This window comes from Solanum stenotomum, chromosome 6 (genome assembly GCF_019186545.1).
Source record: "Solanum stenotomum isolate F172 chromosome 6, ASM1918654v1, whole genome shotgun sequence".
In the NCBI taxonomy this organism is placed as follows: domain Eukaryota; kingdom Viridiplantae; phylum Streptophyta; class Magnoliopsida; order Solanales; family Solanaceae; genus Solanum; species Solanum stenotomum.
This window is the reverse complement of record NC_064287.1, coordinates 38,062,837-38,126,834: the sequence shown is the minus strand read 5'-3', so window position 1 is coordinate 38,126,834 and position 63,998 is coordinate 38,062,837. Positions and strand designations below refer to the sequence as shown.

At 38.3% G+C, this 63,998-nt stretch overlaps 2 protein-coding genes and 3 non-coding genes across 5 annotated transcripts; 2 read left to right on the top strand and 3 right to left on the bottom strand.

Annotated features, from left to right (window-relative positions):
• Positions 1-3,340: 3,340 nt before the first annotated feature.
• LOC125867636 (uncharacterized) lies at positions 3,341-4,091 on the bottom strand (the record flags this gene model as incomplete). Its single annotated transcript, XM_049548194.1, has 3 exons — positions 3,341-3,754; positions 3,832-3,908; positions 4,016-4,091. Coding segments are annotated over 3 exons (486 nt in total), but the record flags the coding sequence as incomplete, so codon positions are not given.
• A 1,203-nt stretch (positions 4,092-5,294) lies between these two features.
• On the bottom strand, positions 5,295-5,366 carry TRNAC-GCA (transfer RNA cysteine (anticodon GCA)). The gene has a single exon. It is a non-coding gene; the product is annotated as a tRNA-Cys (tRNA).
• A 26,492-nt stretch (positions 5,367-31,858) lies between these two features.
• On the top strand, positions 31,859-31,932 carry TRNAV-AAC (transfer RNA valine (anticodon AAC)). Its single transcript has one exon. It is a non-coding gene; the product is annotated as a tRNA-Val (tRNA).
• Positions 31,933-32,455: 523 nt separating this feature from the next.
• Positions 32,456-38,905, bottom strand: LOC125868714 (uncharacterized). The gene is given in 4 exon segments (XM_049549301.1): positions 32,456-32,837; positions 32,839-32,862; positions 32,864-33,177; positions 38,777-38,905. Coding segments are annotated over 4 exon segments (849 nt in total).
• On the top strand, positions 34,985-35,058 carry TRNAV-AAC (transfer RNA valine (anticodon AAC)). The gene has a single exon. It is a non-coding gene; the product is annotated as a tRNA-Val (tRNA).
• Positions 38,906-63,998: the final 25,093 nt, after the last annotated feature.

Below are 63,998 nucleotides of genomic sequence, written 5' to 3'. Positions count from 1 at the left end.
AAAAAAAAAGCTAACGCTAACTAAGTGTTTAGTTACCATGCCCAAAAGCCCCATGCCTTTCCTGGTTGGATAACCAAACCCAACCGGCGATTTCCTACAAGTTTCTCTTTTTTTTGGGGGAAGCTAAGAATAAGAAAGGACAAAGAAAAATTTATATCATGTTTACACCGATCGGATTTCTAAAAGTCCTTCGACCCTTACCTTTTATTCATTCTATGATTCTCCTTTCTACCCTTGTTTTGACTACTTGGCTCCTGTCTCATTGGATTGGCTTTGATCCCTACCTTATTATGGAGAGGGTCAAAGGTTCTTTTTTACTCCATGCCTTACGTGCTCATTTTAGGCTCTTTGGTTTGGAAATGCCTATCCTTCTTCTTTCGCTCGTCGCTTTGGTAGGCGGTTGCAGCAGCTTGCACATGGATGATAATTCCGCTGGAGGAAGGGCGGTGGATTCAGGGTCGGGGTCGGATAATTGGCAAAAGTACCTCAACTTATTCGAGGAAAATGACTCCGCCGCGGGCCGGGTCAGAAGGACCGAGATTGATCTCAGATTGGGGTCAGTAGAGTTTCATTTCTCGAATTTGCGGTCCAACCTTGCTAAATAATGAAGATGAATGGTGCTATATCCACCTGGAGTCTACCATAAGATTTATACCGAGAAAGTGTTAGATAGAAATGTCAGCCTATTAAATCAATACCAGGATCTAACCCACCTGTGTGCCTCATAATTTCGTGAAGTCCTTGGAGCATGTGCGATTTATTCAGGATCCTTGTCAAGAAAGAAGTTAGTCCCTTATTCTTTATTTTATGTTAAAAGGTCTGGACTCGAAGAAGGAGTCGATTCACGTACTTCACCATTTCCTGGGTCCTTATTACTTTTCCCCGGTTCAGGGTATGGGTTCTTTCTCTATGTTAAAAGTCCCGGTGTGAACTCCCCTACTAATCTGACTCCGGCGGATTCTCGAGAAGAGAGGAGCCGTCCAAAAGAAGTCATCTCTCTGACACTGGCTGTTCTTTCTACCTAAACTTGTGGCTTCTTTCATCAAAGATAGGTGTGAGCTAATTTTCTCGCTAAACCCCTTTCCTTACAGTCAAGTGGCTTTCCGCTCCTCAGTCCTTGCATACTAAGATTATTCTTATCCGTGCTTTCTTTCGTGGAAGTCTCACCTATCAAGGAAGTATGGCAAAGATAGTTTATCCCTGCGGGGAGGACCTCAGCTCAGTACGCATAGAAGTACAGTCTATGTGTCTTAGGCTTGGTTGTTGCAATAAGACAGAACGGTTCCCTGGAAATAAATAAGGGCGCCTTTAAAGCGTTCGTTGGAGGAAAAGGTTGATGCTAGAGTATTACAAAAAAAAATGGAGTTCGCTCTACTGTCCAATGGCTTTAGCCCGGAATCGGTTCTCAATTAGAGGCACAAAATACGAGGAGTCACTCTCTATCCGTATGGGCGACCCCTCGCAGGCACGACCTTTTGGCTATCTGTTCGTAATGCTTCCTTCTTTTCTTCGATTGAATGAATTTTGAACTGGAATCATGAATTGGATTCGAACCAATATTGCTTTTGCGACTTTCCCTTTAGTCGATCATGATGGGAAGATCCCGCTGCACCAGGATCTCGGCACCCCTCTCACCGAAAGTGGAAGAGAAAGAAAGTAGTTGCGATTGCTTGAAAAAAATCAGTTGAATCATTAGGTGGGATAAAAGGAAAGAGTGTACCTGCGCCACTCGATGATCGGATGCGCAATCTTCCAGCTTCAGGGGCTTGATCAGGATTCGAGGATGCTCCTTGGCTCTTTTGCTTCTTTCGAAGATCATGTCGAATCGCTCTCTCTTGATTTGAAGTAAGATTTTTGGAAAGTAACAATTCCATTCAGCTCGCTTTCGAAAAACTTGCTGGTCGCGGATTAGTTCGTTCTGCGCTGCCAGCGGCCTCAACTCAAAGGCGCAGGTTGATCTCTCTGGTTGAGGCTGCATTCATTTATTCATATTCAACTTGACACGTGGGAAGGGCTTACTCTACTAGTGGCTCGGCTTGGTCTCGCCCCCTTCCCGCACTATTGCTCACTTAGGGCTAGAAAGATAGGATTCTTCATACAAAGCCAACCGGGAACCTTCTTTCCAAACTCGCTTGACACACAAAAGAAAAGACGCAGACTCAGATTTCGATTCTGTCTAGGAAGGGAAAGGAAAGACAGAAAACCTGCGCTTACACGCTTGCCATTCGTGTCGTGCTTTCGGTCCGGAGTTGCGACGCTACTTCCCATTTTCGTTCTAAGTGGGAGAGCCGTGTTATGGGTGACCTTATTGCACGGTTCAGAGAGCACTTGTGTATGTGATGCAAGTGAACGTCTACGAAAAAGTTGTCGTAAAGTTTCGTTCTTCGTTCCTTCGTCGACCCTATCTATGTTTCTATGATGGCCCAAGAACACGCCCAACCACCGACTCCTCCGACCGTAACAACAATAATAGTAATATGGTCCGCCTCCATTTTCTTCAGAACAACAACGACATGGAGTCGCCCTCTCTCATCATGCCTCAACAAAACGGAAAAAATTCTTTCTTAGGAAGGATTCCCCTTACTGGGAGTGGGACTATTACACCAACTGAAGCTTAGGAAGGAATGGAAAGATAGGAAGCTTGGAGAGCTAATGGAAAGAAATGCGTAAGAAATAACAGATCTGCGATAGAAGTCGAATACGATTAAGTAACTAGGGGCAAGATACAGACTTTAGAGCGTCAAGTCATACACAAACCGGAGTGACTTCACTACCTGAAGAAAGAAACCTGCCGAGGCGGCCCCTCGATCTTATTAGCTTAGTAGCAGCCGTGGAAGTTATAGTAGTTCTAGCAGAGTAAGCTAGAAGATGACCAATCTCCCCATCATGATTCATGATTGGTGGCGACTCGGATGGCATCTGATTAACTAGCGCAGGAGAGTGAGTTCCCACAGGTCATTTTTTTCTCTTATGAGGCAAGTCTTTTAGAGCACAAGAACGACTTAGAATCGGTACCGCCATCCATGTTCAAAGAACAGATGCAGCTAACCAACGGGCAAGCAGGTTCCGCGGGTTAGGAGGCTGCCTTTAAGTGATAGGGGGGCCCTCATTTCATACAAAGGAAAGCAGAAGGATGGGACTGTCGTGTCGATCACATTCGATTGAGAGTTCTCACCTCTTTGAGCTTAGGTCAGCAAGAAGTCATCCCCGAGGAAAGAATGAGTCTTCGGCGAGCCGGTACCCACTACCTGTTCCAGAAACCTCTTTTCTCATAGCTCATAGGTAAGTGTGAAATTAGCCAGTTGTTCCTCTCTCGTTGGTCGAGCTACTTTGTTCCTCAAATAAGTCGGNCATGCCGCAACAAAAGGATGGTCCCCTATGCATTTCATTTTTTCCTTAAGGGAAAAAAAAGTACCCCCCATCATAGTGAACCTCTCCTTGTGATCGGGATGAGGTAGATGCCTCCCAGCCGGGGGGCGGATCGAATCGGAGTTTCCTTAGGTAGCCACCGACCTACAGTTATCCTTAAACTTCCGTGCTTGGTGGAGAAGAAGCGAACAAAAGTACGCTCGCTTGCTGTCTTGTTCTCTGTCGCGAACTGGGATCGCTCGCCAGCTAGGTCAGATTGGAGCAAGATTTTATGAGAACATATTCCCCATATTCGGGGACAAGGGGCGGAACGACCTCTCGATCTACTTACTGCAGCCCAGGAAGAAAAACGTCGTCTAGGCGTTCCCTGTTGCTCCGATCTCCCCTACGCCTAGGACGTTGTCTGGGCCAAGAGCCATAGTTAGTTGCTGTTTCTGGTTGTTTCTTCCTCGTTGTTGATACCGGCAAGACCCAGCCAGATGATGTCCGCTGGTTGGTAGTGAGAGGGCTCTTAGTACCTGCATACCCAAAAGAGGGCGCTGGTTAAAAAACAATCATTTGATTTTCTTTCTTGCTCTCCCTTAGCAGCGGGAAAGGAGTCTATCTATCTGCCTAGCTTTGGTAGATTTCCCCCAACGCAATCCACAGAAATTCCACGAATCCCTTGGTGGATAAGTCCGACGACTCAGCAGCAGTGCGGAATTGAGTTTCTTGTCTGGTGGATCTGATCTATAGTTAGGGGGCAATACATACCAAAAGGTTCGAAGAAGGAAGGCGCATAAGAGTATATAACCAACCTACCCTTCTGTATAACCTATTCACATTAGTGAAGCGGTTGGATGCATAAGGGAAGGTAGCGAATGCTTTTGAAAAGATTTGAAGGTAGAAGGCTGTTTCCGTCTAGCTCCGGAAGCATTGTCTGAAGTAATAAGAAGAGGGAAGTGACCACTTTGAAGTTCCTCGTATTTTGTGCCTCTCATTGAGAACTGATTCCGGGCTAAAGCCATTGGACAGTAGAGCGAACTCCATTTTTTTTTGTAATACTCTAGCATCAACCTTTTCCTCCAAGGGACAAATCCTATTTGAAATGGATGGTGTGAGTTTGTCAAATGCTCGACAAGCCGCTACATTAGCGGCGCATAAACTAAGTTCGTCAACCAAGTTTGTTCAGTGGTCGTAAATAATAAACAGGAGCGTGGGTACATACAAACCTGACGGATGGGATAAGAATCATTTTTTGGGCAATCAACCAACCCAACCCCAACACTGACTCGGCTCGGGTGGATCTTAACAGATTTCCCATCAGAGGACTACTACGACTACATCATCGTCGAGGCGCCCCGGTCTGAACATGGCAGGTTGGTTGACAAACACGGAGCTCTTGGCATTGCTTTGTTTTTCTTTCCTTTCCTATCAGCGAGTTCCGACCCTTTTGTTTGAAATTTCTTCGTTTGTACTGAACCGCTTGCAGAATCAAATCCCGTTCCACAAGGCTTTCAGCTCCTCTCCTTGTTCCGCCCTTTCTATTGGGATAGCAGCCTTCGGGCTTTGCCTGCTCTTTCTAATAAAAAATTCCGGCTTTTTATGGTAGGACTAACGAGATTTCTTTTGCTTAAGGCTAGGCGTATAGATAGGTTTCTGGATCTCGAGATTAGTTTCATTACTCTGGCTAGGAATAATAAAAAAAAACTAGGAATAGCTCCCACAGAGAAGTCTTGCTCTGGCTTGCCAAAAACGTTTAATATTGAGAATGTTGGATGTATTACACACTGGTGGAATTGCGTAATAAGGCTTTTAACTAGCTTAGTGAATCGATTTAAACTAGTAAATATAGTATGTTTTTGTTGGCAGTGAGTAAATCTTTGATTCAGAGGGTGGAAGATGTTATGAATCTGAAGTGGGCTCTTGGCTTAGGTTCATTGATCAGGCGACACCCGGATTTGAACTGGGGAAAAAAGGATTTGCAGTCCTCTGCCTTACCACTCGGCCATGTCGCCAAAATGCTACAAATAAAAAATAGGTGAAAACCTTTCCTGGATTAGGCAAGCGGAGGGAGAACTAGACGTATCTTGCTAGGCAAAGACAGGTTAGAATGGATAGCTCGCGGGTGGGATTGACGGGATAGATCACTATTGCAGAAGGAGGTAGAACCTACTTTTTGCTCACCTGGTGAAAGGCATAGTAGGTAAAAAGGCTATTGGTTGCTTTACTTCCTTACCTCAGGTAGGTTGAAAAAGCTTCTAAGAAGAATAGTTTTCTTTTCTCTTGCGACCTTCCATTCCAAGGAGGGTTGAAGGGATCGATCCCAATAGCCTTTCACAGTACGTCATAATTGAGAAAGGGAAGACCCACCCCCAGAGCCAGAACACAGGCGCCGACCTCTCCGCCACCAGCACAAGTGAATAAGAAAGGATCACGTCGCCAAAGGTGGCGGTATCACCGTCTACAGGTCGAGTCATGAGATCTCGCTTTCTTATCACAGTAGATACGACTGTAAAGAAAAAGGATTCTTTTTGTACCCCCAATACATCTTGCATGCATATAGTCTCATAAAATGAAAATCTGTATGTCCGCTCATTTCACACCAACTAAAGCGGAACTTAATCACCAAGGTAGAGTTGTATAAAGCCCTAATGTAACTGAACGAAGTGGAAAACCCGCAATACGAGAGCAAAAACCTTCACCGGGCTTGGATCGAGGAAAGCAAGCTTGACAGGCCCGAGTCTTCATTTGTAGGACTTTGTGGGATGGGCCCGTGCATGTAGGCTTGGGTCTTCTTAACGCGCGTCATTTGACGACTCAGTGCATGGATGTCATGAGTCCATTGGCATATTTTTGGAATTCGACATCAGGAAGTGTTTTCACACCATCGACCGACATCGACTCATCCCAATCTTTAAGGAAGAGATCGACGATCCCAAGTTCTTTTACCCCATTCATAAAGTCTTTTCCGCCGGACGACTCGTAGGAGGTGAGAAGGGCCTTTACTCCGTCCCATACAGTGTATTACTATCGGCCCTACCAGGCAACATCTACCTACACAAGCTCGATCAAGAGATAGGGAGGATCCGACAGAAGTACGAAATTCCGATTGTTCAGAGAATAAGATTGGTTCTATTAAGAACAGGTCGTATTGATGACCAAGAAAAGTCGGAAGGGAATACTTGCTCTTCTTTCGTTCTTGCATGCTCATTAAAATATGAAAGACTTGGGCCTTCTCCACTACTTTCTTGGTATGGAAGTGTATCGGCAGGGGCACACTCTTATCCTTCGTCAGTAGAAATATGCCTAGTGCTGGCATTAAGATTTCAAACTTGTCGTCTACTTTTAGGAAAGGTTATGATGAGCGTGATCACAAAAAAGGTTATGATGAGCTTGAGTCGAGTCACAAAAAGGGCTATGATGAGCCCTTGAAAGCTGTATAATTTCATGTGTGAAGCATAGTGAGAGTGACACAGATCTTTTTTTTTCAAATAGGGAAAGCAAATCCTAATCATCAGGTAAGACGGGATCATTAGAATACGAAACTGCCTAAAAAAATGAAACTGTATCAATAAGAGCAATCGCGACTGTAGCGGAGCCGAATGAGATTCTTTCAATCGAGATTCGCCCAAAAAAAAGTACAAATAGCTGCCCTCGACCCCCTTAGGGTAGCCTACCGGCCCGCAGATGTCGGAAGGCGGCCTGCCTGCTAACCAAACTGCGTAACCAAAGCGACTCCTTGTTGGTGGTTGATAGGTGTTGGTCCGATTCACCTATGTCAGTTCAAACTTGGCGGGTCGTTCGTTCGTGTGGAGAATCTCTCTCGTTACTCATGCGTAAATTCTGCCTTTTTTGATCCCATGCTTTCCGTTGGTCAACAACCAACTAAATCTATACTTCTTCACTACTCGTACAGGGAAGGTGGAAGAAATTCAGTCTCTCTTATTTTTGGGGGGAGTGTAAGGAAAGGAAACATCATTTTTCAATTATTACTTGCTGGGGCGGAGCGTAGACGAGCGAGCAGAGCCAAGGAAAGAGGGAAGCCCGTCATAGAGCAGTCGACTAGAAGTAGAAGACTACTAGCCTGAGAGAAGGCGGCCTCTCTCGGGAAAGATGGCCCAATTTCTCTTCTTTCTTTTTGTTTCCACATACTAAAGGCCCCTCTCTTTTTCCTTATCGCCTTAGCGCAGACAGGAAAATCGGCATTTCGAAAACAATTAATAGAAGAAAGTTCCCAAAATATTCAGGAAGGATGAAAGCACGATAGTTGTTCCTCGGTCTCAGTCCATTCAGTCAAGCCAGAAGGCAAACCGGTGTAACTCCTAAAGCCCTTGTTGCTTTAGTCAAAGAAGTGCCCTGCAACGGCCAGAGAAAATGCATCTTCCATACCATCATGGCACACCAGAGGAAGAAGGGCTGCTAAGCCAAGAGAGATCCCGAAGGCTCAAACTTTTTGCTAGCTTTGAAACATGGGCCGAAGGAAAAAGGAAGACCAAACAAAGTTGCAGTCGTTTCATTCCTATTCGTTGTTATGATGTTCCATATTCAAATAGCGGTTCCATAGATTCACGAAGAAGTATTGCGCTATTTACCAGTGAGTGGTATTATTGGACTTATCTTTTGGTGGGAGATGTTCTTTATTTTAGATAATGAAAGCATTCCATTACTACCAACCCAAAGAAATACGACCTCTCTGAGATATACGGTTTATGCCGGAAAGGTACGAAGTTGGACTAATTTGGAAACATTGGGCAATTTACTTTATACCTACTATTTCGTCTGGTTTTTNCCACTACTGATATTGACTGACCTGTTGATAGGATAGCAGGGAAAGTTGAGAGTATATCCGGAGAAAGAAAAAAACCTTTTCAGGATGAGGCTACGAACCCTAATGGAGCCAATGAGAAAGCAGTTGCAGGCCAGTGTAGGCTTGCTCCGCACAGGTTACATCTGGGCCTTATATTGATATTCTTTTCAATTCATTTTGGAATTTCTTCGGTCCGGGGTACCGCGCAATCCATTTAGATCTATTTCAGTTGCCAATGAAATGGAATACGGGGGACTCTCCGTCTAAGTGGTTAATCCGACGAGTCAATTCTCAATGCGATGCATCCGTGAAATGGGACGGAGATCTGCCCGAACTTAGTCTAGTCCTATTAAAGATGGGGGCGAATCAAGCAACTCTTATAGATAGATGGGATAGGAAGGAAGAACCACTGATAGCATTTGCAACTGCTTCTTTCCGATCGATATACAAACAGTTGGGCGCGAAGCTTTCTTCGTGAAAAAGCTCGTCCTTGTCAATATAGGACTGTCTTTCATTCTGTTTTTACTTATTTTTTGGAAATCTATCATTTTCCAAATTTTTTCATTGTCTTTAGTACGATCTGGCTTCACACCTCTCGCCTATCGGAACACCAACCCAATCTTGAAAGCTGAAGTGGGTTTGGGGCAGGCGACCCTGGCGCACTGCTGGCGCGGGCGCCATCCCCTAAAATTCAGAGACTTAAATGTGGCGCACTGTTGGGGCACCGCCGAGCCTCTCTAGCGCATTTGGGGCACGCCACCCCAACCCTTCCCCATAACGATCGACAAATTTTTCAACTCATTTTCTGATCCTAAAACACTTTTAATCGATTGATTTGCTCAAAATTTCCTTAGATTCAATTACCCAATAAAAGTAAACAAGAATCTTATAAAAACAACTCTTAAACTCAATACGATTATCTCAAGAACTCATCAAACCCATCCTAATTCAAGAACGAAAGAAACACTTCAAGAACACTAATCAAGAACTTGAATCTTTCAATCTTTATGGATGAACTCAAATATGTAAATCATGATTGGTGCTTTGGTCAACGAACCCAATACTATGAGAACTCCCATACCTCTTAGAATCGAATACTTGGCGAAAACCCTTCGAAAATCTTCTGAATCTTAATGAGCCTTGAACTTTTCTCCTTTTCTCCTCTTCTTGAACTCCTCTTAAAACCCTAAGCATATTTTGATTTATGCAAACCGACCTAAATAAAATTTGACCCCAAAAATAATACTAATTTTGTATTAAGCTGATGGGAGAAGGAAAATACCAAAATACCGTCACTAATTTGGGTAACTTTCCTTAACTTGACAGGAAGATTCCAAATGGCCATATCTCTCTCATTCAGACTCGAATATTAGCAAACTCGGTGGTGTTGGAAAGATGATTCCAAGACCTTTCATTTGATAGCTTATGGGCCACCTAACTCATCGTGTACCGAAAGTTATAGTCATTTTAAGTTGACCCAAAACTCATAACTTAGCATAACTTTGCAAAATTTTTAATTTAGCTATTTCCAATTTAGCACTTTCTAAATATAGCTCTTTCTAAGGCGGGATGTTACAATATATCCCCTGTGGGAACATTCATCCTTGAATGATATTACTCTATATAGAACTAAAAGTGGTAACATCTAACACCCAACTCAAACACCCAACATGCAAATCTAACACATTCAGTTTATCAAGTAAAGAGTACTAAGAAAAGAATTAGTACATTGATCTGGAGTTTCTCCGGACTGAAAGAGGTGTGGTTATCTCTTCTTCATATCTTCTTCAGCTTCCCAAGTAGCTTCTTCAACAAACTGATTCCTCCATTAGATCTTGACTGATGCTACTTCCTTGGTTCTCAATTTGCGAACCTGATGATCTAGAATCTGAATGGGTACCTCCTCATAAGATAGGTTGCCCTTAATACCAATATTTTTAGTCGGTACTATAAGTGAATGATTGCCCATACACTTCTTCAACATTGAAATGTGAAACACTGGATGGACTGCTTCTAACTATGACGGTAGCTCCAACTCGTACGCTACTTTAACAATCCTTTTGGATATCCTGTAAGGACCAATATACTGGGGACTAAGTATCATGACCTGAGCCTACACCCTGGATGTGGCCAGCACTCAAGAACCATCGTTGGTCCCCAAGCGAACCCTCATGTTGGCTGACTACAAGCGAAAGACTAACTTAAACATGCAAAAACTTAAAAAATAAATATAATTCATGAAACTTACAAGTCCTTAACTCAAATGAATAACTTTGAATAATAAAAAAATAGAATATTCAACTAGCCAACAATAGGCAACTCAAGTCTTTAATACATTTAATAAGATAAATGAAACAAACTTCACAAACTCTACTATCTATCTATGAAGCCTCTAAATGATAAAGATGGAAGTCGGGACAAGACCCATGACATCCTAACAACTGAAATAACTAAAACGTAAATGAAATCCTCCGGAAGCAAGAAGGCTCACCATAGTTAACACGAACTCCATATGATATCAACGAAGCTTCTGTTAATGATCTCGAATACCTGAATCTACATCATGAAATGATGCATGCAAAATGACTCAGTGCATGGAATGTACGAGCATGTAAGGGAAATTCTAAAGTATAACATCAACTTGAAACTTGATAAAAAGGAAAACATACTTACCTCTTCTCAAACCTACTCAACCCAAGGAATACTCAAGGTTACTAAAAATTACTCAAACTTACTCAACTCAGAAGTACCCAAGGATAAGATACTCAACTCAGTAATAAGGTTCTCACCTCGGTGAAACTCAACAATAAGGTACTCGACACAATGAAGCACAAATCAGCTCAAGATACTTAACTCAAGGTACTTAACTCGAAGGACTCAACTCATGATACTCAAGGATAGAGCAATAAAAAAATGCAATATATATGGAAAGTTGTAAATACTGTAGATAGCAACTCAATGTATTGAAAAAATACAATAATACTCAATGTGTATATAAAAATACAATATAACTCTGTGCTAGTTTCTCTAATCGACAACCATCACTATGAGCCTAAGTGATGATACAACGTCTTGTCCATGCTGCCAGAACTGTCCTATACTTTGCCGTCATTTAGAACGCCTTAACTAAGTAAATCCACTACTCTATGCTAAAGAGCACTAAGAAATCATCTAAAAAGTATGATCCTTTCTACCCATGATGGCTACATGGTTTATGGAGACTTGAGTTATTATGACCTCGCATCCCCATATCGGTGCTCAATACTACTCCCAAAAATATACTTAGCTCATACGTTTTTAAAACAAAACACTTTCTTTGGTTTGAGGTAATTACTCAAAACTTAGCTTAAAAACTCTCTTGGAAATCAGTGTTTCCTTTCTTGTTCAAATATGAAAACATTTTAACTCTTGGGAATACTTAGTTCCCGTATAATCTTTGAAGAAATGAACTTTACTCTTACTCTTTACTCAACTCAAAGCTTAAGTCTTAAAACAAAGTTAAAAATTTTGTAAAAGACTTCTTAAAATATAGTTCATGCCGAATTATGGTCGTGAACGACTGAATGCAAGGTTTTCAATAACCATAGATAGATCTCAATACTTGGAACTCAAGAACTTCAATGATACTACTCATTTCAAGAATGCTCAACTCAGAGGGTTCATGCAGGATTATGAGCATGAACTACTCAACTCAAGGACTCAAAGATACTTCTCATCTCAAGACTGTTCAACTTATAGGGTTCGTGCGAAATTATGGGCATGAACAATTCAACTCAAGGACTTCATGGGTAACATGTAATAGTCCCATGATTAGAAATACAATCTCAAAGGGGATTAGGAACTCAATACTCAAGACTTAGAACCTGAAGATACTACTCCTCTCAATGATACTAAATTTATGGAGTCTACGGAATTTATGGGCATGAACAACTCGACTCAAGAGTCTAAATAACAATATGGAACTCAAGTAAATGAATCTTTTCATTATCATACTTACTTCCTCAAAACATAGCTCAAATCAATAGTTGATCTCAAAGAATTCACAATTAAACTAAAATATTTTCTTGGACTCTACTTTTAACTCTCCCTTGAATGTGAATTATGAATTCAAGAGTTATGGTTCATGATATGAAGGATCTAGGTGATAGTGTATACTCATGAATACATTCTCGTCACTCTCATGTTCACTTACTTGAGTCTTGGAACAAGTTACTAGAAGTTGTAGAAGACTCCACAAAAGGACTCAGAGGGACTTTCTTAGAATGTTTGAAAGAATTCTCAAAACTTGACTCTCAACTCTACCTTGAATTTGAATTATGAATTAAAGGTTATGATCATGTTAGGAATGATTTTTGGTGTTTAGAAGTAGCTTAGAGAAGTTAGAATCGAAAAGGAGTGAAGGTACCCTTCGAAAGAACTCAAACGGAGCAACCAATTGCAAACTGGATGGGGCAGGCGACCCTGGGGCTATAAGTAGCGCGGGGCGCCAGCCCCTAAACTTTAGAGAATACTTTGGGGCTCTCTGACTAGCGCGACGCGCCAGGTCTCAATCCAGAAGACCTAACGAAATTCTTTGCTCGTTTTCTCACCCTAATTTGCCTAGAATCAAATGATTTCTTCCCCAATCACTTGGATTCAATTACTTAACATAAGTGCACTCTAATATACTCAATAAATCCCTAAAATCACTCACTTTAATCTCAAGAAATCATCAAAACCCCAACACAACAAGATTTAGAATGATTTTAAAAAACTCATCAAAAACTCTAATCTTTCAACTTCAAGAATGAAATTTCGCTGAAAATAACATGATTGGCTTGTGGGTGAACTAACCCAATACTATGGAAGCTTACATACCTCTTAGGTATTGAACCCATGGAAAAACTCCGCAACAAAACACAAGACTCTCGACGAACGCTTTTATCCTCTCCTCTTTTCTCTTCTTTTCTCTTCTTGAACTCTCAACTAAAACCCTAGGCATATATTAGGATTATAAAATTGAAACTAATAGGATTAGACCCATAAAACATTACTAAAAACCATATAAATCTGATTGGATATGGAAAAGACTAAAATACCCCTTACTATTTTCAGGTAACTTTCCTTAACTGGACAACCTGACTTCAAAAGGGCATATCTCACTCATCCGACCTTGAAACTGAGAAAATTCAGTAGAGTTGGAAAGATAATTCAATGATCTTTCCTACGGTATCTTGTAGCACACCTAAATCATCTTGTGCTAGGAGTTATGATTGTTTGAAGTTGATCCAAAACTCATAGTTAGCTTAACTTGCCAAATTTCAGATTTTTGTTATTTCCAATTTAGTTATTTTTGGAACTCAAGGTGCTACATCTAGTGACCTCACCTTAATTTATAAGAAATTTTTAATTCCTTGGTAAAATCTCACTCACTATGAAGAACAGTTCGAGTCTTAGTTCGAATTTTTTTCTGGGGTGTTACACTAAGCTTCCCCTTCTTACCAAATATCATAACACCCTTCATGGGTGAAACCTTCAAGTAAATCCAATCATCCACCTCAAACTCTAAGTATCTTCTCCTAACATCAGTGTAGGATTTCTGACGACTCTGCGCCATTTTCAACCTTTCTTGAATGATCTTCACTTTCTCCACAGCTTGATAAACCAAGTCTGGTCCTATCAACCCAACTTCACCAACCTCAAACCATCCAATATGAGATCTGCACCTTCTCCCATAAAGAGCTTCATAAGGAGCCATCTCGATGCTAGAGTGATAACTATTGTTATAAGCAAACTCAATGAGAGGTAAGTGATCATCCAAATTACCCTTGAAATTGATCACACACGCCCTAAACATATCTTCTAAAGTATGAATCATACGCTCTGCTTGACCATCAGTCTGAGGATGGAAAATAGTACTCAAATTCAACTTCGAACCTAAACCTTTCTGGAAAGATTTCCAAAAATGTGCACTAAATTGTGTACCTCTATCTGAAATAATAGACACTGGAACTCCATGAATTCTAACCACCTCTTGAATATATAACTTAGCATAATCCTTTGCTGAATAGGTAGTCTTTACCAATAAAAAGTGGGCTGATTTAGTCGTCTGATCTACAATCACCCAAATAGAATCATGCTACCTGTGAGACCGTGACAAACCAGTAATAAAGTCCGTATTGATCATCTACCACTTCCATTCCAAAATATCTATATTCTGAGCCATACCACCAGGCCTTTGGTGCTCTACCTTAACTTGTTGACAATTCAGGCACTTATCAACGAACTCAACAATACAATTTTTCATACTACTCCACCAATAGACTTCTCTCAAGTCACGATACATCTTTGTGGAACCAGGATAAATCGAATATCTATAGCTATGAGCTTCCTCCATGATCCTCTCTTGGAGTTCATCCACCCTTGGTACACACAACCTACTTTAATACCTGAATACACCATCTCCCCCTTGTTCAAAAGTCATCACTTTCTGCTTATGAACATTTGCCTTCAAATCAAGCAAAATAGGGTCTTGGTGTTATTTCTCTTTCACTTTTGACACTAATGATGATCCAGGCCCATTCATCGCCACTACTCCACCTTCATTCGAATCCAACAAAAAGACTCCTAAGTGTGCAACTCTGTGCACATCCTTAGCTAATTCCTTCTTTTCTTCCTGAACATGGGAAGTACTGCCCATAAAAAACCCTCTCAACGCTTCAACAACAACATTAACCTTACCTGGGTGATAAAGAATACTCATGTCATAATCCTTGAGTAACTCCAACCACCTTCTTTGCCTGAGATTAAGATCTTTCTGACTGAATACATACTGAAGACTCTTGTGATAGGTGAACACATCTACATGAACATCATAAAAATAGTGATGTCATATCTTCAAAGTGAACACTGTAGCAACCAACTCTAGATCATGGGTTGGGTAATTCTTGTCGTGAACCTTAAGCTGTCTGGAGGCATAAGCTATAAATTTTCCATTCTGCATCGATACACAACCTAGTCCAACTTTGGACGCATCACAATATATGACAAAGCCTTGTTTACCCTCTGGTAAGGTCAACACTGGGGTAGTAGTCAACCTAGTTTTTAATTCCTGAAAGCTTTTCTCACAAGCTTCAGACCATTGAAACTTTACTGTCTTCTGAGTCAACTTGGTCGAAAGGGATGAAATAGATGAGAACCCCTTGACGAACCTTCTATAATATCATGTCAACCCCAAGAAACTCCTAATATCAGTTGGAGATGTGGGTCTAGGCCAATTCTGCACTACCTCTATTTTCTAAGTATCAACTTGAATTCCATCACCAGAAACAACGTGGCATAAGAATGCCACATACTCAAGCCAAAACTCACACTTAGAGAATTTAGCATACAAATCTCTATCCTTGAGAGTTTTGGAGAACTACTCTGAGATGACTAGCATGATCCTCCTCATTTCTCAAATAGATTAGAATGTCATCAATGAAAACGATAACAAACATATCAAGATAAGACTTGAACACTCTGTTCATAAGGTCCATGAACGTTGTAGGAGCATTAGTCAAACCAAAAGACATGACCAGAAACTCATAATGACCATAACGGGTCTTGAATGTTGTATTAGGGATGTCACTTTCTCTTACTCTCTACTAATGATAGCTTGATCTGAGGTCTATCTTAGAAAAACAAGTGGCACCCTTAAGTTGATAAAAAAAATCATCAATTCTCGAAAAAAGATACTTATTTTTTGTAGTAATCTTATTCAACTAACGGTGATATATACACATTCTAACATAACCATCCTTCTTCCTCACAAATAAGACCCGATAGCCCCAAGGTGAGACACTTGGTCGAATGAAACCTTTCTCAAGAAGATCTTTCAATTGCTCTTTTAACTCTTTCAACTCAGTTGAAGCCATCTTATATGGAGAAATATAGATAGGACGAGTCTCATAAAGAATATCTATATCAAAGTCTATTTCTCTCTTAGGAGGGACTCCGGGAAGATCATTTGGAAAGACCTCTGGAAACTCACTTACAACTGGAACTGACTGAATAGGTGGTGTCTCAACACTAGAGTCATTAACTCGGACTAAGTGATAGACACACCCCTTGGAAACTAATTTTCTCGCCTTAAGGTACGACATAAAACGACCCTTAGGCATTGCCGAACTACTCCTCTATTCAATAACTAGCTCATTAGGAAATTGGAACTTAACTACTCGAGTTTTACAATCAACTGAGGCATAACAGACATGAAACCAGTCCATACAGAATAACATCAAAGTCTACCATGTCTAATTCAACGAAGTCAGCCATCGTGTTCTTGTAATTGACAAAAATTACACAATCACAATAAACTCTCTCAACTAGAATAGACTCACCAACAGGTGTAGAAACACTGAAGGGCTCAAGAAGTTGCTCAGGAAGAATACTAAAATTCATAGCAATACAAGGAGTCACAAAAGATAGACTCGCTCCAGGATCTAAAAAAACATATACATCAAAAGTAAAGACTTTGATCATACCAGTGATAATATCTTGCGAATTCTCTTGCTCTTGGCGACTAGTGATAGCATATAGATGGTTTGCTCCTCCGCCTGTCCCTAAAGTAGCTCCTTTAGGTGCAGCTCTGTCTTATGGAGCCACTGAACAAGATTGGGCTCTATTTCCTCCATTACCGCCACCTTGCCTATTCTTAGGGCACTCTTTCATGAAGTGACCATTCTTGAAGCAACTAGTGGAGCCATCATGACACAATCCTAAGTGGGTTCTACCATACTTAGCACATGCAGGAGTCTCATTACCTCTTTGTGCCACACTACCTTGAGACTGTGCGTGTCTAGCTATGAAATTCTGATTCTTCAACTCACATATGTTCCTTGGTGCAGGTGCATACGATGAGGCAAGTCCATTTGGCTTTTGTTGCAAAGAAGACCGGTTTGGATTACTCTTCTGCTGCCCGGACTCATTTCGTGATGTCTTGGCTTTCTTATTTCGAAACTCTTCTCTATCCTTCAACTTATATTCCTGAACCTGTTGCACATGGATCATCAACCATGTTATGTCCATATCCCCTAGCAGCATAGCTGTATTGCCTTTCTTACTTGACTGACAAGACAAACCAGATACGAAAAGACTCATCCTGCTCCTCATGTCAGCAACCATCTCCAGAGCATAACGGGACATTTGGGTTAACTTAAGGTTGTACTCATGCACACTCATAGATTCTTGCTTAAGAGTGAGGAATTCCCTTACCTTGGCCTCTCTAAGTTCTCGAGGAAAGAAACACCCCAAGAAGGCCTCCTCAAACACATGCCAACTCACAAATGGTGCATCCTCATCTCTACTCTTCTTCCATTGGTCGAACCACACTCTAGCAACACCCTTCAGTTAGTATGTAGCTGGTTCCACTCGCTCAGCATCAACAATATGCATAACCTCAAAAACCTTTTGTAACTCTTCCAAAAAGTTTTCTGGATTCTCAGTGACACTTGAACCTATGAAGTTTGGAGGATTCATCCTTAAGAACTCACAAATTTTGGATGTATCAGCCACATCCTATCGATCCCCTCTCTGCTGACCAGCTTGGCTGGTCACAACTTTACTCAGCATCCAGATAGGATCCCAGAAATCAATATTTGTGACCTCCCATTGGGGTTGCACTTTTGGTGCATTGGGTACCCCTTGATCCTGTGGATCGACATTCTTCCTAGTAGGACGACCTTAGAAAGCTCTTTGTAGAGGTATTATCTGAAATATACGCGCAAACACGAATTAGAGAGAAACTTTATAGAGATGAACTCTATCACACGAAAAGAGTATACAAGAAGTGAGATAATTCATAAATATTGTAGCCTCCTAATTATAGATGTGGAGCGCTTCACACCAATATCTAGGACTCTTTAGACACGACTTCATTGACACACTAGGACTGTTAAACTCTATGCTCTGATACCAAGTTTGTCACGCTTTGAGACTACACCCTGGTCGCGATGAGCACTTAAGAACTATTGCTGGCCCCAAGCGAACCCTTGGCCTGACTCAACTCTCAGCAAATGACTTACTTACTAATAAAAGAGTTTTAAAAACAAACTTTACTCAACTGTCTAAAAGTAAACTCAGACCATTTTAGAAATAAAATATTAACTAGCCAAAACGGCAACTCAAGTCCCAAACATAAATAATTGAAATGGACATTAACTAGACTCATGAACTAATTATCTCTATCTATCTATGAAACTTCTAATACTATGAGGGATGCCAGGACAAGACCCCCGATCATGCTATAAACAAAACTGAAATGATAAAACAAAGTGAGGGATCCTCCGTAAGCAAGGAGGCTCACCAAATAACTCTGAAAGTCAACTGGATCAACGAAGCGCTGATTGATGATCCTGGTTACCTGTATTTGCCTCATAAAAGATGCAGGCTAAATGGTGTCAGTACATGGAATGTACGAGCATTCGATGGGAAACTAAAGAAACACTTACCTCATCTCAACTCAACTCAACCTCAAGGATACTGAACTTACTCTAATTATTTCAATATACAACAGTAGTAAGGATGCATTATAAAGAAATCTCTTAAAACAGTAGATAACAACTCAATGTATTAGAAAATATAATATACCCAGTTTGTATGCAAGAATACTAAATCAACTCTATTTGTATATGCAAATACAAAATAAACTCTGTGGGAGATTCTCTAACCGATAACCATCACTATGAGCTATGTGATGATATAACGTCTGTCCCACACTACCAGAACTGTCCTATACTTTGTCAGGGTATAGGACCTACTAACTAAGTGGATCCACTAGTCTATGCTTAAAAGCAATAAGAAATCATCTAAAAAGTTATGACTTTTTTTACCCATGTTGGCTACATGGTTTATGAGGACTTTGAGTTATCTGAACTCGTCCCCATATCGGTGATCGATACTACTCCCAAAATATAACTAGCTCATATGTTTAAAAACAAAACTCTTTCTCCGGTTTGAGATTATTACTCAAAAATTTTCTCTTAAAAGAGATAGTACTCAAAACTGCTCAAAAACTATTTTGGAAATTAGTATTTCCTCTCATATTTAATGGAAAAATATTTACTCTTGAGAATACTTAGTTCCCATATATCATTTTAAAGAAAATGAAATTAACTCTCTCTTCCTCATACTCAAGAACTCAAGTCTTAAAAACAATTTCAAAATGATTGTAGAAGACTTTTTAAAATGACTCATAAGAACTCTTAGAATTAACTCTTAACTCTACCTTGAATATGAATTATTAATTCAAGGTTATGATTCATGTTATGAATGATCTTTTGATGTTTAGATGTAGCTTAGAGTGATTAGAATCAGGTGGGACTAAAGGTATACTTTAGAAGAACTTAAACGGAGAAAACGACGGGAAAAGGGTAGGGTCAAGCGACCCTGGCGCACTGCTGACGCGAGGCGCCAACCCCTAAACTTCAGAGACTCAAATGTGGTGCACTGCTGGGGTGCCGCCCAGCCCCTCTGGCGCATCTGGGGAGCGCCGCCCCAGCCCTTCCCTTGAACGATCCGATGATTTTTTCTACTCGTTTTCTTATCCTAAAACATTTTTAATCGATTATTTTCCTCAAACTTTCCTTAGATTCAATTACCCAATACAAGTACACAAGAATCTAATAAAAAACAACTCTTAAACTCAATACGATTATCTCAAGAAATCATCAAACCTATCCTAATTCAAGAACAAAAGCAACACTAATCAAGAACTTAAATCTTTCAATCTTTATGGATGAATTTAAATATGTAAATCATGATTGATGTGTGGGTGAATGAACCCAACACTATGAGAACTCACATACCTCTTAGGATCGAATCCTTGGCGAAAACCCTTCGAAAATCTTCCCAAATGAACGCCTTGAACTTTTCTCCTTTTCTCCTCTTATTGAACTCCTCTCAAAGCCCTAAGCGTATTTTGATTTATGCAAACTGACCTAAATAAGATTTGACCCCAAAAATAGTACTAATATCGTATTAAGCTGATGGGTAAGGAAAAGACCAAAATACCTCTCACTAATTCGGGTAACTTTCCTTAACTGGACAAACATATTTCAAATGGATACATCTCCCTCATACGGACTCAAAAATTAGCAAACTCGGTGGCGTTGGAAAGAGGATTCCAAGACCTTTTATTTGATATCTTATGGGCCACCTAACTCATCCAGTAATGAAAGTTATGGTCGTTTGAAGTTGACCTAAAACTCATAACTTAGCATAACTTTGCAAAAATTTTAATTTAGCTATTTCCAATTTAGTGCTTTCTAAATATAGGTTTTTCTAAGGCGGGATGTTACAACTATGAATTGGTTCTAGTTTGTAATCTAATGCTTTGTAGCATGAAATTGTTGTTAAAAAAATATGAATTGTGGATGTTGGTGATATAGGATGTATTTATGCATTCATACACAATAATTCTCATTCCCCAAACTCAAGTGGCGTAAACGACACCTAGTATCAAAACATAGGCCTTGAGCTAAACCATACTTAACTATTATGCTACTAGTGTAAAACCAGCCACAAAATCAAGAAAAAAAACAAGTACAACTCAACTTAAAAATAAGCCCTCAACCCACAAGGCCTATATAAATTCACCTAACCCCGGTAATCCATATATAATGGAAACAAAATCCTGTGTCGGTCTTCTAGGCCACCAAGAAATCTAGAAACATTTGAACTGAACATGTATAACACTCTACGATCAATGCTAACAAGTCATTATGGTAAAAGGGAAAAACAACAAGTCATCATACTTGACAACACACATCTACAATCTAAAGAGTGCAAGCCTCTAAGAGTAATATACTTGATTGGGATAGGGCCCCGACCTACCCATCAACTGAACATGACAAAACATTAGGAAAACTCTATACTTGAAAACTCCGGAGAAAGTGGAACTGACCAATCTGCCGTAACTCGACAACACTACTAATATAAGGAGACTTGTGTACCTATCTAGTAGGACCTATAGACAAGAATGTATCCCCCATGCATTGGGACTTTACTATGAAATAATTTATCGAGTATAAAAGACAATAAAATAACTTAACATGTATTGTAATTTACTGAAAGAAAGTAAATAAGTCAAGAATAAGGTGAGAACACTAACCTGCTGTTGAATCTAGCAAACAAACACTAGTCAGATAGCCATGTACTTGGGCTTCCATAAGCTCATCAGTTACAAACAACAAACAATTCAACCTACTCGAGCCTCATAAGATCGGCAGGTGCAATCAACAAATACTGTAACTTACTCGAGCTCAGTAAGTAGAATTTAATCTATATACCCATATTGGCAATTCTCTAGCTCCATAAACAATCATTACCACTCAATAGCTCCTTAAGCACTCTGCGTATAACCTCTTAGGCATACTGTATATAGCCTCTTAGGCATTATATGACCTCTTAGGCATCAATATAGCCTCATAAGCATCACATATCCCTCTTAGAGATCAACATAGCCCCGTGGGCATCAACATATATCCCTTTTTGGTAGTCAAGTGGCTCGTAAGTGAACATGCCTTAACATAATCCCATAGATAACCATAATAGCGCATTGGCTTTATATTAGCTCCGGAGGCTATTGGAATAACCTGTAGGTGTCCACTTATCTTGATAGCCCCTAAGGAAATATGTTATATTGCCCCGAAAGAATAAGTAAAATTCCTACAACTAATACAAATAATCACTACGTCTTACCTAAATATAGGTCTTTATTAAAAACATATAGATCCCAATGAAGAATGTTTATATCATCAACAACAACTAACTTAATCGAATAAGGCTATGTGTAACTTGGTTACAACAACTACCATATTTTTTCTACCTTTTAATGTATCTTGAGCATACTTAGCTCATGAATTTGTATCTTGAGCCTTTTGGGATCCTAGAGTTGTATTTGTGCCTTATGGGCTCCTTTAACAACACCTCAAGCACACAAAACTCTACTGAGGGTTAGTAATGTCAACTTAGGCATACATGAAGTTCATAAGTGAGTAGACTTCAATATAGCTCTGCAAGCTTCAATATGGTCTTTCTAAATATTTTATACCTCTTATAAGCAAAGTATTTCCCCATAATCCAAGGTATGCTTGTAAATAGCCTTTCTAGGAAACAAATAAAGGGACATCTATATGTATATGGCTCAAATGTATTGTCCCAAATACTAACAACTGACGAGGTAGCCATCGTGGGCATCAAATAATCTTTTAATTTATCAATAAGTAAGGTGACTTTCTAAGCAACCTGCATAACAATCTACATGTTGTAGCAAAGTATATGGTCGCTAACAAATAGGTGAAACACCTACCACTCACCATCATAACTGAAAAGGAAGCCACGATTCTATTTATTTGAAGGTAAAACTACAACTCTAATTCTTTAGCTCTATAGGCGTCAAGATACACCAAAGGCCTATAAGTAGTTTATAGGCGTTGCAATCACATAATTTCCATGTCACATTAATTGTTATGCTATCAATATAAATGTGAAATACTAAGCAGCTAATTACAAAGCCATTAAGGCATCGGCAAGGAACAATCTATCACTAACTAACCAAGTGTTAGGACCAAAATAATTAGGTGTCATGCGGAAGCTAGCAAAGCAAACCTCGAAAGATCATGAGTAAGAAGACAAACGAGAAATATACCAAAAGACACAAAGATTTAACGTGGTTCGGTCAATCGACCTACATCCACAAAGGAGATGAGCAATCCACTATAAATATGAGAGTACAAAATATTGAGAGAAACAACATCAACCAATTCACTCGGAATACAAGGAGGTTCACAAAATTCTCCCCCATAACCAAAACTCTCAAAACCATAGGACTACATTGTGAATGCTAATTAAGTTAGAAGGAACAAGCTTATATTTATGGACTCCTAAAACCTTTCCTACAAGAAAAGAACTAGTCAAAATATTAAACATTTTCTTAAAAGAAAAACATATTTATGGTAAGAAAGTCAGGAAAAATAAAACCCAACACTAAGAGATGACAATTTATACAAGAAAATTCTTAAAGTTACTTTGAATATGTTGGAACAGCTATATATATATATATTCAGCATCCCACTCCATCAACAAATATTATGGCTATGAGCACTATGGAGATGAAAAAAATAAGTTGTATCAACTATACGACGAAGAAAACTTGCTGAGAAAAGATCTAGCCTTAATATACATTTTCCGATCGAATTTAGGCAGATTTAGTACTTTGCCCAGACCAAGGTATTACAACATGGACTATTCTCAATCAATAAATATGGGTAGAAATTACTACGACGCCATCCAACAACCAATATGGATTCCCGCTGTAAATTACTGTTTGTGGGTTATCGAAGCTAGAATTAATGAAAGGAGACTCTTACCTTGATCTCAACCTTGGGATACAACTCGAAACCTCACAATGCAGCAAATCTCTTGCTTTGACAATATCAACGGTGATACACTATGAAATTATCATCTCAAACTATACCACAATGAAAAGCTCAATGTGTAGAACAATTTCTTTCAAGGACTTAGTCGAAAAAATCATGTCACGACCCATGCCTACACCCTGGACATGGCCGGCACTCGAAGACCATTGCTGGTCCCCAAGCGAACCCTCATCCTGGCTGACTATAAGCGGAAGACTAACTTAAGCATACAAAAGCTTAAAACCGAATAAAATTCATGAAACTGAAATACAAAACTTTAACTCAAATGAAAATCTCTGAATATAAAATAATATTCAACTGGCCATAAAATAGGCAACTTAAGTCTTTAAACATTTAACAAAATAAATGATACAGACTTCTCAACTATACCGACTATCTATGAAGCCTCTAACTGATAAAGATGGAAGTTGGGACAAGACCCACGACATCTTGACTAGATTGAAAAGTAAATAAAATCCTTCAGAAATAAGGAGGCTCACCATAGCTAACTCGAACTCTCGGATGTATCAACGAAGCTCCTGTTGATGATCCTGAATACCTGTGTCTGCATCATAAGAAGATGCAGGCCAAATGGCTCAGTACATGGAATGTACGGGCATGTAAGAGGAATTCTAACGCATAACATAAGCTTGAAACTTGATAAAAAGGAAACATACTTACCTCTTTTCAAACTTACTCAACTCAAGAAATACTCAAGGATACTCAAAACTACTCAAACTTACTCAACTCAGAAGTACTCAAGGATAAGATACTCAACTCAGAGATTAGATACTCAACTCAAAGATATGATATTCAACTCTGGGTACTCAACTCAGGATACTCAACTCAATATGACTGAACTCATTTCAATATAAAGCAATTTAAAACAAGTGCAATATAAAGAAACAAACTATTTAAAAAAACATGTTGTCAACTCTATGTGTATGCAAGGATACAACATAACTCTAAAATGTATGTAAAAATACAATTAACTGCGTATATAAGAATACAATAACTTCTGTGGGAGTTTCTCTAACCGACAACCATCACTATGAGCCTAAATGATGGTACAACGTTTTACCTCATGTTGCCAATGACTGTCCTATACCTTGCCATCGGTATAGAACCTGAACTACTAAGTGGATCCACTAGTCTATGCCAAAAAGCACTAAGGAATCATCTAAAAAGTATGACCCTTTTTTCTGCCCATGATGGCTACATGGTTTATGAGGGCTTGAGTTACTATGAACTCACATCCCTATATTGGTGCTCAATACTATTCCCAAAATACACTTAGCTCATATGTTTTTAAAATAAATTATTCTCTAGTTTGAGATAATTACTCAAACTTAGCTTAAAATCTCTCTTGGAATCAATGTTCCCTTTTTGTTGTTCAAAACTCTTTTGGAAATCTCAGTTTCCTCTCAACTTAAATGTGAAAACATTTACTCTTGGGAATACTTAGTTCCCATATATCATTTTAAAGAAAAGAACTCAACTCTTTACTCTTTACTCTTTGCTTAACTCAAAACTTAAGTCTTAAAAACAAAATTAAAACGTTTGTAAAAGACTTCTTAAAATATGGTTCATGCCGAATTATGGACGTGAACGACTCAATGCAAGGTTTCCAATAACCATAGATAGAACTCAATACTTGGAACTCAAGAACTTCAATAATACTACTCACTTCAAGAATGCTCAATTTAGAGGGTTCATGCAGAATTTATGAGCATGAACTACTCAACTCAAGGACTCAAAGATACTTCTCGTTTCAAGACTACTCGACTTATAGGGTTCATGCGAAATTATGGACATGAATAACCCAACTCAAGGACTTCATGGGTAACATATAATAGTACCATTATTAGGAATGAAATCTAAAATGGGTTAGAAACTCAATACTTAAGACTTAGGACTTGGAGATATTACTCCCCTCATAGATACTCAACTTATGGAGTTCACGCGAAATTTATGGGCATGAACGACTTGACTTGTAGGTCTACATAACATTATGGAACTCATGATAACTCTTCTCATTCTCATACTTACTTTCTCAAAATTTAGTTCAAATCAATAGTTGATCTCAAAAGGTTCACAATCGAACTCAAAGGCTTTCTTGAACTCTACTCTTAACTCTCTCCTGAATGTGAATTATGAAATCAAGAGTTATGGTTCATGCTATGAAAGATCTCATGATGACAAAGTAGGCTCATGAATACATTCTCCTCACTCTCATGCTCACTTACTCGAATCTTGAAACAAGTTACTAGAAATTGTAGAAGACTCCATAAAAGGACTCAAAGGGACTTTCTTAGAATGTTCGAAAGAACTCTCAAAACTTAACTCTTAGCTCTACCTTGAATTTGAATTATGAATTCAAGGTTATGATCATGTTATGAATGATTTCTAGGTGTTTAGAAGTAGCTTAGAGTAGTTAAAATCGAAAATGAGTGAATGTGCACTTTAAACGAACTCAAACGGGGCAACCAACGACAAACTGGAGGGGGCAGGCAACCCTGGCGCTATGGGTAGCGCGGGGCACCAGCCCCTAAACTTCGGAGGAGGATTTGGGGCGCTCTGGCTGGCGCCCAAGCCAGAAAATCGATGAATTTTCCTTGCTCGTTTTCTCACCCTAATTCGCCTAGAATCGAATGGTTTCTTCCCCAATCACTTAGAATCAATTACTTAACATAAGTGCACTCTAATATACTCAATAAAGCCCTTAAAAACACTCACTTTGATCTCAAGAAATCATCCAAAACCCAACACAACAAGATTTAGAATGAACTTCAAGAACACCTATCAAGAACTCAAATCTTTCAACTTCAAGAATGAAATTTGCCCTGAAAATAACATGTTTGGTGTGTGGGTGAACAAAACCAACACTAAGGAAGCTTACATACCTCTTAGGGATCAAACCCATGGCGAAAATCCGCAACAAGACGCAAGAATCTCGACAAACGCTTGATCCTCTCCTCTTTTCTCTTTTTTTTCTCTTCTTGAACTCTCAACTAAAACCCTAGGCGTAAACTAGGATTATAAAACTGAACCTAATCAGATTATACTCCTAAAACCTTACTAAAAATGAATTAAATCTGATTGGTTAAGGAAAAGACCAAAATACCCTTTACTATTTCCGGCTAACTTTCCTTAACTGGACAGCCTAACTTCAAAAGGTCATATCTCACTCATCCGAACTCGAAACTTAGCAAACTTGGCGGCGTTGGAAAGATAATTCAAAGGTATTTCCTACGGTATCTGGTATCATACCTAACTCATCTTGAGCTAGAAGTTATGGTCGTTTGAAGTTGACCCAAAACTCATACTTAGCTTAACTTGCAAAATTTCAGATTTTGTTATTTCCAATTTAGTTCTTTTTCGAACTCAAGGTGCTACATCTAGTGAACTTAACACTTAAGAAATTTTAAATTTCTCGGTAAAATCTCACTCACTACGATGACCGGTTTGAGTCTTAGTTTGAAAAATTTTCTGGGGTGTTACAAATCAATAATTTTGGTGATCTAAGGTATTAAGTTGCTGGATTTTCTAATTTTTCCATGAAAGACTAAATAAATCTCGAAGGAGAATATATGTATAAGCCTCCTTCGGCATGGGGACCATTCACATGTTCGTTTGCACTGTCTCGCAAAAACATGAATATCTTTCTATTTTGAAGTTGTATGGACAAACGGTTTGATGTGTTGGAAACTAGACTCGTACAATTTTGATTTGATAGATTGTGGTTATTCTAACTCTTTATAGATTGGGGAAAAAAATTAAAGTACTTTATGATAACTTTTGTCGTCTTTTATTTTACAACTTGCTAGACCTCAAAACTTAAATACGATTGTTGAACCATTCAAATAAGTTTACACATCCTTATTAACATATAACTCACTCTTAGTTTTGCCCTAAAGGTATGGGTTGATTTGAATATTTTGAAAGGGAGGGGTACCCCCTTCGGAACTTTGTCCTCAAATAAAAAACAATCAGAGTCACATAGTTAATTAATTAAGTCCTTAGTAGTTGCTGGAATTTCGAGAGAGTCTTCTCTATAAACGTGCCTACCTGAAAACTTAAAATGCAGAAAGTTCTTGTCCAAACAAGTCACAGGGCGATAGCCGATACACAATACTAACAAGATGCACTTCAATAAACAAATATCTGAATCAAATCATACTTGTAATACAAAAATTCAACAGAAGGGGTAACTCACCTCAGCTATGTGATCTAGGTAGGCATACTCTTCCGGAAGCCACACCTTTGGTTCTCAATCTGCGGACCTACCAATCTAGTATCGCAACTGGAGTCTTGCTGTAGGACAAGTTCTCTAAGATCTGAATATCCCCAACCGGGACAACCTGAAAAAGGGTCTCATATGTATTTCTGCAACATCGACAAATAAAAGATTAGACAAACAAACCCTATCCCCGAAGGGAACTTTAGCTCATTAGCTACTTGGCCTACCCTTCTGAGGATCTGAGATAGCCCAATAAATCTTGGGCTTATATTTTCCTTCCTTATAAACCTCATAAAACCAGTCATAGTCAAGACCATCATGAATACCCAATCATCAACACAAAACTCCAAGCCACGTTGTCACATATCAAAATCTGACATCTGGCAGCTCTAGGCTGTTAACAACTGCTCTCGAATAAGTTTAACCTGCTCCATTGTGTGATATACTAAGTCAGGTCAAATCAACCCTGACTCACCAACCTCGAGCCATCTAATTGGAGATCTTCATTTTAGCCCATATAAAAAGCCTTATAAGGAGTCATTCTAATTCTGGAATGGTGGTTGTTATTATACACAAACTCAATAAGAGACAAATGTTCATCCCAACTTCTCTTAAAGTCTACCACGCACACTCGTAACATATCCCCGAGCATCTAAATTATTTAATCGGCTTGGCTGTTTGTCTAGGGATGAAAAGTTGTACTCAGATTAACCTATGTTCCCAAACCTTTCTAAAAGCACCTATAAAAGTTAGCTGTAAATTGTGCCCCTTTGTCAGAAATAATGGATACTTGCAGATCGTAGAACCTAACTATTTACTTGATATAAAATTATGCATAATCCTTGACTATAAAAATAGACCTGACCAGCAAGAATGGGCTAATTTTTGTTAGCCTGTCAACAATCATCCAAATGATTTCAAACTTATGTCGCGAATGAGGTAATCGTATTGCTGAGCTGGTTTGTTGACCCAATTCGAAAACAACTTTTCTAATTATCGCATTTCAAAGACTGTTTGAAGGGGAAGACACCCCATGCAGACGAGGCATCAGGGAGTGATCTTTATTTAGTTACATGGGTTAAAATTTAAATTCTTTTGAGCCAACGATCTTATAGCTCTACAACTACTAATGACTTTCATGGAAACGTCCAAAACAAGGTATCTATGCTGTTTGCACCCTCATTTTTTTTAGTAATAATAAAAATTATTATAAGTATTTTTTACGAAGAAAAATATTTATATTGTGTCTTTCTTTCAGTTCATTTCAAAACATTAAAGAATGTTTCTTCTTTTTTATCAATTTTAAAATTTAACTTCCACATAACATGTTTAAGACCATAAAATTAAAAAAATATTTTGGTATATTTTTCATTAGAAAGGAAGAAATAACTTTGGATCTCAAAAATAAAAAAATGTTATGCCTCCAATTTATTTTTGACTTTAGGTCACTAATTAGCTTGAGTCAATCACTTGCTCTTCATATCCATCTTATTTTTGTGCATGGTAATTAGGCTAATACAAATCAGTCTTTGCTGCCCAACTATGAAGGACTTGGTAGAGATTTTCTTGTTGTACATGTTACGAGATAAGTTGGGATCAATGAACAATGCTTATCTTGTTATGATAGATAACTATGATGCTAGAAGCACTGATTCTATAGATTTAGCAAAGATAATTTATGCTAGATAATTATGGTTCTAGAAGCACACCGATTCTATAGATTTAGCAAAGATAATTTTTGAGGCATTTAATTACAGCAAAACGGGAAAACATGTAAAGTTTGCAGAAAAAATTATCAAAAGAGCTATCACATTATATAAGAGAGAAAAAGGAGTCGGAATTTATAATTCAGAAAGTCCAGTAGGAAAGAAGTCATGATTGAAGAGGGAAATTCAATTTTTATATGGGGTTACAGAGGTGGAAATTTTGACAAGGAAACTTTTGGTCATTATGGGCTTGCTTATGAGAGTATTTGGAAAGACGGTAAAGGTGTGATATGCTTTCATTCTGCTTTTTACAGTATTATTCAGAATCAAATTTCATTGTTTTTTTTTTTTTTTTTGTAAGAAACTTCATTTGTTATTTAGAAGATGGTGCAACAGTAATAATCGCATTTACCTTAGATAAACATTTGTTCGATAAAATAGGAAAAAACAATTACTTACATATAATCTATACGGAGTCTTTTAGCAAACCTGATTATTGATCTTTTTAGTCCATATTTCACATGTGTGTTCTTTTACCGGAAGAATAAACAGATAACTCAATAGCTGCATTTCAATGGATGGACTATAAAATTGATTACTTTCGACTTTTTCATTCTATATTCACATTGAAAGTGCAACTGAATCTGACAAAAGAATAAGATTAGGGGAAGGGTAATCATCCAAATCTCGATATGACTAATTTGGTGCGAGCAAAATAATTTTTGTTCTCACTCCATTAATGCGATGTAGGAGCATCTTGAGGGCGTAAACGAAGGAAGTGGCTAGAGCCTTGCCTTGCTACATATTGTGGGCTCGATATTCCGGTTTATTTTCTTTTGCAAAAGAAGAGTGTCAAAGAGGAAGTTGTGTAGTCTTGTTGTTGCTGTATTTCGTTTGTAAATTTTATGAATAGCTTAGTATTTTGTTCTGGGGTTTAGGCATAAACATGATGGTTGAATTAGTCTGAAAATCCTTCAATGGTATATGTATGCGGAAGGGCTTGCAAATCATCAATAAAGAGCAAGACTACTCTATATGTATATATATATATGTGTTTGTGTGCGTCTTTTTCATACCTTGGGCATAGAGACCATGAGTTGGGTTATCTTGTCAACCTAACATGCTGACACAAATGTATTACACTTCATTTAAATTATATAATATTAATTGAAATATTGATCCAACTATATTAACCTCACTCGATCAACATATTATAAATTTATGATTTAACAAAAAAATTAATATGGATTTATCTTATAATATTTCACTGTCTACAAATGTTGTCTGCTTCAAGGCATGTTAACCCTTTAAAAATAAGACTCGAAAGGAAACTTGTGGCCACTACTTGTTCCATTGTCAACAGAGAAAAAATTGAGACAAGGACTTCTTCTGGCGATTGGCTAAGCCCATCCTCTACCTCCATACTAAGCAATTCCACATATATAGAACTTGTATTCTACAGTAGCAAATATTTTCAGATTGTAATTGGGAGAAGAAACTGAGGTCTCAGGTTTAAATCCTAGCGAAGACAAAAGCAATCATTCATGTCAAAATCACCCAAAAAAGAAGAACATACAATTATGTTGCAACAGCCAAAAAATAAGCAAGCTACCCCAAGTCTTCGATTGAAATCGATACGCATAGTAAAATTTCTGATTTCACTGCCCAGTTAGAACTCATGGACCACTAAAGCATTAGAAGATGACACACTTTTAAGTATAGTTCGGAATTTTGAATTTCTAGTACTACAACAACAACAAGAATTAATATCAAGGAAGAATATATAGACAATCTCTTAAATTTATTAATAATTCTATTTAAATATTGAAACTTCAACATATTCAATTGCGCATCCAAATACATAATAAAGTATTATTAGACACTTTTGATTCATTTTTTTTTTTTTTTAATGATTTCACTTGTGTTCTCAAACGCCTATTACATAGACAAAACTACTTAAAATATATCAACTCTTTTAACTATGACTGCGGATGGCAACACATCAATGCAAATGACATGATTCTCAAGGACACGACAACCATATGATAATGCTTTTCTTGAAAATCAAGTAATTTTCTTACTTATTTTTGTCTTGGAGTAAGGCGCAAGCAAAAAAATATTATTTCGCAAAATATTTATATGCATAATTTAGATAAATAAGAGTATGGGGGTCAGGGTACATGGTAAAGTGTGGGGATTAGAGGTAAGAACGAGATAATCAACTTGAAATGTCAGTAATGAAATTTACTTTTCAAACATTTTTCAGAAAAATGTGTTGACTGACATGGTCATAAACGAGGAAAAATGTAATAAATTGGGTTTCGTGGTGTAGTTGGTTATCACGTCAGTCTAACACACTGAAGGTCTCCGGTTCGAGTCCGGGCGAAGCCAAGCCTTTTTTTTTCTCCTCTTTTCTCGTAAACTCGTAAAAATCGTGTCTCATAAGGCTTAATTTTCCTTCTTTCTCTATTAGGATAGTTTTAATTTGCAATGATTGAATTCGAGACTTTTAGTTTCAAACTGAACATAAGTTTAAGGCACAAAAAGGATGAAAGAGATAAACATAAAAACACAATATATTTGTGAAGTTCCACTCTTACAAAACAACAACAACATACCTTAGTCCCCATGAAGTGAAGTTTTGGGGATGATAGACTTTACAACTACTTAGTGGATCAGATTCAATTATAAAGAACATATAATATAACATAACATAATCGATTCCAAAGGAAACTTGATCATTATACCAAATTATTGTTATAGAGAAGTCTTGACTGATTGTATACGTACCTATTACACATAGATGCCTACTTAGATAGCCAAGAATGGATTCTCAATGAAATGATAAACTTTACTTGCAGACCCAAAGGGAGCAGAAGCATGTAATGGCAAGACCATGCTGCAAGTATTATCACTAATTAGCTTGATTAACATGATCACTTGGGTCACGATCATGCATGTATATTGCCATAAATAGTTCATCTTCTCTTGCCATAACCGAAAGAAAACTACTCCAAGTTTCCAATGGATCATTCCTATACTTTAGGCTCCACAAGTAGTCGTTTCCCAATTCAAACACGCTGACATGAGGGATCCATCCGTTGTCTGCAGGGCCAACAAAATACAAACGCTCGTTGACACATCCAAGCCAATAATCTGTATATGGATAAGTAGTATTGATCATTTCTTGCATTGGATTGTCTAAGTAGCGCAGAGTCTCTGTATCCATATTGAAATAACACCAGCTATTAAACGCCCAAAAGATTGCTCCATTGAAGAAAACTCCCGTGGTTTCGAATTGACATTGGAAACGGATCACGTCCAGGAGTTTGTCTCTGAAGAGTACATCTCATTATAATGCAAGCCAACCTTAAGAATTCTATAGTGAGGTGATTCTGTATCACTCATATCTAGACTTGGAACAATGGTGAATTGCGTAGTACAGACGTAGTACTCTCTGATCTGTGGTTTATGACAACAACATAAAATTAAACCACCACACGAGCTCAAAATTTCAATCATCATATCAGTTAAAGCATTGCGTTTGATGAAATCCAAGAGTCGACTACCAGAAATATACTCTTTTTCCAGAGGAAAGACAGAGAAGTTAGTCACATTGATCCTCGGATAACCAAGCTAACCTCTGGACAATGAGTGCACTCGGGGAAGTTTGAGGCCTCCACGAGGACGATTTATAAGGATCAGAAATGAGTGATTGCCAACGTTTAGAAACTAATTTGAACTTGAACAGAGGTTTTGCTGGGAGGAGTACTAGAATCTTGAGAACAAGATCATCACTTCTTTCAATTGCTTCAGCACTATTGATATGGTTGGATGAAGCCATAGAAACTTATGTTCCTTACAAATTTAGCACAAACTTTAATCAGAACATACCATAAAAAGTGATCACTTCTTAGAATACATTAGCATCTTTTACTTCAACAACATATCCACTGCAATTGCACAAAGAGGGGTGTGGGAGGTCGTAGAGTCTATGCTGACCTTACCACTACCTTAGAGGTAGAAAGACTATTTTTGATACACCCTTAGCTTGGGAGATAAAAACAACATAGAGAAATAATAAACTGAAATGAAAAAAGTCATGACATAATACTACAGTCAACCTGACTAATCATTCTAAACAGCAGTCAATTTAGCTAAACGATAATTGAAGAGCAATAGAAACCAGAGATAATAACCGTACTCAAAGGACAAACAACTGCTAGAATAATATGACTAATAGTATAAAAGAATATGTGAGACAACACTCAACTATCTAACTAACCTCTTATCCTAATTTATGTCCTCGCTCCTTGACCTCGTATCTAAGGTCATGTCCTCGATAAACTGAAATTATATAATCACCTATTTCCAATACTACTTCAGCCTGGCTCTACCTTTTGTAAAACAAATTAACCATAGCCATACATACATCTACTTCATATTTATATCTTAAGAACGAATCCCTCCATTTCAATTTGTTTGTCTCAATTTGACTACACAAAGTTTAATAAATTAAAGAAAACTTTTGAATCTTATGATGCTAAATTGAAGATATGTAGAATGGTTTTAAATATATCATGTAGAAAGTTGGATTAAAGAGTTGCCAGAAATGAAAAGAGACATTCTTTTTTAAACAAAACTTAAAAGGAAAAATAAGACGAACAAATTGAAACGGATGAAATATTTTACTGCACAATTATACAACAATTCATAAGATTTTGAAGAAATAATGAAAGAACACTCACCAAATCAGCAGATCCCAGAGATAAGTTGGAGCAAAAGTTGAGATGATTCAAGTCTGTTGTATTATTCACACGATTACGAATGGTCAATATATATTATTTAAGCCAACGTTTAATTGGGAAAGAGAAAAAGTAGTAGTGGTTATACAACTACTATTGCAAAGAAAAAGCTATGTTCATACTATTTAAATATATATTTTTTTTAGGAAATAATTCAGAATCCTTTTGAATTAGCTGATTGTAAATAGTTGATAAGTAATTTTAAGTCTTGAAATCGATTTTATAAATAAATAGAGTGACGTGTTTGGATAGAAGTATTGAAATTGATAATGGTCCCTCAATTTTTTTTGTTATCTGTTGTTTATTATATTATGATTCGGCTATCATTTTATTAAATGGTGGTTATTGTTATTTTTCTCTGTATGCTTTAGAATGTTTTTCTTATTATTTGTGATGCATGTGTTCATTACTTATGTTTTTCTGTCTTAAAATCTACTTTGATATATGTTATTTAAGTTGAGGGTCTTTTGAAAATAGTTTCTTTACCTCCACGAGGTAGAAGTAAGATATGTGTATACTCTACTCTCCCCAGACCTATAGACGGAGCCACCTTAGACGAAAGGGGTAAGAAGTCAAATAATATTAAACAAAAAGTAGTTTAATTGTTGTTAATATTGTGATACATAAAGTAAAAAGCAGGTTTCGTGGTGTAGTTGGTTATCACGTCAGTCTAACACACTGAAGGTCTCCGGTTCGAGTCCGGGCGAAGCCATTTCCTTTTTTAAATCTTTTTGGCGGATATCCGAACAGAAGAACCGATACTGCTTTATTGATATCATGTTATTGGTTTAATGGTTGAGCAAGTGTTACATAAGTGTTACATGTTCGCTTCAAGACTTGATTTGTCCGTTTTCTTTTTGGCAGATATCCGGACCGACTAAACAATACTATTTTATTGATATCGGGTTATTGGTTTAATGGTTGGGCAAGTGTTTCATGTAATCTGTCACACCCCTATTTTTTCCCAGATTGATATGGTTTGAAAATAAAGTTTTTCCAATTAAAGTGACATTTCGAAAAAGGGATTATTTTATTTTAGAGTCGTCACTTGGAATTGCGTTTTGGTATTCCAAGTCACCTTATTTAGATCCCTAATCAAAATGAAGTTGACTCTAATTTTTATTGGTCTGCGAACTAGAAATCCGGATAAGGAATTCTGTTGACCGAGGGGAAGGTGTAAAGCACCTCTCGAGTCCCGTGGTTCTAGCACGGTCGCTTCATTGACTTATATCTGGCTTGACTTAATTTTGGATATATTATACTTATTAGCTTAGTAAATTTACTTATATTCAGCCTTCTTTAATTTATTGTAAACTGACTTGTTTTATTAATGTGCGCTTTCCAACCTTACCAAAAATTATTTATGTTTATATTTTTATGTCTAAAATGTGTGTATTATTCTTCAAGTAGTAAATTTACTATTATTATCATCAGCCTAATCATGCTTCTAACAATTTAATTTAAAGAAATTTAATCATCAAAATTATTTAAAATTCGAAATCTTCGTTTAAAAGTCTAAATGCTTTAAATCGTTTTTGTTAAAATTAATCATTGTGACTCTGTAAAGATGTAATTCATCAACCAAATATGTTATACTAGTAACCAAAATTAATGACAAAAAGTCAACTTAAACCCTTTTAGCGTTTTTTTTTTTAAAAAAATTATTCATTACTCTAATGTCCAATAAGTAAACTAACTAAAAGAGGAACGAATTAAGTAAATCAAATCAGCAACAAATTTTTTTGCCCTTAAAAAAAACAAGAAAAAAAATGACCTTAATGATATCCACCATATATATCACATGAAATAATTTGAATCGTAATATACTTTATTGCCAATATATTTATATTACTGTTCATAATTATGAGTCTTATTTATTTTTGCATTCAATTAAAAAGTCTATTTCTTTGCATTTCTTGTCACAATATGTTACATTTTCTTTTGATTTTATTTTTTTCGCAAAGTAATTATTAAAATATGAAAGATTAATTTAAATAAAAGATATACTTATTAATATTGTTGCATCAAGAAAATTAATAAACTAACAAAGAAAACTAAAATAAGATCAAACATTATAAAAGAGTAATAAATTTATCAAAACACTATACTAACAAACATGAAATGAATTAAATGAATATCAAGAAATTGACCTTTAGAATGAAGCCAAAGCGTTCTCCAATATATTGAAATAGAAGAGGAAAATGAACCATAAAATTTTCAATTTACTTGCAAAGATTGATTGAACCAACAATGGTATGAAATAGACCTACATGATTTAGACTACGAAAGAAACTAAAATGAACTACAAATATTTATAATATTGGACAGAATCTATGGAAGATATAAAACTATTAGAACAATTAATGGAAGAAAATTTATATATGTACCTAAGAACCCAAGATATGTTATATCTATAGTATATCATAAATAATATTAAAGAGATATCAAGATTAAGACACTTAGCAAAAAAAATATTATAATAAAATCTTTAAAATGGACTACTCACCTACCAAAAGTGGTACACCTACCAAAAAAGTCATGAATTTCACACCTATTACACTACCAAAAATATCATGAATCCCTCACCTACCAATAAGATGAATTTCGCACCGAAAAATTTCTTTTTGGTTTGCAAATTGAATTTTTTTTCGTTCCCCCCCCCCTTTTTTATAGTAGGAGATTTAAATCAAGAAGTAATTTTGATTATTTTTCGTAATAATATTGGATGTTTTTAATATGGATATTGCAAGTTATTTATTTTAGAAAATTAGGTCGCAATCGAAAATTAATTATCATATTTTTTGGTTGAAAAAATAGGTTTTACTAGCGAATGGTTGTTGGAGCCTTAGTCACCACTAAAAATCATTCATAACCTTTAGTGACAATATTTTGGGATTTTGTGGCGACTTTGTTGCCACTAAAAGTCAAGTTCTTTGTAGTGAATCTTAGTTGGCAATGCTTAGGTGGAGGGTTTAGTCCCATATGGCTTGCCACGTCACTAAAAAATTGGGGTGTTAACTCTTGAGGGTATTTGTGGTCTCCTAGGATAACTGCGGGGGTATTTTTGATCCCAAAATGTAATGGAGGGTATAAGTGGTCTATTTCGCATAGTTCAGGAGCAATTTTGACCCTTTTCGGATTAAAATACGATCCATAAATAAGAAGTATATTTTTAAGGATGACTTTTTGATACTTAATAAATAATTGAAATGTGAATCCTTATCATTCCATGGCCTTTAATGCAATAGCATGACCTCACATACCTAAGATAAATTTTATTCACCAGGTCATGGGATCATTTGATACAATTGGGGCTGGGATTGAATACAGACTTGAGTATCATTCTGCCACCCCTAGTTGTAACCAAAGTTATATATGTCTGTTTATTTAACCAAAATTGCTTAATGATTCAATATTGAAGAAATATTGAATATTACATAATTAAATTAGTAATCAAATTATTAGATAATTCACATTTTAAATGAAATTATATACTGCACTTCGCATTGTCCGGGTACGTATGACGGTGGAGGTGGAGATGGGGTGGAAGTATACTGTTGCGCCCAAATCGCACACGCAAGTGTACGTGGTCGTTCAAGTATTAAAGTGATTCTTATAAAGAGTCGGGTATCGTACCCACAAAGACTTACGATTAGAAAACTCCATTGTTCCAATATTTTCAGCTAAGCACAAGTGTTTTCAAGATTTCAAGAGTGAACATAATTAAATAACAAACACGATTCAATTTCAAGGGTTCAAACAATGATTGGGTAAAGTCCAAGGCTACAACTCTTATCAGGATTCATGCAATTATCTTGTTTAAATGGATGTTAATCAACTATCGAATCAGTGATCACAGGGTTAAATGTATGATCATGGTCTCCTGACCTCTAATCGCCTACGCTAAATGACAACCTAACTACATCGTTGAGTGGGGATAGGTTGGACAAAGAACCGAGCATTACGATTTCTTCCTGTATAGTGACCAAGCATGGTTTCTAGGTATTTCCCTATCCTAGATACAAATTAACCTTAATTATTAAGAGAAAATCATGCTCCTTATGCCCCACATTCTATCCTCTTATTACTCTCCCGAGTTCAATTTGGACAATGTGTTTATTTCAATGGTGATCAGGCACGAAATACTAAAAACAAGAACATAAGAAAGATTCATATGATAATCAATATTAACCCAATGAAAACTTAATAGATTACAATCATTCTGTAGCCACAACCCTAGAACTAGGGTATTTAGCTACTCATAACAATAGATTCGATCAAGCAATGTTTAATAATCATAAAGAGATCGAACGTAAAAGAGTTTAGGAAAGAACCCTAAAAAATGATGAAATAGCTCTCCAAGTCGCCGTTCTTCAAAACCCAAAAAAAGAATGCCTTAATAAAATAAAATAAAATATTAACCTATTTACAATAAAGTTGAAACGGCCAAATCTAGCAATAAAGGGCACAAAGCGGAGGGCTTCACAAATTCCGTTCTGAGATCTTTTCTCTTCTCCGCGACGCGGTCTTGACACGGACCACTCTGCCTCAAAATCCATTTTCGCAAACCAAAACTAAAATTCCTCTCCGTGACGCGGAGAGGACACATAGTGCTCTACCTGGAAATTATTTCATCCTTTTTCTCCTTGCTTCTTTTCGACTTGGATCGTTTGTGTTCCCCAATGTCCATTTTAGTGCTCATTTCTCCATTTAAGCTCACCTACACAACTAATCATGTTGGTTAGCTCATATACAACCAAAAGACTCGATAAAACTATAAACAAACATACATTGAATTCAAACTTAGCTTAAATACAGGCATTATTAGATTTCTAGGCATATAAATACGCCTAAGATCACTACCCCACACTTAGAGCTTTGTTCATCCTCGAACAACTTACTAACTACTCCTAGACCTAGACTCTCTACTATGGTATTTGTGCATCCGCCACTTTCTTCTGTAACCAGTTACCACATGCATGATTTCATTTAAAATATGCATGACTCATGTAATTGACTTGACAACTTTTAGCTACCAACAAATGTGCACTATTACATATTACCTAACTTTCATACAACAAGTGCCCCTCACTCCAAAGAATAGTCCACACACTCAACTCAGATTGAATTTAGTTGAAGGACTTTGCAAACATAGCATGCTCTCACTCAACAAAGACATCATACATGCACGCATTGAGAACCATAAACTTGCCCGTTATGTACATCTCCACTAATAAAGGATGCTATGCTCAAAATCAAATAGGATTTGTTCAGGTTGTAATGTAGGCTTAAGGTAAGGGAGGATTCAGTTAGATAAAATTAGTGACTTATCCTCCCTAATGCACCAGATTCAATTTCCTTCTTACATTCACAACTATTTCTTTTCTTTAGTCCCCTCTTTCTTCGTAGATTTCCACTAGTATTTCCAATCTTGCCTTTATTTCTCACTCGCCCCTTTATTTCTATAGCTCCTTTTTTTTATGACACTCAACAATACCCACCCTTGAGTTAGAGATTTCTCTCAAGTTAAGGTACACATTGTCCTTGTAAGGACCAAGGACATCATCAAAGTATTCTCCAAGTTAGCCACCTTCAACTTAGGCTTTTCACCTTAGTCGAAGCGTACAATGTCCTAAGGACCAGGGCCAATCCCGATTTGAACTTATGGGGGATCATTTTACTACCTCTTTTCTCTCTTCCCCAACAAACTAAACATTACCACCGTATTTACTCTTTTCGCCGTTTTCACTTTTCCTCCTAACATAGTGCATTAGGGATTTAGGATAAAAACTAACGGTATCAATAAAAGGGATTCGGCTTACTTCCATGGGTTAGAACAAAATCAAGGCTAAAAAGGCTCAATTGGGCTATACTAGGGATATTATTTCTGAAAAGGCTAATATTCAAGACATTTCAAAGAAAGCCTATTATCATTTTCTAAACACAACACAACTTTCATTTTGCTTTAATAACATGTCGGGCAAGTTCTAGACTCAGAGACACTACATGGATACTTCAATCACTCACTGCTCATGGAACAAGTTCTACTCAAGAATAGATTAATCATATCAACACAATCAATTTATGCACAAGGTCCAATTTAAGCTTAAGCTGTAACCATTCAAGTCAAATACAAGAGTTCAAATGCATTCATACATCAACTTCACATCATGCTTTCATACATATTCCTTCTGGGATTTCAGCCTTCAACACATACTAACCTAAGACTCAATGGCGAAATCACCCTTAAGACGGTCGTCATCCATCTATCATTGGGCAATGTGACTCAACTACGACTACTGACTCAATCCTAAAAAGATAAAATATTTTTGTATTTTGTACGATTCAAAGGACTTTCCTTGGTCAAAGAACCGAAAACAACCTCCAAGGAACCCAAAATAAAACAAAAAAATACAAATTAGACTCTAACAATGTTCAACAATAAAAGTATATATAGACCAAGTATGATTTTCACCCTCACCCCACACTTAAACATTAACACTGTCCCAGTGCTTTACAAAAATTAGAACAATACAAGAGGTAAGGTTAAAATACTCCCTGATCAATCCTCCATATCATCACCCCCTTCGGCCTCATCACCTGCATGAGTGGGGTCTACCTCCTTATTAGAATCAGACTCTACGTCTGAGCTAGTACGCAGTCGCACCTCATTAGTAAGAATGTCATTATCGACTGGCTCATGAAACTCGGGACCAATGCCAAGTAGGGCCTTGGCGTGGGCATTTAGCGGGTAACACCTCTCAACATCTCCCAACTGTATGTTAGTGGAAGCTAGATAGCCATTCTGGTGGCGCAACATCTCGAGGCCATAATCAGCTTATCCCTGCTATGGCGCTCTGCAGTGGTGAGAGTTGGGCCAAACTCAGTGTCGATCCCCTTTGTCCTCGTGATATCCATGGGCGCTGGGAATAACGGTGCCATGTAATCCACGTTTTCTTTAGGAGCACCTGCAACACGACAAATTCTGGCAATAAGGCCACCAAAAGCATACATGTGCCCTTTATGAACCCGGGCCTTTTGCATTGCCGATTTCAGGACAGCTCCTGTCACGACCCAGGGCTATGCCCTAGACGTAACACAGCGTACTTGACCCCGAAGGGGTCGCATACAAGCCTCATAACATATCTTAAACATAAGAGCATAGGGAAATAGTGTGGAATTTAAAACTTTTCTTTACAATCGCAGTCTCTTAAAAATGAAAAAGAATCTATGACACTATGTCTCAGACCATCTATAACACTTGGATTATAACTCTTGAAATGCAATCTTAGGGACATAGCCCTTACATAAGTTTAAAACATGAAAGTAAAGACATAAGAGACATATGGTTGAGCCCTCGAATACAATAAGGACTCACCAAGCTTCTTCTTCTTGATCTACTATGAACCTAGCCACGAGGATGGAATCCAATATCTCCAAAGCCTACACTTATAGAAAATGTAGAAAGATGGGGTTAGCACAAAAAGTACCAAGTATGGAAGCCATAGATAAAAATCATTAAAACATGCATAAAAGGGACATTTCATTTGAAATCATGCTATATGCCATTTTTGAACATCATCTGTGAACTAGTTGGAGAATGCATAAGACAACCCACATACAATTCATTATAGCATAAAGGATGTCATCATACTAACAAACATAGTCTCCAACATAAACACATTACATATCCCAATCCTCACAAGATATAATCTCCAATCATAACATAATACATAGTCAAATACTAAGATCATCTCATCATAAAGTATTCATCACATAAGCAACCCCTAAGAAACACTTGTGCAATATATGGTTGGCATCCCATAATACCAACCCTACTAAGTACTCATTTGAAGCTACTCTAGTCATACATTTCATCGTTAGACCTCATCATAAGCAATAGCCATAAATAAGGAAATAGTCATGTACATTACTTGAATTATAAGGAAAGTCATCCTTAACAACTATCTATTCAACATACATACATACATATCTCATCATAACATAAAAGGAACCATCATATGACATCCTACTAAGTCTACTTGTGCAATGTGGAAGTAAAGTCCCATACCCCCACTCCTACTAAGTAAACTCACCAAGAAGTCATATTATAGTTCATGTCTCATTCATTATCTTTATTATATAGGGAAGAGTAGCCATAACTGACTTAGACCATGTGAGCTACATGGAATCCGGTGTCGTGTAACCTCATACCGAAAGAAGGTGTCCTACTTGCCTATGAGAACTATACTTTCAATTAACACCATTGATAGATCATAATCATGTTTATTCATGGAGTGTTTGTATATATTTATCCTTGCAATGGCACAATCAACAACATTATCACCATAATCACTTCCTCTCAAAGTGTTCATAAGCATGTACATAATATCACAATCATGCATAATTCACATACATTGCATTCAAGGATCATAGACCATGTAAATCAACAGATCTAACATTCATTATAGTAGACATATATATAATAATAATTCAACTAGTTCATTCATTGCATGTATAAGATCATATACTCATATTGTAGGTCATGTGGGTGAAGTCCTAACACAATAGCACCATATACAATTACACATGCATAATAGCCTCCTTCTTAAAGCATCAACATTCATAGCTCATTCATATTAGCTATTAACCTTAAGGACTTATGAGTCGTCTTCATGTTACATGCTTTACTCTCAAGAATTACCTCACATGATTACAATATATACCTAATTCTTAAGGTAACCTAACCACATGCCTCATTCTTGATCAATTATAGTCATATAGGAACATATAAATCAATCCCAACACTGCACAAACATGATCATTCATATAAGCCCTAATCAAGTTAGTTCATGTCTACAAGCTTTACTTATAAGCAATTCATGCTTAGGTGATCTAATCTAAGGCAATTCATCAAGAAGTTCACCATTCTTAGAAGGTTACATATAAACCCACAAGTTGCCTCTTTCATGACATAGCCCTAGGCCTCATAAATTCACCTTAGAATATTAAGTTAATCAAATATAAATGTAGAATCATACTTAGATCATGAAATTTCATCATAATTAACTCACATCCAATCAATTGGACCAACTTGCAAAACCATCACATAATGTAAAGAAGAACCATAGCTAGGGTTGGGGGTCTCATGGATTCTTGAAGAATTTGAGTTAAAACCATATAAAATCAGTCTTATATTCATAAAAAAAACAAAATTCAACCTTTAAGAGTGACTTTGAAAGGAATCCATGGAGTTGAGTTGAAACCCTAGCTAATTGGATTTTGTAGAATGGAGTTAAAGGCTTTTGAAAGGGCTACTTGGGTGATAGCTTCCCAAGGATGAAGAACTCCCATACCTTAGGTGTAGAATCCAACTAAATTAGTATTGAAAAGCTCAAGACCACGAGTCGTGGTGATGGTCGTGGTCATGGGGCAGTAGCTAGGCAAAGTTGCCTTTCCTTCCTTGAGCCTAAGTGGTCTTCATGTCCACTTGTACGGACCATCCAGGGCACCACGGCTCGTGGTGGTGCCCGTGATCTTTGAGGCAGTAGCCTCTTCGACTTGAAACAATCCTCAACAAGCTAAGGCAATCGTACGAGCCTTCCCATGGCCCGTGGTCATGACCATGAGCCGTGAAGTGGCTCGTGAAGGAGAGCCTTATCTTGGCACCAATCTTGTACACACTGCCTTGCCAACCACGAGTGGCACCACGACTCTTGGTGGCCACCACGGGTCGTGAAGACCCTCGTGGTGATAGTAGGCAGTGGCTAGATGGTGTTTTATGCACCCTTGGCTCCCATAATGACAAGGCAAAACCACGAGACCTCCCACGATCCGTGGTCAAGACCACGAGTCGTGGTTCCTTGGAAGTGGCTAGGTCTCAATGCCATGCCTCACACATGCCTAAGAGACCTTCAAGAGCCCTTTCACGGACCGTGGTCAAGACTACTGGTCGTGAAAGTGGTCGTGGTCCTTGGGCAGTGTTTGGCCAAGCTTGGGGCAGACTTGACCTTTTGCTTAGGCTTGCNCCATACCTTAGGTGTAGAATCCAACTAAATTAGTATTGAAAAGCTCAAGACCACGAGTCGTGGTAATGGTCGTGGTCATGGGGCAGTAGCTAGGCAAAGTTGCCTTTCCTCCCTTGAGCCTAAGTGGTCTTCATGTCCACTTGTACGGACCATCCAGGGCACCACGACTCGTGGTGGTGCCCGTGATCTTTGAGGCAGTAGCCTCTTCGACTTGAAACAATCTTCAACAAGCTAAGGCAATCGCACGAGCCTTCCCATGGCCCGTGGTCATGACCACGAGCCGTGAAGTGGCTCGTGAAGGAGAGCCTTATCTTGGCACCAATCTTGTACACACTGCCTTGCCAACCACGAGTGGCACCACGACTCTTGGTGGCCACCACGGGTTGTGAAGACCCTCATGGTGATAGTAGGCAGTGGCTAGATGGTGTTTTATGCACCCTTGGCTCCCATAATGACAAGGCAAAACCACGAGACCTCCTACGATCCGTGGTCAAGACCACGAGTCGTGGTTCCTTGGAAGTGGCTAGGTCTCAATGCCATGCCTCACACATGCCTAAGAGACCTTCAAGAGCCCTTTCACGGACCGTGGTCAAGACTACTGGTCGTGAAAGTGGTCGTGGTCCTTGGGCAGTGTTTGGCCAAGCTTGGGGCAGACTTGACCTTTGGCTTAGGCTTGCCCCTTTTGGCTTGGCTCTTGATCTTGCAACCTTCAACCTAACCTTATCTTTTAAACTACGGGGTCTAGTACGTATCTTATCGTTTAACCACTAAACCCCTTAACTCTTGACATTAACCCTCACGTTTAGGCTCTAGTTCAACCTATCATTTTGCTAGTCGTCATATTTTCTCCCCCTTAGAAACATTCATCCTTGAATGACACTTTAAACACTTTTAGGGAAATAAAGACTCAAGACTAGTAGTCCATCATGCATGCAATCATAACAAAAAACACAACTTATAAGAGGAAACATCAACTCCATCTCAAGACCTAAACAATGCAATCACAAGAAAGTAGGAACTACATCTATCAACCCAAGATGCATGAAATGCAACATATCTCATGTTAATAGGAGGAACTACCTTCTCCTATTCATAGCATGCTCAACATACTCTCATGGAGTTTATAAGCAATCATTTCTCAAAAAGCATTTCATTTAAGGAGGAACTCTCAACTCCCAACTAAAACATGTCCATAAATTCTTCTCATGAAGTACAATAGGCAACTCTTACTCAAAGCACCACAACATGAGGGAAACAATTCTCATAAACTCATTTTCTTTCAAAACACAAGTTTTCATGAACATGCATTATATAAAGAAGTCATGGCAACACATAACCACATAACACAATGTTAGCTAGGCACACCATCTCCCCCTTGGGAGTGAGCCTAAACAACTGCTTCTAAACATCATTAATCACATAGTCATAGAAAGAATTACCTTTTCCAACTATAAGCAAGCCCATCATAACATTATGGAGAAAATGTGCCATTTCATCAAAAACTTAACAAGGCATGTTCATCACATCATCCCATGAAGTTAAATATGCCATCACCATACTAAATGCACAGCAATATGAGGAATATGTAAATCATGAAAAATCCATTTTATTAAAAATAAGAATCTTTCAAAAAACATGCATAACATAAGAAGATCATGGAAGTTTCTAAAACACTCATGAATCCTAAACATAAAACAAGCCCAAAAAGAACTCTTGGTCTCAAGCTAGAATAAGAATAAAAGAAAAGGATGAGGATATCGGGACTCTCAATCAATGTTGCTACACAACCACATGATCTCCCCCTTGGGAGTAAGCCCCTTTTTACTAAAACCTCAAACACTACTCCTTTCTAACAAACTCAAGCATTACCAAGGCTCATTATAACTTTACTGAGCTCTAGAACTAATAAAGGTCTAATAACCATGTATCCAAACCCTATCAAGGTTAAAAAGAGTAACTCTAAGGAACAGGAGAATCATAGGACACATATAACATCCAAGACTCCACAATCAATAAATGAGTCAAGGAGAACTTATCATCATAGACTAGAGGAGGAATAAAAGGGAACATAAGGGTATTGGGACATATCATTGGCCCTTGGCCTCCCAAATAAGCACCTTTAACTAAACCCCTACTAAAATACCACTCCTCAACATTTTCATATCCATCACTTAAACAACACTATTCATCAAATCTTCCAACACATCATAAAACTCATAATGGCTAAGTTGGGGTTCCACCAACATACACACATGACCATAATCAAACCCATACATACTAAGGACAACATAAAGCTTATCATGTCCAATTCATCAAGTCACAAAAGGCACGTACTACTGGAATAGAAATAAGCATGAAGCATATACCGTGAGCAACATTAGGAGGACACTCTTGTTCACCTCTAGCTTGAAGAGCATCATTCGTAATTTTCTTCCTTTCTCTTCCCCTAGCGGTAAGTACCGAGAAATCTCTTATTTTGTGGTCACTCCCACCATAACCATAATAATCCTTCGTGTCGGCTAGACACTTACCAAGATGCTTTCTTCCACATATCTTGCAAGTAGGCTTAAGTAACACCGATTCACTATTGCTTCCTCTTTTAGGCTTAGGGTTAGACACCCTCTCCCCTTTAACTTTTGGGAGAATCTTAGAAAGATCTTGTCCAAAGGACCTCTCAAGTGAAAAATTTCCATCATCCATCATAACCCTCTTTTCCTCCTTCGACTTTTCTTCAAGTTTCTTTTGCTCAATTTCGAAGGCATACTCTATAAGACGAGGGATATTCATATTATGCTCAAACATGGCCATACGCCATTCATTTTCCACTAAATCGGACAATCCCGACACAAACTTACTTATCCCCGATTTAGGATCGGATACTAGGATTGGAACATACTTAGACAATTGAGTGAACCTCCTTGAATATTCCTTAGCACACATAACACCTTGTTTCAGGTTGATGAACTCAAGCACCAAAGCTTCTCTCATTTCTAAAGGGAAAAACCTTTCTAGAAAGGCACTCTTGAACCCTTCCTACTCTATAGGGCCCAATCCTACCGGCCTAGTCTCCCTCCATTGATCATGCCATATTTGTGCAACCCCTTAAAGTTGACAAGAAGCTAACTCCACTTTCTCTATCGAAGTTACCCCCATACGGTCTAACACCTTAAAGACCTCATCCACAAACCCTTGAGGATCTTCTCCCACCTTGGAGCCATAAAACATAGGAGGATACCACCCTAAAAACTCCCTCAATCTAGAAGTAGTTATACCCCTTATATGATTTGTCGGAGTTACAACCTCTTTGTTGACTTGCACCTTTAAGGCTTGAGCCGATAGTTGGATAGCGGACCTAAAGTCTGCATGAGTCACACCCTCCCCTATCGGGTCCATTGGAGCTTGGAGTGGAACTTCTTGCTCCACATTGTCTTCTTCAATCCCTTCAATGTAGGCCCTTGAAGTAGTCATATCCTGAAAACCATAGGGCACACATTAGGAGAAAGGTCTAATAAAGCTAAACTCTAGGGCATGACTTAGAGAATGAAGAAGTGAAGTTCTTTAACATCTGATAGCCGCCTATTCATAAAATATAGCGCGCTTCACATTTTTGAACAAAGCTCTACTAGATGTGGTTTGAGTCATCCTTCAAAAAAACCATCCCAAAAACCTTATGCTTTGATACCACGTTTGTCACGACCTTGGGCTACCCGCTAGACGTAACATGGCGTACTTGACCCCGAAGGGGTCGCATACAAGCCTCATAGCATATCTTAAACATAAGAGCATAGGAAAATAGTGCGGAATTTAAAACTTTTCTTTACAATCAAAGTCTCTTATAAAATGAAAAAGAATCTATAACAATATGTCTCAAACCATCTATAACACTTGGATTATAACTCTTGAAATACAATCTTAGGGACATAACCCTTACATAAGTTTAAAACATGAAAGTAAAGACATAAGGGACATATGGTTGAGCCCTCAAATACAATAAGGACTCACCAAGCTTCTTCTTCTTGATCTACTATGAACCTAGCCACAAGGATGAAATCCAATATCTCCAAATCCTATACTTATATAAAATGTAGAAAGATGGGGTTAGCACAAAAAGTACCAAGTATGGAAGCCATGCATAAAAATCATTAAAACGTGCATAAAAGGGACATTTCATTTGAAATCATGCTATATGCCATTTTTGAACATCATCTGTGAACTAGTTGGAGAATGCATAAGACAACCCACATACAATTCATTATAGCATAAAGGATGTCATCATATTAACAAACATAGTCTCCAACATAAACACATTACATATCCCAATCCTCACAAGATATAATCTCCAATCATAACATAATACATAGTCAAATACTAAGATCATCTCATCATAAAGTAATCATCACATAAGAAACCCCTAAGAAACACTTGTGCAATATATGGTTGGCATCCCATAATACCAACCCTACTAAGTACTCATTTGAAGCTACTCTAGTCATACATTTCATCCTTAGACCTTATCATAAGCAATAGCCATAAATAAGGAAATAGTCATGTACATTACTTGAATTATAAGGAAAGTCATCCTTAACAACTATCTATTCAACATACATGCATACATACATATCTCATCATAACATAAAGGAACCATCCATGACATCCTACTAAGTTAACTTGTGCAATGTGGAAGTGAAGCCCCATACCCTTAGTATCTTCAAAGCCTACTCATGCCATGTGTAAATAGCATCCCATACTACTACCAACACGTTATAGAACTTATCCAATAACTAGAGTGCACATCCCACATGATGGGAATAGGCATTAACCGACATAGACCATACTAGCTAGGAATGGAGTTTGGCGTCATAAATCCCACGCCATGGAGGNNTCCGGTGTCGTGTAACCCCACACCGAAAGAAGATGTCCTACTTGCCTAAGGTAGAACTAAATGAATAGCTATAAGGTGGATCCACTAGCTAAGTCCTATGTTGGCACATAGTTATGGGATAGTGAGATTCCTTCTAGAAATCCAACCTATTGCATTGGCGGAGGAGCTTCCATCTCATGAGTTTACTTTAGATGACCTAACCTATTGCATTGACGGAAGGGCCTGTTCCTTATTTTCCATATTCACTCGGTGCTATGCATTATTTCCCAAATTATACATTATTAGTCTTGAATTGTATTTACATGTGTGAAGGAGTGCTCTACCCTTCATTCAATACAACTCACAAATGTCACGTCCCGAGAGCACCCCCAAGTCGTAACATGGCGTACTCGACCTCTCAAAGGTCTTATACAAGCCTTTAGCATTCATAAAATTAAATATATAGAAATAGTGAAGAATTAAAAACCTTTTAATCCAAAAACATAAGACTCAAAGGTCAACATCTTCTTTGGAGTCATTTAGGACACATTTATGCATTTAGAGGACTTTCACGTATTAGCCATTAAGGCTTAGGGAACTCACTTTAGTATCTTCAAAGCCTACTCATGCCATGTGTAGATAGCATCCCATACTACTACCAACACGTTATAGAACTTATCCAATAACTAGAGTGCACATCCCACATGATGGGAATAGGCATTAACCGACATAGACCGTACTAGCAAGGAATGGAGTTTGGCGTCATAAATCCCACGCCATGGAGGGTGTTCTACTTGCCAAGGGTAGAACTAGAAAACAACCCATGTAGGCACATGGTTTAGGGGATATCCAAAGATGTTCATTGGACTCTTGCCTTTTCTATGGGAAGAGACACCATCTTAACCATATCCACTCGATGCTAGCCTTAGTTCCCATAGAGTAATTTCATTCACATGTGTGTACTAGAGAAGGCACCATTCTTAGGTATAGCCGACCCATAGTACCTTTACCAAGAAGGGTACCATACTTAGGTCTAGTCGATCAAGGTTCTTTAAGGATAGCTCATTGACTTTCTTAGAGAGGGCTTTCTACCCTTCCGGTCCACCAAGTCTAAGTCTATCATTTCACACAAGAAGAAGGTCTTCACCCTTAGGCCTACCGCTTCAAGGTTTTACATTCACTTAGGGTCTAGACTCATCATGAAAGGGCACCATGCTTAGGTCTAGCCGATTCAAGGTATAGCCTAGAATGCCTCATTACTCATTCACAGAAAGGGCACCATGCTTAGGTCTAGCCGATTCTAGACATTCATTTATTCATTAATTTAAGAAGAGGTTGCCAATCTAGGTCTAACAATTCATGCTCAATTAGACACTTAAGTCAAGATACATTCATCACTCAGGAGAAGGATGCCTAAGCCTACCAAGTCAAGAGTTCACATTCAACAAGCTTTCATGTATCAAAAAGATGCACCTAAGTCTACCAAATCAAGAGACAATATCATCATATAGAGACTCTTCATAGTCTATCATTATCACATATAAACATTAACAGAGAACATACTTTCCATCACAACCCAATGTCACCTCATACAAGATCACCATTGAGATTACATGAACACCTTCACAACATACCCTCACATATACCATAACATGACAATACTACCAACCACCATTTAATGACTTCAAGGCCATGATCATAATACAATCAATATATAAACACCTCCACCATAAGTGGATCAATCCATACAAGAACAATTCTATATCAATTCTACATTAGTAAGGAAATTAGGTTAACTTACCATTCTCCAAAGCCATAATCAACATTACTGAATTCTTCAACAATTCACCATATATAAGTATAGACAACAATAGAAACCAATAAATCAATTCAATCTAAGCACAATTTCATCAACATTGAATCATAATCACAAAACCCACTTCATAAGTCAAATTTAGGAGTTTAGTGAAAACATTGGTTCTTGAAGGAATTCCATAGAAAATCATCTTAAAATCATAAATAGAACTTCAATTCATCAACATAATGACTTTGAAAACATTTTACCAATGAACCCATGCCTAGAATATAAAATAGAAGTTTTGTTCTTTGAAACACTTTTGAAAAACCCTTTAATTGGACTCCTTGAAAGAAAGTTGATCAAGGATCAAGGGTCACCATACCTTAGAGATGAATTCCACCCGAATTTGGAGAAGAAAGCATTCAAAATCTTCAACCCTAGCTCCAATTTAACCTTGAGCTTCAATGGTGTTCTAGAGAGAACCTTTTTGAAAGAGGGGTTTTGATTTTGAAGAATGAATTCTAAATGGAGGTTTAATTGTTTTAATTAACTTAAAATACCTAAAAATACTCAAAATAACCGTTCAAGTATTTAATTGGCCAAGGGTGGAATTTACCAAACCACCCTTGGCTTGGCCGTGTCACTTGACACCTTGCAGGTGCGACCTACAACTCCATTCCTACGGACTGTAGGTGGAGTGACGGGCCGTCCTGTTGGCTCGTTGTTTGTGACAGAGACTTGGTCATGGGAGCTAAGGCTCCCTAGGCTAAGTCTTGACTTACGGAGGTAGATTTACGGGGCGTAAGTGGACCTACTGGCTGTAATTCATGGTCGCAGATCACCACTTTTGGCAGCTTGGGGTTTTTAACTTAGGGTCCTTCTCAAGAACCCTTAGGGTGGTCCTTGGGGAGTGGTACCCAGACGTTTAACCCCTACACATGTCCATCTAGGTGGTAGGGTCACTTCTACCAATTTTAGACCTCAACCACACAACAATTTCAACAACACATTAGAACACACTAGCACCAAAATACTAGTTTTCGAACGTTATGGTCGTTTCTTGACATTTGACCTAAAAAAACTTCTAACTAAACTTTAAAAGCCAAAAATCATAATTGTAACAAGTTACCAACTTCTAAAACACATATGAGGCTCTAGATCTTCCTACTTCATTTTTAGGGTCATTACAACAAACAACTCATAGATTCAATAAAGGGAGAATGTACTTTCAACCTTAGAATCAACATTAGTTTGTGAGAATAACTTTCACACCAAGACCATGTGTTCTCATGAGAATGGACTTTTAATCAACACAATAGGATCATCATAGTCATGTACATTTCATGCGTAATAATGCGTAAAGGTGCATATGAGAACTATACTTTCAATTAACACCATTGATACATCATAATCATGTTTATGCATGGAGTGTGTGAGTGTGTATTTGTCTTTGCAATTACACAATCAACAACATTATCATCATAGACACTTCCTCTCAAAGTGTTCATAAGCATGTGCATAATATCACAATCATGCATAATTCACATACATTGCATTCAAGGATCATAGACCATGTAAATCAACACATCTAAAATTCATTGTAGTAGACATGTATATAATCATAATTCAAGTAGTTCATTCATTGCATGTATAAGATCATATACTCATATTGTAGGTCATGTGGGTGAAGTCCTTCCACAATAGCACCATATACAATTTAACATGCATAATAGCCTCCTTCTTAAAGCATCAACATTCATAGCTCATTCATATTAGCTATTAACCTTAAGGCCTTAGGAGTCGTCTTCCTATTACAAGCTTTACTCTCAAGCATTGCCTCACATGATTACCATATATACCTAATGCTATAGGTAACCTAACCACATGCCTTATTCTTTATCAATTATAGTCATATAGGAACAAATAAACTCAATCCCAATACTACACAAACATGATCATTCATAGAAGCCCTAATCAAGTTAGTTCATGTCTACAAACTTTACTTATAAGAAATTCATGTTTAGTTGAACTAATCTAAGGCAATTCATCAAGAAGTTCACCACTCTTAGAAGGTTACATATAAACCCACAGTTTGCCTCTTTCATGACATGGCCCTAGGCCTCATCAATTCACCTTAGAATCTTAAGTTAATCAAATATACATGTATAATCATACTTAGATCATGAAATTTCATCATAATTAACTCACATCCAATCAATTGGACCAACTTGCAAAACCATCACATAATGTAAAGCAAAACCATAGCTAGGCTTGGGGTCTCATGGATTCTTGAAGAATTTGAGTTAAAATCATATAAAATCAGTATTATATTCATAAACAAACATAATTCAACCTTTAAAAGTGACTTTGAAAGGAATCCATGGAGCTCAGTTGAAACCCTAGCTAAGTAGGTTTTCTAGAATGGAGTTAGAAGCTTTTGAAAGGGCTCCTTGGGTGATAGCTTTCCAAGGATGAAGAACTCCCATACCTTAGGTGTAGAATCCAACTAAATTCGTATTGAAAATCTCACTTCTTCAAGCTTTCCTTGAACTCTTTCTTGGTTCTTCAATAGAGGTTCTAGAGAGAAGATTTTTAGAGAGAAGGGTTGTTGGGTTTTGATTTGGGGTCTTAGGTTATAGTGGGATAATGAAGTGTTTTAATACTTAAAACTATTTATATATATATATGATATAAACCATTTAAAATCAACCCCACTTAACAATTAATGAAAGGGATATTACGTAAAACTCCCTAAATTAGGCAGCCCCATTAGGGACCACGCCCATTTGATGGGTCGTGAGGGGCACCACGGCTCGTGGTGGTGACTGTGGTCCCTTGACCAGTGTGTTACTCTAACTTATTAAGACCTCTGAGGCTAATCCAAGTCCACGAGACCTTCAACGATTCATGGTCAAGACCACGAGTCGTGGTCATGGGGCAGTAGTTAGGAAAAGTTGCCTTTCCTCCCTTGAGCCTAAGTGGTCTTACGTCCACTTGTACGGACCGTTTAGGGCACCACAGCTCGTGCTGGTTCCCGTGGTCTTTGAGAAAGTAGCCTCTTCGACTTTACACAACCCTCCACAAGCTAAGGAAATCCCACGAGCCTTCCCATCGCCCGTGGTCATGACCACGAGCCGTGAAGTGGCTCCGGAAGGAGAGCCTTGGCTTGGCACCAATCTTGTACACACTGCCTTGCCAACCACGGGTGGCACCACGACTTATGGTGGCCACCACGGGTCGTTAAGTCCCTCGTGGTGATGGTAGGCAGTGGCTAGATGGTGTTTTATGTACCCTTGGCTCCCATAATGCCAAGGCAAGACCATGAGACCTCCCACGATCCGTGGTCAAGACCACGAGTCGTAGTGAAGGTCGTGGTTCCTTAGCAGTGGCTAGGTCTCAATGCGATGCCTCATACATGCCTAAGGGACCTTCATGAGCCCTTTCACGGACCGTGGTCAAGACTACTGGTCTTGGTCCTTAGGTAGTGTTTGGCCAAGCTTGGGGCAGCCTTGGCCTTTGGCTTAGGCTTGCCCCTTTTGGCTTGGCTCTTGATCTTGCAACCTTCAACCCAATCTTAAAGGTCTTTTAAACTATGGGGTCTAGTACGTATCTTAACATTGAAGCACTTAACTCTAGTACGTATATTCAACTCTATAGCCTTCATCAATGCATAGACCAAACAAACCATGTCTCAAGTAATATCCGTGTAGTGGAGACCTGGTATCAAACAATTCATGAAAATCTTTAGCCAAACTCACGTCTCCCTAAGAATGTGAGCATAGGGAAGAGATTGGTGATATCTCTTCCCACTATACTTAGTCCATTGCGCCATGGACTGAGGACCACACAGTGTATGTCGAATGGCCCGATATGGAGGGCTTATGTTCAACCCTGTAAGCACTAGTGGATCAGTGTCCTATGGTGTATCTAATATATCATTGATACCAATGGGAGTGATAGGCATATTAACTCCTCGCACAGTCACAAAATGTGATCTCGTGTCTGGTGCCCAGTTGGTGTAAAAGGGGGTTGGGTCAGGTTATTACCCTTTAAAACGGGTAGAACCCGTTTCATTTAATGAAAATAATTAAAAAAACTTACCTGGGGCGCGATGCAGCATGGTCACAGAGTGTTCTGCCTCGTGAAAATAATTAAATTTCATGAGGTCAAAATTGTGAAACCTCTCTGCGACGCGGCCTGGTCATAGATTCTCCTTATTATTGACGAGAATTTATTTCTCGTCGAAACCAAAATTTTGGGACTCCCTACGTGACGCGGGACGGTCACGGACCATTCTACCTCAACTTGGAAAATTAATTCCAAGTAAAGAAAAATTCACACACACCTCCACGACGTGGGATATGTCTTCAATCTTGATTCGTGAACATTTTTAGCTCAAAACCCATTAGTAAACACATGAGTTTTGGTCTTGGCACGACTCATATTTTTGTATTTTCTGGATATATCATTTTTTTTTGTTTTTACTCATTCCTAAGAATTGAAATAACAAACAAAATAATATAAATCCTAGCTATTACAAGGGGTCACGGGTTGCCTCCCGTGCAATGTCTAATTTAACGTCGCGGTACGACCCCTCTCATGACTCATTCATCATTCAATGTGAGCGCTTCAAGCTCACGATCAACATCATTTCCAAAGTGCTTCACGTGTTGCTTATTTACAAGGAAAGTAGAACTCTTATCCTTGTTCCTTAGCTCCACAACACCATGTTGGGTCATCCTTACCACTTCAAAAGGACCACTCTACTTAGACGAAAACTTTTCGGGGAACAACTTCACTCTTGAATTAAATAGCAGCAACAATTGACCAGGCTCAAAGGTGTGTGACACAATATGTTTGTCATGCCACCTCTTCATCTTCTCTTTGTACAACTTAGCGTTCTCATGTGGAGCTTAAATTCTTATAATTCATGTAGCTGCGTCCAAATTCAACTTTTTGATCGCCCAACATGCCTTATGCTCCAATTCAGCTAGGAGGTGACACATTTTTCCAAACACCATTTGATAAGGAGAAGTCCTTATCGATGTATTGTATGCAGTCCAGTATGCCCACCAAGCATCATTTAACTTGTCAGCTCAATCTTTCCTTTGGGCATTCACAGTCTTTTGGAAGATCTGCTTTACTTTTCTATTAGACACTTCCACCTGCCCACTAGTTTGGGGATGATAAGTTGTAGCTACCTTATGTCTTACCCCATATTTGGCCAACAAATTTCGCACATAACTATTAATAAAGTGCGTACCTCCATCAATGATCATGGCTCTTGGAGTTCCGAACTAGGTGAAGATGTGCTTCCGGGTGAATTTCACTACCACCTTTGAAACATTGGATGGTAATGCAACTGCCTCCACCCACTTGGAAACATAGTCCACTTCCACTAAGATGTATTGATTACCACGGGACGATGGGAATGGTCCCATGAAGTCTATCCCCCAGACGTCAAAGATCTCAATGTCCAGTATGTTGCTCAATGGCATCTCATGCCTTTTAGAAATGGTGCACATCCTTTGACATTGATCATTGCCCTTCACAAACATAGCAATATCTTTAAACAGAGTAGGCCAAAAGAAACCAGATTGCAATACCTTATGTGCAGTGCGTTCGCACCCATGGTGTCCACCATATGGTGAAGAGTGACAACTCTCCAACACTTGTATTGCCTCATCTTCAGCTACACACCTTCGCACCATCTGATCAGGTCCCTAATTGAATAAAAAAAGGCTCATCCCATACATAGAAGTGTGCATCATACTTCAGCCTCTGTTTTTGATGTGTTAAGGCCCTAGGTGGAAATAAACCACTCACCAGAAAATTAACAATGTCAACATACCAAGGCACTTGAGCAAGGTCCAAGGCAAGCAATTGTTCATCGGGGAACTCTTCGCGAATCTGTCCTTAATTTTTCACATTAGATGAGTCCTCCAATCTGGACAGATGATCAACTATCTGGTTTTCAGTTCCCTTCCTATCTTTTATCTCTAGATCAAACTCTTGCAAGAGCAGAATCCACCTAATCAGCCTCGGCTTGACATCCTTCTTGTTAAACAAATACCGAATTGCAGCATGATCAGTGTAAACCACAACCTTGGTTCCCACCAAGTATGACCTCAACTTATCAAATGCAAACACTAATGCCAGCATCTCTTTCTCAGTGACAATATAATTTGATTGGGCTGCATCAAGTGTATTTCTAGCATAGTAGATGGAATGAAACATCTTATCTTTTCGTTGCCCAAGTATTGCCCCAACCGCTATATCACTGGAATCACACATAAGCTCGAATGGGAGCTCCCAGTTAGGAGTAATCAGAATAGGAGCTTCTATCAACTTCTTCTTCAACAACTCAAATGCCTGCAAACATTTCTCATCAAATACAAACTTCACCTTTTTTTCTAACAGGCAGTACATGGGTCTTGTAGTCTTACATAAGTCCTTGATGAATCTCGTGTAGAACCCAACATGCCCCAGAAAACTTCTAACTCCTTTCATTGTGATGGGGGTGGCAACTTCTCAATAACCTACACTTTAGCTTTGTCAACTTCCAGTCCATTCTTGGAGATTTTGTGTCCCAATAAAAACCCTTCTCGAACTAAGAAGTGACACTTCTCCCAGTTCAATACAAGGTTTGTTTATTCACACTTAGCAAGGACCCTATCAAGATTAGTCAAACAAAGATCAAAAGACTTACCAAACATCGAGAAGTCGTCCATAAACACCTCAAAAATATCCTCCACCATATCACGAAAGATTTCCATCATGCACCTTTGAAATGTCACTGGTGCATCGCATAATCCGAATGGCATGCGCTTGAATGCATAGGTGCAATACGGACAAGTGAAGGTAGCCTTCTCCTGGTCCTCTGGTGCAATAACAATCTGATTATAACCTGAGTAGCCATCCAGGAAGCAGTAATATTCCTGACCCACCAATCTATCCAACATCTGATCAATAAAAGGTACCGGGTAATGGTCATTTGTAGTGGTTCAACTTTTTGTAATCCATGCAGATTTGCCACCCAGTTACTGTTCTTGTGGGGATCAATTCATTCTTCTCATTGGTTACCACCGTCATTCCGCCCTTCTTGGGCACACAGTGTACTAGAATTACCCATTTACTATCTAATATGGGGTACACGATCCCTTCCTCTAACCACTTGATCACATCTTTTGTCACCACATCCTTCATCACTGATTTAGTCTCCGTTGATGTTGTTCACTCGGCTTATGCCCTTCCTCTATGTAAATTTTATGCATGCACAATGCGGGACTGATTTCATGGATATTGGATATTTGCCAACCCAAGGCTGTTTTTCTCTTTCTCAAGATAATTAGTGTTGCTTCCACCTGAGAATCAGATATGTTGCAGACAAAATAACTGGTAAGGTCTTATTTTTACCAAAAAAATGCATACCTGAGGTGCGCTGGCAATGCTTTTAACTCCAGTTGGGGTGCTTCTTCAATGGAGGGCTTGGGTGGAGGACCCAACACCCTATTTAAAGGCTCTCATCGACCTCCTAATGTACCTATAAGTGACACTTCAAGAAATTGTACCATTTCCTGTGCATCAACATCCCCATAGATATCATCTCCTACTACCACTCACTCGAATGGGTCCTTGGATGCAATATATCGAGCCTTTGCCTCAAGATCTATCACAGTTATTGCAGACAACTCTTCATATACAGCTGGTAGCTTTAATACCTTGTACACATCGAACACATCCACTTTATCATATGCCCGTATAGTGAGTTGCCTAGCTCCTACATCTATCATAGTACGCCAAGTATCCAAGAAAGGTCACCCCAAGATAAATGGGACCTCAGGTTCTAGCTCAAAATTCTGCACAACAAAGTCTACTGGGAATATCAATGATCCCACTTGCACTAAGACATCCTCTACAACACCCTCAGGCCTAGCAACAGATCTATCAGCCAACTGTAAGATCATGGTAGTAGATTTAGGACTACCCAACCCCAATTTTTTATACAACGAAGTTGGCATCAAGTTTATACTAGCTCCTAGATCACACAATCCTTGCGCATGAATGCTTTGCCCTATAGTGATCTGAACTGTAAAGCTACCCGGATCTTTTGGTTTGATGGGCAACTTATTTTAGATTTGGGAGCTGCACTCTTCAGTAAATGCAACAGTCTCATATTCAGTCTGCCTCTTTTTGCTTGCCACAATCTCCTTTACATATTTAGCGTACATGGGTATACCGTGCAAAACATATACCAATGGCAAGTTAATGTGAACTTGTTTCAAAAGAGCGAGAAACTTACCAAAACATTCATCCTCCTTCTGNTCTGCCTCTTTTTGCTTGCCACAATATCCTTCACATATTTAGCGTACATGGGTATACCGTGCAAAACATATACCAATGGCAAGTTAATGTGAACTTGTTTCAAAAGAGCGAGAAACTTACCAAAACATTCATCCTCCTTCTGTTTCTTGAAGTTTTGAGGGAATGGAGAGGTGGTTTCAATATTGGTCGCACTCTTTCTTTTGTGCAACAACCTCACTCTCATTGGGTTCACTCTCTTTACTCACTGAATTAGTGTTTCTTTTCTTTGGAGCCAACTCTTCAAACTGCAAACCACTCCGTATACCTACAACATTTACTTGCCTGGGATTTGGATCAGTGTTTCCCGGCAATCCTCTTTGAGGTCGTGAATTTTGAGCAGTTGCAAACTGCCCAAACTGCTTCTCCAAGTTTTGAGTAGCTAATTGGTTGTTCCTCAAATTAGCAGCTGATTGAGCTTGATCAACTATAATCTTTTTAAACATTTCCTCCACACTCATGTTACCTGGTTGATTGTTTGGCTGCTTATGCAATTCTCTGGGGTCTATATTGATTTTGGCCTTGGACCTGATTCTGTTTACCTCCCCATGAGAAATTTGGATGGTTATGCCAACTAGGATCATAGGAATTTCCATAATTTTGTTGGCCTCCTCCTCGTTGTGCATTCCCTACAAAATTTACAGAATCCAAATTTGCACCATATATCTCCGCACTATGATCACCACATCTGCAGATTTCACACCAAGTTGGTGGTTGTTGGACTACATTCACCTGAGTGGGCTATTGTCCCAATGATAAATTGATGAAGTGGGTATTCATCATGTTTTGCATCGCAACAATCTATGCAGTTAAGGCAGTCACGACATCTACTTCCAGCATACCTGCAGTTTTCTGAATCACAGGTTTCACCCCTCCTCCATTCCATTCGGGGTTGCCCTGTGAGATCATGTTTAGCAACGTGAATAGCTTAGCATAAGTTTTCTCCAATGCCTGACCACCTGCAGCTGAATCAAGTAAAATTTTGGGGTTAGGCTCCAATCCTTCAATAAAGGTATGGACCAACACCTCGTTAGCCTGATGATGATGTGAACAGCTCATCAACATCGATTTAAACCTATCCAAGCTTGGTACAAGTTCTCTCCTCATTTATGTATAAAACTTAGGATGTCGCTCCTCAACTTAGCTATTTTACCAGAAGAGAAAAATCTGATAAGGAACTTTTGCGCAAGATTATCCTAGTAGGTGATAGAGTTAGCGGGCTCAGAGTTTAACCATCTTTTTATTCCCTAAATAGAGAAAAAGGGAATAAAGTGAGCCTCACATAATCCACATTCACTCCAGATGGAGTGTAAGTATCACTAATCTAGAGGAAATTTTGTATATGAATTGTTGGATCCTCATGCGACAGACTAGTGAACTGCCCATTAGTGTGTAATAGTTGCACCATACGCTGCTTGAGTTCAAACCTTCCACTAGCTTCAAGTTTTTGAATGCATGAAGTTACATTGGTAGTACGTGGGATTACCATGTCTCTTACCTTCATATAAGCTATTACTGCAGGTTTCTCTTGCTCAACTCTTGCTATTGGAGATGTTGGTTCACTAGAAATAAGAGAAACTGGGTAAGTGAGTCTTCTTTGCCTTCTCCGATAGTGAACGAATCTTTTTGGTTCAGCTAGAGGCTCTACCAATCCTTGATCGTCATCCAGTTTAAACTTTCAACACAACCTGCAAAATGAATTGCTAAGATCATATTCTCAACACTTGCTTTTTAACTTCAGAAATCGAAAAAATCAAATACTTCCTAATTCTAAAGTACCTGGCAGCGGCGCAAAAAACTTATTGCGCCCAAATCGCACACACAAGTGTGCGTGGTCGTCCAAGTATTAAAGTGGCTCTTATAAAAAGTTGGGTATCGTACCCACAGAGACTTACGATTAGAAAACTCGATTGTTCCAATATTTTCAGTTAACCACAAGTGTTGTCGAGATTTCAAGAGTGATTCATTTTATAATCTAAAAGTTAAATAGAAATAAACAAATGTGATTCAATTTCAAGGGTTCAAACAATGATTGGGTAAAGTCCAGGGCTGCAACTCTTATTCGGATTTATGCAATTATCTTGTTTAAATGGATGTTAATCAACTATCGAATCAGTGATCACAGGGTTAAATGTATGATCATGGTCTCCCGACCTCTAATCGCCTACGATAAATGACAACCTAACTACATCGTTGAGCGAGGAAAGGTTAGACCAAGTACCGAGCATTACGATTTCTTCCTGTATAGTGACCAAGCTTGATTTCTAGGTATATCCCTATCCTGGAAATAAATTAACCTTAATTATTAAGAGAAAATCATGCTCCTTATGCCCCACGTTCTATCCTCTTATTCCTCTCCTGAGTTCAATTTGGACAATGTGTTTATTTCAATGGTGATCAGGCACGAAATACTAAAAACAAAAAGATAAGAAAGATTCATATGATAATCAATATTAACCCAATGAAGACTTAATAGATTACAATCATCTTATAGCCACAACCCTAGAACTAGGGTACTTAGATACTCATAGCAATATATTTGATCAAGTAATGTTTAATAATCATAAAGAGATCAAAAGTAAAAGAGTTTACGAAAGAACCCTAAAAAAATGATGAAATATCTCTCAAGGTCGTCATTCTTCAAAACCCAGAAAAAGAATGCCTTAATAAAATAAAATATTAACCTATTTATACTAAAGTCGAAACGGCCAAATATGGCAACCAAGGGCGCGACATAGACGGATTCACAAATTCCGTTCTGAAATCTTTTCTCTTCTCCTCGACGCGGTCTTGACACGGACCACTCTACCTCAAAATCCATTTTCACAAACCAAAACTAAAATCCCTCTCCGAGATGCGGACAGGACACAGAGTTCTCTGCCTGGAAATTATTTCATCCTTTTTCTTCCTTGCTTCTTTTCTACTCGAATCTTTTGTGTTCCCCAATGTCCATTTTAGTGCTCATTTCTCCATTTAATCTCACCTACACAACTAATCATGTGGTTAGCTCATATACAACCAAAAGACTTGATAAGACGATAAAGAAACACACATTGAATTCAAACTTAGCTTAAATACGGGAATTATTAGATTTCTAGGCATAAAAATATGCCTAAGATCATGTACATTGGCTTTGACTGTATTGTATGTCGCAATGCTTTTTCGTAGTTCCGCAATAACCCAACCAACTACAATCCGGGAGGACATTTTTCATAGCAACTTTTGAATCTGTGCCTTTGTTGATCTTTATCAGAAGGAAGCGATGGCGAGTTGGTGGAGGCCTTCCTGTACTTATATTATGTATTTCGTATGTTGTACTCTTTTAGTAGCTTGTACCTTCGTTCACCAGGTCATGGGATTGGATCTTGAACTTTTGTTTATATTGTCATTTCTCATTTTTGTTGTGTTTTTCTCTTTATTGTTACCATATTTTCGTTTGTTGTTCATTCTTACCCAATATTCATGTTACTTTTTGTTCTGAGATATGGGTTGACTTATCTATTGGTGGGATATGGTAGGTAACAAGTTGACTCGTTGGTAAAAAGCTAATGTCTAGTATAGTCCAATGGATTGGTTTAAAGACATCTGTATATCTTCAGAAGGTTAAAGGCATCTTTAGGAAAATTCTTTCTTTTGGTTTGTTAACGTGCGTTTGGTTGTCTTATTCGGTTTCTTGAAGTTTATTGTTTCACTCTTTTGCAAGATAACTCGTACGCATGGTTCAAAAGTCAGGGTGATGCTTTCAGGCTAATAGGTAGAGCTCAAACTAGGGGTAGATGGCGACCTTGAGGTCGTGCACAAGTTCCAGCACCAACTTAGGACCAGGGTAGAGAGGTGACCTCTGATCAAGGTCAGTCTAGCCAGCCTATTCAATCACACTTCAGATTGTATAGGGAGAGAAGTAAAGTCGGGGTAGTCTCTCTTCACCTCTAGACCGATTCTTCCCACTTGAGATGATAGAGGCTAAGGTCTAAGAGTTTATAAATATAAGGCAGGGTAACATGACAATCAAGAACAATTCCTTGAAGTACACTCAACTCTCCAAGTATGCTCCTACTATGGTGGCCGCACGACTCTAGGCCCTGCATGAGTAAGTTTATCTCTGGTGTTTCTGAGATAGTTATGAAAGAGTGTCAGACTCAGATGTTCATCAAGGAGATGGAATTCTCTCGTTTGATGACTTATGCTCAACAGATTGAGGAGGAAAAGCTTAAGAAGAGTACTAGAGAGACTAAGAGTGCTCAGACAAACAGTATGGACTACTCTTATCAGAAATCAAGAGGTAGTAGTCGATCTCAAATTTCTCAAAGGTATTCGGGCCTAGACCTACCTCTGCTAATGCTCTGTTGGGCTCTAGGTTCTTATTCACATGGCAATTTTTAGTGGCCATTAATTTCCCAATTGTCAGAAGTGTGGTAAGAACCATCCGTAAGAGTTATAGTTATTACTGGTGGATATTTTGGATGTTGTACGATAGGTCATAGATTGAGGGATCGCCTGTAGGCTAGAGGCAAGGGCAGTGATGTTAGTCCGCAGACTCATCTTAATGCTTCAATAGGTTGCCCAACTCAACACAGTACCTCATCTAGTATTGGTGGTAGACA